This window comes from Malaclemys terrapin, chromosome 9 (genome assembly GCF_027887155.1).
Source record: "Malaclemys terrapin pileata isolate rMalTer1 chromosome 9, rMalTer1.hap1, whole genome shotgun sequence".
NCBI classification, from domain to species: Eukaryota; Metazoa; Chordata; order Testudines; family Emydidae; genus Malaclemys; species Malaclemys terrapin.
In genome coordinates this window covers 101640177-101710693 of record NC_071513.1, presented here as the reverse complement: position 1 = coordinate 101710693, position 70517 = coordinate 101640177, and the positions used below count along the sequence as shown (strand labels likewise).

The 70517-nt window shown below is 48.9% G+C and overlaps 3 protein-coding genes across 7 annotated transcripts; all 3 read left to right on the top strand.

Moving 5' to 3' along the window:
* The first annotated feature begins 6571 nt into the window (after window positions 1–6571).
* Window positions 6572–26392, top strand: BCL6 (BCL6 transcription repressor). Of its 5 annotated transcripts, none has more exons than XM_054040606.1 (10): window positions 6572–6616; window positions 15606–15644; window positions 16746–16917; window positions 18483–18689; window positions 18839–19822; window positions 20359–20540; window positions 21797–21964; window positions 23860–23990; window positions 24685–24822; window positions 26163–26392. In XM_054040606.1, the coding sequence occupies exons 3-10, from the start codon at window positions 16757–16759 to the stop codon at window positions 26304–26306; spliced, it is 2115 nt and encodes a 704-aa protein (XP_053896581.1). In that variant the 5' UTR covers window positions 6572–6616; window positions 15606–15644; window positions 16746–16756; the 3' UTR covers window positions 26307–26392. The 5 variants fall into 5 exon arrangements, with proteins under 5 accessions (XP_053896581.1, XP_053896577.1, XP_053896582.1 ...); XM_054040602.1 differs by having other exon boundaries at window positions 18483–18704; XM_054040604.1 differs by lacking the exon at window positions 6572–6616 and adding an exon at window positions 13353–13533 and having other exon boundaries at window positions 18483–18704.
* A 15472-nt stretch (window positions 26393–41864) lies between these two features.
* Window positions 41865–43831, top strand: SST (somatostatin). Its single transcript, XM_054039999.1, has 2 exons — window positions 41865–42095; window positions 43337–43831. Exons 1-2 carry the CDS (start codon window positions 41958–41960, stop codon window positions 43547–43549), a joined length of 351 nt encoding a protein of 116 aa, XP_053895974.1. The 5' UTR covers window positions 41865–41957; the 3' UTR covers window positions 43550–43831.
* Window positions 43832–58655: 14824 nt separating this feature from the next.
* On the top strand, window positions 58656–62915 carry LOC128843779 (cytoskeleton-associated protein 5-like). Its single transcript, XM_054040882.1, has one exon. It carries the CDS (start codon window positions 58701–58703, stop codon window positions 62913–62915), a length of 4215 nt encoding a protein of 1404 aa, XP_053896857.1. The 5' UTR covers window positions 58656–58700.
* Window positions 62916–70517: the final 7602 nt, after the last annotated feature.

Here is a 70517-nt window from a genome sequence, read left to right as displayed (position 1 = left end):
AACTTCCTAGCTCACAAAGTTCTTCTTATGAAATCAAAATGTTTTCCACGGCTGACTTTTGTTACCCTGGATTTGGCTGGGCCTTCTATAGATAGTAATAATGAATAAGACTCTGATTCAAAGACTGCCCTTGATCAATTTTTTTCAGGCAAACCAAACACTTATGTAAGGGGAGGCTTGAATCATCTCAGGGATTTTGTCTGTTTGTTTTGTTTTTAATCTCATTAGTTGATTGTTAAGAGAGGTGCTAAAAAAAGCCATTTCTAGCACAGCTTAAAATACATGGTGAGTTTTAAATTTCCAGAAGTCTCATGCTTAATATTTTCAAATGAGACAAATTCTAACAAGAAGCAGCAGGAAAAAAAAATGGGTAAGGCATGGGCAAGGGAGTATGGAATGTATGTTTATATTTGAAAATGTTAAAATGATCAGTGGTACAAGGTCTTCGTAAATTTCCCTTACTACACGTGGATCACTTAATTTTGCTCTACTTAATCACTAACAAACTCAGCAGAAAAGGACAAAACCAAACCAAGCCCCACAGACTTTGGTCTGTAATTGGTTAAAAATTGATTGGGGGCAGAGAGGAGGATGGATAATTTTCTGTGATTGGCTGGATGCTCACTAGTACTTGGGCTTGAAATTTACCTTTTAAACCAAAGATCAGGTACGCGTGGCATAGAATTGTGATGCTTACTTGCATGGTGATGGGAACAATAGATACCATTACATACATACTGTGTAATTACTGTTCCTGGATGTAAGTATTTGCAGGGATAGATAGATAGATAGATAGATAGATAGATAGATAGATAGATAGATAGATAGATAGATAGATAGATAGATAGAAAAACTGCAAACATTCTACTCTTACACTTACCTGGGGAAATTAATTTCTGACAGACAAGTTTCACTATGACTCTCACAGTAATGATGGGAAAGTAGCTCTGTCAATTATCAGGACAATTTCTCAATAAGATATGAATGCCAATTTTACTGATAAAATATGATTATCCAGTTCTCCAAGCCTCATTATCTGAACTGTCCTGTTGTCTGACACAGGGCCATGTGCCCTCACTGTCTTGTAATTACATTGACAATTGCTTTGATTATCCAAACCCTTGGTAATCTAGATTTAGTCTCCAGGATATCTGAAAATTGAGGTTGTATTTAGAAAGAGAGAGAGAGAGTGTGTGTGTGTGATAACATGTGTGAAACCAGTAACACAACTGTTGTGTGGTTTCTTTTTAGGTGAATGAGTGAATAATAACTTCTCCAGTTGACAGTACAGGGAGGTTTTTAGGCAGATAGGCTGAAAATCTCTTTCCCTCCCCTTCTGCAGCGTGTCCCTTTGTTGACTTCATGGAAGAGTGTGATGATGACTGGTATCTAAGTCAAAAGGTTTCTGCATGAAGGATGAAATAAACAAGACACTCCACTGTGGGCATGTGAATGGAAAAGTACTAGTGTAGTCCCCATGCACATTCTTGGACTGTGAGCGAGCTGCAGCAGCCTTCAGAGCTGGTTAGTATGGTCCGGTGTACAGAGGGTGTGTACAAAAAGCCAGGCCCTACCATGCAAATCAAGTTTTTCCACTTCCAGTCCTTTCCCCAGAAAGAAGGATCCTGCCAGATCATGAATACTCCAATAAAAACACTATTTAACATAATAATATCCTCCCCCCTCCTGTAGTTTACAAACATTAGGGTGTTTCCCCCTCTTCCTTTCACAACTCCAGCTGCTGTCTCCTCTGATACCAGGGCTGCGGGGAAAAATTGTTTTAGGCAGAAGGAGCTGAACTTAACAAATGATCAGCAACAGGGGCAGTTTGTTTAGCTCTTGGAGTTTATTTTAATTGCAGGATTGTTTTGTAATGAACACAGCAGTCGCAGGGCAAGTCTTCTGGGATCAGACAGAGTGTTCTGTGGGTTTTCCGTGTAAATAAAAACAAAGAGATCTATATTTAAAACAATAAACTAAAACAGAATGAGATGCAAGAACCTGGAGTGTTGGGCTGTTTGGTTTTGAAGTTAAACCATGACACTTATTAAAGAGCTTTTCTGTTGTCACAGACATGATGGCAGAAGTGCTCATCCTTTTGAAAGTGCTACGTTAATAGATCCAGAAAGCTCCTAGTCCAGATGCAAAGAAAAGGGGGAAACATGCATTCGTGCTGACAGGCAGCGAGCAAAAGCAAGCTGGTAATCTCGAGTAGTTTGTTATGATGATGCCAAAAAATTATGACTGTGTGATTTTATGCAAATCAAGGGAATGGACGGTTAAAAAGCTAAATGTCAGGTAGATAAGATCGCATACACCTAGAGTAGTGTCATGATATTCTTTCAATGTTACATTCATACTGGAAACCAAAACATGTTACAGAAATCAGACACCCACAAAAGGGCTCACAGATTGCACCGAAGACAGGCTCCTGCAAAGCACCAACCTCGGACAGAAAAGTAGGTTAGATTAGAAAACAAGATAATGCAATTGAATCAGGGAATACACTGCTCTATGCAGTGTGCAATCCATCCTTATTTTATAAAATCACATGCACAAAACTGCCTTTAAATAATGTTATGTTATGACACAAAGCTGATAAAAAAGGTTGGATTTCCACAGCTCAGCTGACAATCCGACTGTAACTGCCATAGGAAAGGTGTCAAAGATGGAGTGTTCTTTCTTAAGGGTCACTTTTCTGTCTCTGACCCTTTTTTTTTTAAAGACTTGGTGGTTCTGTCTGTATTTAGGTAGGTAGGATTTATTGTCTGAAGGGAGTCATTTAAAAAAAAATGAAAATAATTTTAAATTGAGATTTATTTAAAAATATATATTTATCAAAAGATCAAGCCCTCCTTCTTAAATGTGTTGCCTACCTGAGAACATGAAAAACTTGCATATCAAAACATATTCTATATCCCAGCAGGACTGACTCATTCCGTATTAAGGGCCATCTACCATCCTTGATCAATATACCCCACTCCTATGGCCTTAAATTTAGAATTGTAATTGTAGAGGGGTGAGTATTATTATTAATAATCATTTACATGTATGTGGTGCTTTTCATCCCAAAGTGGTTTAGAAAGGGAAAACAACCAAGGCACTTGTGACATGCCTCTCAGGTGTCTAGTAACTCAGCAGTTCTACTACACCTGCAAAACTGCTGTGCAGTTCTGCAGGAGGGGAAAGTGAAGAATAAACTTTTCCCAACCATAGGAGGGTTTTTAAGTAGGCAGAATTACCTCCATTGCAATTTTGACTAGAATACTAGGGTTAATATAATCAATTATAGCCTGTATCAGAAGCAGTGGTACCAATCTGATGGGTGTCCATGTCTTCATCACTGGTTTGAAACCTAGGTCTGACTGATCTGACACACTGCAAAAGGAGCTGTCCTGGTCCTTCATGTAAATCTAATGTTTAGTATTGTATTGATGTGGAGTATGGACAAAATATGTAGGTTGATATAGTGAGGACTGCTCCTACAGTCCTTATATGTGTGTAAGGACCAAAAAGGAAATATGGGGGGAACGGAGGGTTGCATGCATCAGATCTGAATCCAGATTATGCAAGAAATTAAAGCATGTGCATATCAGATCAATGTTAACAACTTGGTTGTTTACATGTTTTTATATCCACTCCACTCCCTGCCTATTTTCCAGTTAACTTCCCCCTTCAAGGGCCAGTTTCATCTTAAAAAGCAGCCAGTTTTTGCGCTACAGGAATGACATCATATAGTCAACATTAGTAAACTTCCTTGCCGTTTTGCAAGATGTGGCTAAAAACCTGGCCTGGAATTCTGACCTCACTCCCAGGCCCAGCAGGGGCTAGATGTGCTGTGAAGAAAGCAAAGGGACTCCAGTACAAGACAGCAAGGGCGGACTTACTCTGCGGTGACCCCTCTGGCCAATGTAGGAGTGGCACCCATGGGATTTGAAGGGTATTCGATGTAGCCTTTCCTATGCCCCTATGTATTCAAAACTCCCATTTCAGAGTATGGGGAAGAAGCTTCATGGAAATTTAATGGGGGGGGGGGTTCAGTGCACAAGGAATGCATGTCCAAGGTACACTAACTGGGTGGGGGTGAAGGGGAACCACAAGAAGGCAAGGGCGAAATGGAGAGGAGGGAGAGAATACGGGACACCCAGGAAAAATTAATAAAATCTAGTATTTGCTTCCAGGCTAAGAACCTATATACCAAGTTCCCAGCCCAAAGGGAATGCTCATAGCTGATTTATAATTCCTTGTAAACAGGGGGCTGATAATGGAAACTCTGATGCAACCCTACATTTGGCAGCATAAATGCATGACAAGATTTCAACTCTGTAAAATGCCAGTTGGAACAGCGATCATGATAAATCTTCAATCTTAGGACTTTTTTTTTTTAGCTCCTTCCTAACTTTCTGCAAACATTGCATTCAGCTAGCCGATCAATACATGCAGAACAAAAGATCAGACTGCAGAGAGGGACAAACAGAACAGAGATTTTCTTCATAAATTCCATCTAGTAGGGGAACAAAAACCTAGTTATTATCATCACTATATTATTTGTTATTAAGTCCGTTTATATAGCACCATTTGTTTACACTGCTCTTTGCAAACACAGATAAACAAGATAAATGCAGATAAATGCATCTTCCCTGTCCCTGAGATCTTACAATCTAAGTAAAGCTATGCTTGTTCACGTTGAATTATATATTACTTTTTAACTACAGGGAAGACGTCTTTAAAGCATGTCTGTATCATCTCAAGTGTCTTAGTATGAGACCTGACTTGCTACTGGGCTATTTTAAATGTTAGACATGTAGTATTAGGCTCTCCTTCTTTTTTCTACTTTAAAGCAGATCTGAGCATTTCGGTTCAGGAACTTTGCTGCAAAATAAAAAATGCAGCATAGAATGTACAATAATATCTTTGTATTAGGGTTGCAGCCTTTGCGGAATTCATTTGTAATTTAATAAGTTGCTCTAAGCAATTGCATTAGCTGGAGCTAGGGCACAGTGACCCTGTGATGGTTATTCTCGTGAACAAATTTCTATGAATTGTTATAAACATGAAATACCATCACTCAGACACACATACGGCCGTCCACCCCTTCCTCTCTGTTCTGCGGAAAGCAGCCACCAGAAATAGTGGCTCCTTTTACCTCAAAATGATTTGGGAAAAAAATAAACAATTGCAATAGAAATCAGCTGACATGTACACACTCAGACCAGGCCTGAGTGGATTAACGGTGAAAATAAATATGCAATACATTTGCTTATATATATGACTAGAGGGTCCATATAATAATACGTTTGCAATCTGCCCCTGCCCCCTCCCCCGCCGCACTACCCACCACACACACCAGTAACATCGATTCGGAAGGTCTTTACGTTTTCACGGCTGGCTGAAGTCTCCCCCAATGGCAAAAGCAGGCCTTCACAGTTCCCTCCTGACACAGTCTACAGCCACTTTAAACAACAAAAATAACCAAAACAAGTGCACACTACCGTAGCTAGACATTTACAACACAGAGGCAGCGATCTATTGACACACTGTTTACAATGTATTTCGAAAGAATCAGCAACAATGACAACAACTGCGAAGAATCAACCCACCACTTCAGAGTCCTGGAAAGGGAAGGGGGGGGGGGGAAAGGACCAAACGAAAACAGAATCCTTTGAGTATATTTCTTTGCAAAAGCAAGGATATTCCTCACATTGAAAAAGGCATGCCAAAAACATCATTAAAAAATAGATCGGAATGGGGGGGAAAAAATAAGCTTCTTTCATCAAAAGTAAATCCCTTGTACGATCATGAGAGGCAAAAAGAGGCGGACAGAATACAAATCTATCTCTATATAAAAGACGGATCATTATTTTTTAAAAAGAGTCCAAGGTAGCAGGATCCCGGGATCTTTTTAAAGGCGAAACTTGCTCAAGCAGATGCAAAAATAACGTTAAACAATCCTGTGCCTCGCCTCCCTCCTGACTGCCTGAGACTCTGTCTGCCTCCTCCTCCTGCATTTTTTATTCGGGTTTTTCCCCCCTCTCCTCCTGCGTTATGAACACCTCCCCCCCCTTCCTAGGTCCCTACATTGCAAAGCCTTTTGCTGGGGGGGTGGGGGGAGAATCTGGTGTGTTGCGAGGAGGCCGGCGGTGTTTGTGGGGCTTTCACGACCGAGAACGGGGTGGCCTCAGCCCCGGATCTCTCTTATGTCACCGAATAGCAAATTAGTTCTCAGAATTCCAGGGGCCGAACTCTGCAACAGTGAAGCCGCCCCGACGTCACAGAAGGCAGGCGGCCACGTGACTCCGGAGCCCGGCGCCTACCACTGGCCGCGGGGGGAGCCCCCCGGCCCCGGCTGCAAGCCCCCGCTCGTGGCGCCGCGGCCGGTGGGGGGCCCGGCCGGGAAGGCTCCCCGGGGCTCCCGGCGGCGGGCGGCAGGGGGCGGGCAGGGCGGCTTGGGGAGGAGCGAGGGGGGAGGTAGCGGGGTGGCCGGTGGCCTCCCCTGGGCTGGGCGCAGTGGTAGAGTCGGCAGCTCAAATTCCGAGAATCGAGCTGTGTTGATTCTTAGAACTGGGGTTCTTAGAAGTGGTGATGCAAGGAGTTTCTAGGAAAGCCCGGAGACCAGGTGATTGCCGCCGCTGCCGCTTCTAGTGCCGCCGCCGCTGCGTTTTTACCCTTTAATGCTGCCGGGGCTGGAGGTTGCCAGCAGGCGCCTCTGTCCCTTGGCTCCCGGGCGCCTCTCTCCCCATCCCCGTGCCCGCCCGCCCTCCCTCCCGCTCGCGCGTGGCAGGTGTTCGGGGCGCAGAGCCGGGCCAGGGGCCTCGCGTGGTTTTTATTTCGGGTGGGGGAGCGGAGCGAGCCCGGGCTGTTGGCCGGAGGGGGACAGGCTCGGCTCGGCACGCAGGGTCTCGGCGGGCTCCTGCGCCGAGCCAGGGGGGCGAGGAGGAGGAGGATTTGGTGGCTTGCTCAGGGCCGGCTGCGTGTCCTGCTCCTGCCTCCCCTCGGGCTGCCTTTCCCCTGCCCCTCCGGACAGGGAGCGGAGTCTCGCTGCCCGGGCGGCTGCTTCCCTCGCCTTCCTTGGCTGAGGCTTCCCTCGCCTGGCGCCCGGCCACCACCAGCCTCCCCGAGCCGAGTCAGTGACAGCGGGCAGCGAGCAGAGATTTGCAACAACAAATGTTCCCAGCAAACTCGGCCGCTTTGCAGCGGCCCCACGGCCTCGCCCCCCTGCCGTTGGTTGACCACCCCCGTTGGGCTTGAAGTGTGTGTGTGTGTGTTTGTGGACAGGCGATTTGTGGTGGTGTTGTTTTTGCATTGGAAACATGTTAGCATCCACTGTCTTGGTTGGGGAAGAACCTTCCTCCGGGGGGCAGGGGGCTCTGCACCTGCAGCCGCATCTGGATGTGGGGTCTTCTGGGCGATGGGGAGGTGTTGACAGGACGGTGGGAGCGAGATCGCTTGGGGTGGGGGGGAGGCGGCAGTACATGTTGTGGTGTTTTGGGTGCTGCGTGATTTAAGGCTGTTTCCCAATGGCTGCATTGTTGTTGTGTATTTTTTTCCTTTTATTTTGGTTTTTTTTTTTTTTTTTCTCCACGGTGCAACATCCGTGGGCCTGATAATCAAAGGCACATGCACCAAGATTCAGACTAGACAGGGTGACTGCAAAGGGCAAGAACGGCGGGGCACAAACACTCCCGATTTTATTTCTGGATTGTGCTAAGGGAGGCGTTGACAACACAACTTGGTTGCGTGTGTGGTGGTGTGTGTGTTTGTTTTTTCTCTTCCCCCCCCCCCCCAATCCAATGCAAATAGATGACTTTGCAAAAGGGCTAGTGAATTCTGCAACCGGTGGCTGTCTAGTCCTGCCAACCCAAGCGATCAAAAAGTCGTGATTGCTGGATAAGACTCGCGGGAGATTTTGAGGGGGATCCCAAAGTCCTTGTGCGAAGCGACTGTTGCTTGGATCGACTAACTCTTACCTGCCTGAGCTGACCACGTCCGTGTTTTGCTTTTTTTTTAGTCATTATTTAGGAAACACGTTTGTATTTCATAGAATAATTCATCCATCCTGGGTTTGATTTTTGTTGTTGACAGAGAAATAAAAGCATTTTTGACCAAGACATAAGTGCTTTAAGGAAACTTAAAAAAAACCCTGGCTACTGAATTACTATCTCTGTAAAAGATTTGGATGATCACCAACTTGGGGCGGGGGGGGGGGGGGAGGAAGTCCATCAAACCAGCGTCGACGAAATAATTCTGGGCTCGGGACTCAGGTGGAAAGGGAGCGAAACCTCCCAGGGCTCGTGTCCCAGAGGGCGAGCGTCCTCCAGGAAACCCGTGTAATCTTTTAATGGATTTCCAATTAGTTTATGGTCTCCTTGAGTGCAGCTGAAGTCCTCAAAACGCCCAGGACACGGCTGCTGCGGAATGCAAACACAATCCGCGGATGGCTCCGGAGCAGGGTTGCTGGTTGCAGCGCCAGTGGGGTGGGTGTGTGTGTGTATGTACACACACACACTCACCACATCGCGCTTGGCGTGGAGACAGGCGCTCGTAAACCTGCAGTCCCAGCTGGCCCCTTTCCACACGCTATTCCTGGAGGTAGCAACCAGCAAAGAGAAGCAGGCGGGTTTGTTTGAAAAAGGAAGGGGGGGATTGGAAATCTCAGAGTTTTGCAAAAGTGCACGCAACCCCCTCTAATGCAAGGTGCAAAGTATCAAACTTTATGGGGGGGGGAGGAGAAAGGAGGGGGGTGACTCTTTAGAAATCTCTACTTCAGCCAGCCAGGGTTGAAATCCGATCCCTGTTGACATATGGGATCATGTCAAGGGGTTGCTGATGAGTTTTTAAAACTCATGAGGTGAGCAGGGTGGTGAAAACCCCTCTGTATTTCTCTACAAGGACAAGCAGGGGGAGAAAGTCAATCAAACTCCAGTGCCAACAGAGCCAAGGGTTCATTTTCCTCACACCTAATCTTGTTAATTTCTTTAAGGGTTTTTTTTTTTAAATGGCAGGAGTGCCTCCTCCATAGGAATGTGTCCAAGCAAATTGCTTCTGCTTGGGGGGGGGGGGGGGGGAGGGAGGAATAGGAAAAAGTGATCTGTACAGTCTGTGTGATTGCTTTTTATTGGAGAGTTCCAGTTAGTTTGTTGTGTAAATGACAGATGTGACTTGATGTCAAAATACTTCCCCTCCCCCACCCCAAAGGGGGAGAAACTTTGTTGTGAAAACTTAGTGGTTTAAGTAATGGTGTGTGGAGTAGCAGCGACCTCGCTCTGTTTGAAAGGGAATCGCCTTCTGGATGTGTCTGGGGTTTGGTTTGTTGTCACAATATTTTGAAATATTATGAAATAGCCTTGATAGCCTAGAAGGAAGAGTAGGGAAATAAAAACATCCTACGGTTTTTTTTTTCAAATTTGTGGCTTCTCGTCCCTCTTTGAATCTGGCTTTTAAAGGCATCCAACCCAGGATCTGGCTATGTTTATACACCAGGTAAATCTGATTTGATTTAAAAATCAAGTACCAAAAAAAAAAAAAGCCCGTATCAATGAGAGTTTTGCCATTGACTTCACTGGATGCAAGGTCAGCACTAAACTGGCTTGGGAATGGAGATCTACACTGATAAGCAGAAAAGGACCCTGCAGCCTCTAACTGGTGCAAAATTCTCATTGACTCCAGAAGATGTTTTACTTGACTCCTGACTCCAGGACTGGGCCTTGAGTCTGTCATCAGACCCATCTTGCTTCTTGTCCTGAGGTTTTTAAATGTAATGATTATTCACCATATTGTATTAAAGGCTTATGGGATAAGTGCTTTCAGAATAAATACAGACTTCCTTCCAGCAGGCCTTAAGGGCTTGTTTTACAGCTAGGAAATCCCTTCAAAAATATTTTAAGGCAAAACTTTTTCTCATGGGGCAAGAACTGCAGTTTGCATTACAACTGTGTGTTTTAAACCAGCAATCCATCATTTTTAAAAAAGCCCTCAATTTTTCAGTCTTTGTCAAGTAATCAGTGATTTAAAATATTCAAAGGCTGTGTAAGGATCTTCCAGAAGAATGGATTTTCATTGTTCCAAGAAGAATAGACTCCATTTCTAGGGAAATCCTCAATGTTGAGGGGCAAAATAGATCAAAGATCTCTTGGGATCTGTTTCAAATCCATTTTCCCCCACCTCCCACCCTCTGTTTTGACTGTCTGAGTCAATAATCAGAGAAGAAATGGCATTTCATTGGTTATTTATTATCCTAAAGAGAAGGAACTCTGAATGAGAGTTGATTCTCAAAAAACAAGTCAAAAGCATGTATTACTCTTTTTTTAATTGCTAGTGTTCCCAGCTAGTCTAAATGCTGGATAGTGAGGACTTAAGACTTCAGTCTGAGTCTAAAATAAGCCTAGCAGAAACATTTAAGTTGTGAAAAGCCAGGATGAAAAAGCTTGTAAAAAATAATAATGTTGCTCAGACGTGTTTTAAGAGAAACAGAATTACATGGACAAAATTATATGTTTTCCAGCCTTAGCTGTGGGGTTTTATTTTCCAAGGGAAATAGTAGATCTCTACAACAAAGCTAAAGGGTACCATCTAGTGGTTTGTTTTTAAAATTCCTTTTGGTGACTGGTTGCAGCTAACCTTTCAAGCTTGGGAAATCAAAAACATGTTGAATACAGTACTTCAAAAAAAAAAAATTGCTAGCTAGCTAAAAGTCAGCAATGAAGAATACAGAAGTCTAGTGCCACAGAAATTGACTAGCCTAACTGAAAACAACCAAGTACATATTAAAATGTTATTGATACTTACATGTGGAGCTCTGTCTGAATGTTTTCATGAAATCACATGTTAAAATATTTCCTACTTGTGGTGTTCATCTGCTGTTCCTGAGTCATTGTCTAATACAGGTTGTCTTGTATTGCAGAATTATGCATTCATTTAAAAAAGGTTTCAGTCTCCCCACATGGCAGCAACCTATTTGTTTATAAGGAAGTCTTAAGAAATATACTATATTGGATAACACATTGACAAACACCAATGTAAATGCAGGTGGCAAAACTTAATTATGATAATGCCAAGTTGTTGTTTCTTTAAATCCTATTTCAAGCAACATTTTCTTAATGTGCTACAAGGACTTTAGATGAGCAAGGTTAAAGTAATTTAAATAGCCAAGTTAATATTTCTCCTCTTGAACAAAAAAAAAATCAAGGTAAAGTCAGTTGCAGTTTCTAGTGCTGCAATATTTTGGATGCAAACGCTGCCTGGGGCGGTGTTTACAATTTTAGTTGGCACTTTAAAAAATAGTGGGTCCTACATTTTTGGAAAAGTTTGTTTAAAAACTCATTTTGGGGGAAATTTGACTTGACTGAGTCCCTCCTTTTAACCTTTCATTCAGACTTATAGTGAAGTACAGAGTCTGTAAACAAGAATCTCCCCTATGAAGAACTCCCATATTTTTGTATTAGATTTATTTTTAAACAATTCTTGTGATTAGTAGAATTACAGAAAAAACAGTAACTTCCATGTGGAAATTTTATTTGTAAGGGGGGAGGGAAATAGTGGTTGGCTTTCTCCCTCATCCCTGTGTTATAGGCTAGTCTTTTCACCTCCAATTACATTTATTATCAGTCAGACACAATGAAGACCTGAATTTTACTTACCACAGAGGGAGGCTATTGACTAATGCACTGTAGAACTGTTTGTAGAGGAGAGACCTTTCTCCCTGAGTCACAGGACTGGCCATTCTGTAGGATAACTTACATGGCTAATTCCCAAATCCACCATGCTGTGCTATTTTAAAAAATGTAGTGTGTGCTAATGGCCACTGGGAGCAGCTATGTGGGCTAAATTTATTTGCCGAGTCTGAGCTGGAGTATACCTGAGTGTGTCTCCACAGTCCAAACTTGCAGTTAGGATGATGTATTCTTTTAAGCTACTTTAAACAGTACCTGATATTTGAGATAATGGGCCACACTTCCCCTGGCGTCACTCCATTGACTTCCATGGAAATAACATTTCTGTATTCATTTTAAAAATTAATGTGTGGACTTTCTTATTTATTGGGAAGCCCTGAGAAAAGGTTGACTCAGCGCTTTCCAAGGACGCTTATTGGCTTTACATCTTTAATGCTAAGCAAGATTTTGGCAAGATCAATAGGATTTTGAAATGGTATTTCCCCCCCCCCCCTTTATTTTTAAATGAAGAGCAAAGTAATGTGCAGACTAGAAACTGGGCCATTTCCAAGCATTCAAAAGTGCAACCCGTTTAAAATCTTCTTCAAAGGAAGACATTAAAATTCGCTGTAGCACCTTGCAGAGCCAGAGGACAGGTGCAGTTTTCCTGGTTACAAATGCTGATCATAAAGCCATCCTTGTAATATATTGCATTTCCTAGAAACATTTGTTTGCTGGCAGGAAATTAGACCAGCCTGACGGTGCAGAATGCTGAATACGCTGCTAGGGACCGAGTCGCCAGAGGGAACAAGGGATGGGGCAGAGTGGCTAAAGCTGCTTTGATTTACGCTGACACAGTATTTAAGTCTTTGAGCTTTTTTTCTCTCTCTCTCTAGTTTTCATATTAATCAAACCAGTTGTTGGCCTGGCCCCAGGAGGCTACTAAATGAATAAAATCCTGCTCTGACGGCCTCTTACAACCCCCTGGTCTCATGCCATTCTGTAACCAATGAACGCTTCTCCGAGCCAGGGAGCTTGCAAGGAGGTCCCTGTGACCGGAGCAGCCTCTGATCACAGGTGACTTTCCCTCTAGACTGGGGACCCCGGCGGTGCCCGCTGGGCTCTGCTTCCCGGGCAGGGGCGAAGGGGATGACACACCCTGAGGTTCCTGCTGTGGGTCACTTGCCCCCAGAAAATAAACCAAGCCCCGTGGCAGGGACCCCTGCAGCTGTCTCTCCTGCTGACCGTATGTATCCAGTCGGGGGGGGCTCTTCACGGCCTGGTGGCGGAGCGCCGCCTAGCGGGCAAAGGGGCCCCGCGGGATCCGCCCGCCCTGGCTGGCAGAGCGTCTCCCGGCGTGGGGGAGATGGGGCGAGCCGCTGCCAGGGGGGGGCGAGGGACCGCTGCATTCCCCGGTGTTGGGTGGATTTGTTTGCAGCTGGATGGGATCCACCCGGCTCCTGCCAAGGACGTGCAGGGGGGGGGGGAGCTGCCCGGACCCCTAGGCGGCGGGCCCCCCCCCCCGCACTTCTCCTGTCTCCAGCCCCCTTGCCCACGTGGGGGAGCCGGGCGGGTTGGAAAGGGGGGGCCGGCCCGTGGGCGCTCCCACGCGGGGCTCTGGGCTCCAGCCCCCCCGGTCGCGTTGCAAAGGGCTGCAGCCTGGCCCGCAGCGGGGGCGGGCTCCCCGGGCTCGCCATGCCCCGGGCTCGGCTCCCGCCCGGCTTCCTAGAACGGGGCTGCCGAGAGCCGGAGCCCGGCGCGTTCCCGGAATGACAGCGCGGTGCCCTTCCCCGGCGCCCGCCGGCCATGGGGCCGCATTTCCTCCCCGGCTAAACGCGGCGCTCACACCGCACCGGCGGGGCTGGGGCCGGCAGCTGGCGGCAAGGTACCGTGGGAAAGAGAAGCTTCGGGGGGGGTTGCTGCTGGGTTCCCCCCCCTTACATGAGCAGGGCTAGAGGGTGACGGGGGGGGGGGGAGATTATTTGGAAGCAGGTCCCCTCCCTCCCACCCTCCCACGTGCAGAAAAAGTGGCCTTTGGTGGGGTGAACCCTGGAGCGTGAGAAATTGGCGGGGGGGGGGGGGGATTTTTCATATCGGAATTCCCGTCCCCCACCTCCCCACTATCAGCCATCAAATCTTGACAGTCTCTATCTTTATTGTTGCTGAACTGCGCCGTCTTATGATCAGGTGGGTGCAAAGGCCAAACTGTGTGGGGTGGGGGGACTCATTTGCACCTGGCTTGATTAATATGGGGTGGGTCAAGGGTGTGTCTGGGGAGGGGGGAGGAGCGCCTTCCTCTTTCTCAATCCCAGCAGCACATTGAAGGCAGACCTTGCTGCGCAGCGCAATGCGAGGGACCCTTGTTGGAAAAGACCCCTTGGCTGGCAGGAGCCCAGATTGGTCTGCTTTCTGTGGCAGGACAGCAGTGGGTTTGCAGAGGGGCACCGTGTGGACCAAGGCTGGGCTGGGCAGCGAGACTGGATGTGTGCTGTGGATGTGCTAGAGGGCAGCAGCAGGATGGTACAAAGGACCAGGTAGCGCCCAGGGCAGGTTGTCCCCTGCCGCATCCCTGTAAAAGAATTCTACCGTTGCAGGAACTGCTTGCATTCCGTGGAACGGGATGGAGTTCATGGTGAGCTTTGTAATTCTCAGACCCATGTCGTAGCCTATAAGTGGGCCCTGTTCTGATCTCCGGGACAGCTCCAGTAGCTCATAGATGTGCCTGGCATTTACACTGAAATGACTGAGCTCAGACTCTGACCCGGTTGTACATCACTTACACATTCCACTGGGTGGGAATTTGGAAGCTAGGCCAGTTGCTAGCACAATCTGTAAATCTCTTGGCTTTCGTGTGAACATTGAAAGTGGTTGGCACAGAGGGCTATGCAAAAAGGTCAGAGTCTGCAGTATTTGGGAAATGAGTCACCTTTTTTGAGTTTCAAGATAGGGAGACTCGGAGGCGCTCTGAAAACTCACGTCATTTGAGTGTATGAAATGGATTTTAATGCCATGCATTTGTCTTAGCATATTAAAAATCATACTAATTCCTCTTCCTCCCCAGGCCCCATAAATCTCTGGGTACACATCTTTGTGGGCATGGAAAGGATTATGGTTCTATCTGAAAAGCCAAATAACAGTTATGATGCTCTTCCCCCCTCTTTTAAATGTAACAACCAACTATGCGGGGAGGGGGAGTATTTGTCCTCATGTAGGTAAGAAGAAAAATAAAGTTCTCTTAGCATGGAATGGAAAGGAGAAATTCTTCTGTCCCAACTGTATTAACTTCCCAAAGCCAGCAGGTGGAGACAATGAGCATCTTCTGGCATTCAGAGAAGGGACTAGTTCTGGTTCTAGCTTTGCCACTGACTTGCGGTGTGACCTCGATCAAGTTACTTAACCTTTCAGTGCCTCAGTTTCCCAATCTTTAGCAATTTCTAGTGTTTCATATTTCCAAAGTGCTTTGAAATCTTCAGAAGAATGGTGGCTACTAAGGAGAATGATTCCTGGCCCCTTTTTAGTTTCTGGGGAAAATGAAAGGGGAGGGAAGAGAGTCTTGCAGCCCTGTGTGATGCAATGAGACGAAAGAAGTGGGAATATTGGGGATGGGGAGAGGCATCTCTAAAAAGTGGTAAATGAATTCTTGTTTGACTCCTCCTGTACCCTCCCCAGCTACCCTCGAGTCCCTGACTCATAGATATGAAAGGCTCTTTGGCATACACCCATGGTTTGGGGTAGAGGGTGTGGAAGAGTCTCTGATTAGATTCCCAAAGCCTGTGGTTGCAATAAGAACATACTGTACTGGGAGAAACAAATTAACTTTATTGGAGAGTGGAAGTGCTATTAGCTTCAGCTTGCATCCTGCTGATGTTACATCAAAACAACAAGCTTGCATCCTACCACAGCCCATTTACATTTCTGAACTAATCTGGTGTTTGTTTTCTTGTGCTTGCTTTGTAGGTTTGAAAGAAACTTTTGGGCTGTGAATTGAGGCATTGGGTATGTAAATTTAATTTCATGCCTTTTTAAATGTGTTGAATGAAATGTTTTATTAGGCCCAGCCAGAATCTGTATTCAGGAGAGTGGCTGCTCTGAACAAAATTACACATTCATATCCCACCACCGGCAGAGGAACCGTGGCTGGAACTAATCCTGTCATTGAGGAATTTGGCATTTAAGATTCAAATTCCAGTGTGGAATTTCAGGTGCTGGATGGTAGCTTCTTGGGAAAGGGCTGGGGCAGACCCTCCAACTTTGATCAAAGAGAACATGTGTTTTGGAAGAACTGGCGAGGGAAGAGGAATAGAGTTGTGGAATTAAGAATCCTTGGTGATCTAGATTCTAGGGAATTGGGTATCGGGAGACTTGGGTTTTCTGTTCCTGATGCAGCCACTGATTTGTGACCCTAGGCAAATTATCTTCCGAAGTAGCCACTGATTTTTGGATGCCCAACTTGAGACCCCTAGGGCTGGATTTTCAGAAGCGCTGAACGCCTGTAGCTTTGTATGGGATCTTTATGACTCGCTCTAATTTCCATGGCTGGATTCTGTAGTTTGGCTGCTCTGACGTCCATGGGAATGATGCACGTATCAGAGCTGCGGGACCAAACCATAAAGTATGTAATCTAATAACTACCGCAGCGTAGCGTCCAGGGTTTGCTTTGCTTTGTCTGCTCTTCCTCTGAGATCTTCAGAGAGCAGCTTCCAATGGAGCTGAGCTAAGGACAGTTCCTGCTGGCTTGGCCACAGTGTGTAGGGGTGTGATGTGATATACCTTGCCCACCTATTCCCCAGGAAGGTCCTGTTGTGTTCCCCTATCAGCTAGGAGGATGGGACTCACGCTGAATCCCCTCCAGTTCTTGCCCCCTTTTTGGAACATTTAGCAGAACAATCTGGTGCTCATGGCCAGTACAGATGGAAGCTGAAATGTGGTTGCGTCCTAGATTATTATTTCTTCTCTAGCCGAGGGTCTGTTGCTGCCCTAAGCAAACACTGCCTTGCAGGGTAGCCCCTGCTGGAGTAGACCAATAGCAGCCTCTTGGCCCTGCTTTGTTGCTTTCTGAGCCTCTTCATGGTCCTATTTTTCTTCTCTCTTTTTCAGGCAGAGTCAAGATGGCCTCTCCGGCAGACAGCTGCATCCAGTTCACCCGCCACGCAAGTGACGTACTTCTCAATCTCAACCGCCTTCGGAGCCGGGATATCCTCACCGATGTCGTTATCATCGTGAACCGGGAACAGTTCAGAGCCCACAAAACTGTCCTCATGGCCTGCAGGTGAGGAGGGGCTAATGACACAGTAGCTTTCTGCCCCCGCCAAGCCCCCTTTCCTTCCTTTGTGCGCACACGCTGTTCCATTAGATAAATAGCACGTCTGACTTCCCAGGGTCCAGCTCTGCCTTTCCGAGCCCTGTGTTCACATCCACGAGGAGCAGATGCTTGGCAGGGACTGGAGTCCGTCGTGCTCAACTCTTTGGTTTAGCTGGTTTGCATACCGATGTGCAGCTAAAAGTGTGTTTTGTGCAATGCAGCATTGCACGGGATCATCCAAACCAAAACCCTCTCCGACCTTGGGGAAGATAGCAGTATTTAGATCTAGAGACTCTGTGCACCCATCTCTAGAGTCACCCGGCTCTGGTGGCTTTGGTTATCGCCTCAGAGGTCAAGGGCTACATCTCAATGAATTTTAAAAGTGTAGTATTATTGCTCCTTTGAAATGATAGAACCATAGGGTGAGAAGGGACCGCAAGAGTCATCTAGTCTAATCCCTGCCAAGATGCAGGATTTGTTGTGGTTAAACCATTCAAGACAGATGGCGATCCAGCCTCCTTTTGAAACCCTACAGTGAAAGATTCCACAGCCTCCCTGGGCGTCTGTTCCATTGTCCTCCTGTTCTTACCCTTAGGAGGTTTTTCCTGAGATTTAATCTAACTCTGCTGTGCTGTAGTTTGAACCGGTTGCCTCATGCCCTGCCCTTTTTGGCAAGAGAGAGCAACTTTTCTACTTTTTTTTTTTTTTTAATGGCAGCCTTTCAAGTATTTGAAGACCCCAATCCTATTCCCCCCCCTCATCTCCTCTTTTCCAGAACTTGCCCTTGCTGCTTTCCCCACAGACTGAGAGATCCATTCGCTATTGTACCCTATAAATAAAACACCCGCCACCTCTACTGGCATTGTCACTGGGCCTCGTCTTACCAGGTGGTGCTAATGTGGAGGAAATGAGAGGCCATTGGCGTGGAAAAATGCATAAACAAATCATCGACAATTTGTATTTTGCATAAACGTCTTCTGACAGTGCAATATTTAGTGTGCATTTGACACAAACCGTGTTTTCCCATGCGGCTTCAGAGCTCAATAACTCACCGAGGGAGGAAAAACAGACAGTGCGGGGCGGGAGGGAGGAATTAAGAGAAGTAGGCAAGGGAGAAAAGACATTTAAGTGGAGAGTTGGTGAGCAGTTGAGATGCAGGGAGGCTGCTCCGGATGGCAGGAGCTGCAGAGGAGAAGGCGCTTGCACCCAGTGGTGTAATTTGGGGGACCAATGGAAGAATTTAATGCTAGATCAGAGGAGGCAGGAGACATAGGGAGGAGTGAGAGGATTAAATCTACGGAGGGTCTTTAAATTAACTAAGGTTAGAGTTCTCAACCTTTTCCATAACAGGACCTCGCTGGGGCCGGCCTCCCATCCATCTTCCAGCGTCGCAATGTAGGAAGGGTGGAGGTTGAGAGTTCATGATGTCCCGATGGAGAACCCCTGTAATAAGTTCTCTCCCCCCCTCTCTTCTTCCGAAATCTTGGAACGTTGGGTTCACTCTCCCCTCCCACCCCTTCTCCCCTTTGCAGCGGCCTCTTCTACAGCATATTCACCGACCAGCTAAAGTGCAATCTGAACATCATCACTCTGGCCCCAGACATCAACCCCGAGGGATTCTGCATCCTGCTGGACTTCATGTACACCTCCCGCCTCAACCTGAGGGAAAGCAACATCATGGCCGTCATGGCCACCGCACTCTACCTGCAGATGGAGCACGTCGTCGATACTTGCCGAAGGTTTGTCAAGTCTAGGTGAGACACCCGTGGCTGAGTTGGAGAGCCTATTTTGGTGGGGTGGGGCAGAGGGTGGAATTGCCAACGCATCTGACAGCTCGTTTCAAAGGCTGGGAATAAAGCGTAACGCCCTTCCTTTTGTCTCCATGCAGCGAAGCCGAAATGGTCTCCGCAATGAAGACGCCAAGGGAAGAGTTCTTGACGGGCCGGATGCTGAGTCATCCGGAGGTGATGGCGTACAGGAGCCGGGAAGTCTCCGAGAACAACATGCCTCTCCGAAACACGCCTCTCTGCGATGGGAGGGCCTTTGCCTCCAGTTTGTACAGTGGCCTGTCCGGATCGCCCCTTTCCTACACTGGATACAACCCCATTCCAGTCAACGGTTTCCTCTTGGACGACGAGCTGCGAGAGACGAGGATGCCCCTGCAGGATGTCTCGAGGGTCAACTCTTTTCCAAAGGAGAGAACGCTGCCATGTGACAGCTCCAGGACAATCCCTACAGACTATACCAGAGCCGTCACTGATCTTTCAGCCAACACGTGCCATGCCACCATCTATTCTCCAAACGAGGCTGCTGCCGAAGAGGCCAGAAGTGACATGCACTACAGCATAGCCGCTGGTCCTAAGCCCGTCACACCTTCGGTCCGAAACAATCCCTACTTCGCCTGTGACAAAGTGGCCAAAGAAGAAGAGCGGACCTCTTCGGAAGACGAGATAAGCCAACACTTCGAACCAACCAATACACCAATGAACCGAAAGGGTCTCATCAGCCCCCAGAGCCCCCAGAAATCAGACTGCCAACCCAACTCGCCAACTGAGTCCAGCAGCAGCAAGAACGCCCGCATCGCTCAAAGCTCTGGATCTCTGGGTACCAAGAGCCCTACCGACCCTAAAGCCTGCAACTGGAAGAAGTACAAATTCATCGTCCTCAACAACCTCAACCAGAGCACCAAGCAAGACGGCGCCGACCAGAACGAAGTGGGGACCCTCTCCCCTCGCTCCTACGTGTCTACGTCGGCTTGCCAGCAGTCCATGGAACCTGAGAATCTAGACGTCCAGTCCCCAACCAAGCTGAGCTTGAATGGGGAAGACTCGACAATCCCACAAGCAAGCAGGCTCAACAACATTGTGAACAGGTAAGGCAGATCCCCGTGGAGGAGACAGGACTCCTTGCAGCGCTTCTAGGTTTTATTCATGTTTTGGGTAGATGCCCAGCATTGGTGAACTAGCCTCCTGCCTCAGTTCCTTGGCAGATATAAATCAGAGCGTTCAGTGGAGCCTCGCCAGCTGATACTAATTGAGGCTCTAGCCAGTAATGTACATTTCCCAAATGTGTAACCACACCCAGCGTAGGCTGATGGTTACATTAGGGACTAGGTGTCCTGGTTCACTCTGTGGCTATGGCCAATTCACTTAAACCTTGTGCCTCGGTTTACTCTTCTGTTACGTACCCAAGTGGGATGTTTATAAAGTGCGTTGAGGTCCTTGTGGGATGGGCACTATAAAAGAATGAAGTGTGATTGCTGAATGCCCCATGGGGCCCTGATCCTGACTAGGGCTTCTTTAAGGGTCCGCTTAGCAATGCGTGTGTATTCTTTATGCCTGGGCTGACGGAGGCGCTGTGGTCTGGTGTCACTAAAGCCTTCCAACAGGTGTTGCTCTTCTTCCACAGATCTCTGGATGGGTCCCCTCGGAGCAGCGAGGGGCAGTCCCCTCTGTACCTGCATTCCTCAAAATGCAGCACCTGCGGCTCCCAGTCCCCCCAGCATTCTGAGATGTGCCTTCACACCCCTGGCTCGACCTTCGGAGAGGAAATGGGCGAAACCCACTCCGAATACTCCGACTCCAGTTGTGGTATGTCCAGACTCCGTCCTCCCGCACTTGCCCTTCCAGGCCGGCAGAGGGGGGCGCCATGGAATCTGTGGGCTGATGCTCCCACAATGCCATTCCACCACATGAGAGAGGGGCCCGGCCGCAGCACCCCCAGAACTCTGGGCATGTTTGAGCCTGCGGCCGGACTAGCAGGCCGGTGTCGGTCTCTACAATGGGCTAAACCCAAACCCTGAACCTGAACTTCAATGGTTCAGGCCATCTCTTTTCCAAGCGGATCTCAAAGTGCTTTCCAAACCCTCTAACTAGCTGAATGAAGCGTGCATGGGAATTGGTTTCTGCTTTTAACAAGGCAGCTTGGGCTAGTTGAGAGTAATTAGAGTCTCCCAACAGCTTAAGACAGGAAGTGAAGAATGCCACAGCCACTCAAAATTGCCAGGGGGGGGACTGAGTTAGGCAGAAAGAAATGATCCCACACTTGGCCATGGCCATGTTATCTGCCTCACTCATCAGTTCTCGGAGCTGTCTCCAGTCTAGAGGAGCAATTGTGGATAAAGAGGGCTAGACTGTAAAAGGAACTAGATAAGTTCATGGAGGATACATCTATCAATGGCTATTAGCCAGGATGGACAGGGATGGTGTCCTTAGCCTCTGTTTGCCAGAAGCTGGGAATGGGCGACAGGGGATGGATCACTTGATGATTCCCTGTTCTGTTCATTTCCTCTGGGGCACCTGGCCACTGGCAGTAGACTGGACTAGATGGACCTTTGGTCTGACCCAATATGGCCATTCTTAAGAGGCTTACAGAACCCTGTTTTGTAAAAATCTGTTTGTCCCCATCCTCCAACTCAATGGGGGGAAAATGGAAGCTGCTCAAAACCCAAGTTCCCTCAGTGAGTAGAACTCTGAATTCATATACAGTGAAACCACGATCATGAGGCGGCTTCCCACCTTCTGCTTCCTGTTTGCTAAGACACTCCCTCGGATTGGTTTGTTTATTGGCTAGGCCCATGGGTGATTTTTGCTGTGTATGTATGACAGAGAGGGTAACGGACGCTGTGGAAGTGCTACTGATTTCATTCTCCCGGGCTGCTTCCCCCAACTCCATCGAACCCTCGTGAAACAGACTTTAGCTTGGACACATTGACTTCGCCTCCCCATCGGCTCCTTGGCCCTGTCAAAAGCCCCGGTCCATGCAGGCGATGACCCGTGTGCTGCTGTGCTTACTGATCTCATGCATTCTCCCCGCCTCTCTCTCCCTCTCTCTCTGTCCCCGACAGAAAACGGAGCCTTCTTCTGCAATGAGTGTGACTGTAGGTTCTCTGAAGAGGCTTCCCTCAAGAGACACTCCCTGCAGGCGCACAGTGATAAGCCCTACAAGTGTGACCGTTGCCAGGCCTCCTTCCGCTACAAGGGAAACCTAGCCAGCCACAAAACCGTTCACACAGGTACAGCTCCCGGCGCCAGCCCGTGGCAATGCGTCGAAGCAGGTCCTGAAAGGCACACGAGTGCCAGGGCACAGCTCCGTTCTGCCTTGCGCGCAGGCCTAATCCCTACCCTGCACTTGGGTCATTGTGACTGGGTCTGCGGGGAAGGGCAGAGCACCCCAGCGCCTGATAAGGGAGGGTCCTAGCCGCGTCCTGGGAGCCCGAACTCCTGGGTTCTGCTTCTTTGGAAATGGCTTAACCCCTTTGTGCTTCAGCGATCCATGGGGAAATACTTGTTTTCCTCCCTGGGGGGCTGTGAAGCTTAATATCTGCAAAGTACTTTGGGATCCTTGACTATGAGGTGTTGCCTAGCATTTGGGTCCCTCTCCACATGTGAGCTGTATTGGCTGTCCCGTTCAGAGTGTTTGGGGCGGGGGATGGGCCCTGTGGGCTTTTTTTTTATGTTGGATCAAGAGGTTGAGAGAGGTTCTCTTACCAAAAATAAATAGTCTGGTTGGTTTTTTTCCATTAGAAAGTCGGGTGCCAGCTAATCTGGCAAAATCCCTGGTGACTGGCGAACGGATGAAATGGTCTAAGCCAGCCCAGTGAAAGATGAGACAGGAAGGGATCGGGGGGGTTGGGTTGGTTCTGTAAACGCTCAGAACATCAATGCCCAACTAACACTTCGGGGAAAGGAAGTTTGGGTTAAAGACCCAGCCTCTCTCTCCCCTTCAGTTGGGCTGAATTGCACATGGCCTGACTTTACGGCACATAAAGTTACACGTGCAGGATCGGAGCCGTAAGGTGCAAGAGCTCACAATATACGTCCCCGGAGATTCTCAACACGTCCTCCAGCAAAATCAGGGGAAAGCAGATTTGATGTTCAGACTATTCTTCGTTTAAAAACAAAGGCAGGAGGGGGAAAAAATAAACCTCCCATGAACCTTTCAGGCCATCTGTATCCATCCTAAGGATGCCACGGAGGGCAGAGATCCCATGACGATTCCCTTTGTGTAGATGGCAGGTGGGAATAATTGAGGCTGAATGGTTTGGAGCACAGTTACTACTGGCTCCATAGCTATGAATCATCCTCGATCTCTCTCAGCCTTGCTCACTTTGCCAAAGGAACAACCAACAATTGGACCAAATGTATTTGAAACCATTCAGAGACCAACAGAGCCAGGCAGATCTCATCTGCTTTGCTTTGCTCACCCAGCTACAGTATAAAGTTGGATGATACAGCTTGTCGCTGGACTAGGAGGGGCTGAATTGTTAATCCCCGTCTGGCAAAGCAGACAGACTTGCCTGGTAGCCCTGATTTCTAGGGCTGTGCTTCACAATCTGAGCCGGACAGTAGTTCTTCGAATAACTTTCTGGGAGAAGGAGGAGAGGGTCACATCTGGCTAGGGTTGCCTGCCAAAAATACCAGTGTGCAGTGGGTGTGCCACACAGCCAGTGAGCAGATTCTCTGCTGCTCCCAAATGTTGTAGGCAATAGGTTCCCTGACTCTTAAACCGGCTCTGCATGCAGGTTGGAGCAGCCTGAGGGCTGCTCTAACATGCACTGGTCCCCCAAGGGACTGCCTGCCAGCTGAGGATAGCTGGAGCATGCCATGCCGTGGGGAGGTTGGCATAGGACCGGACTATGATGGCTGTATCCCCACTGGGGACTCCCATCACAAAGACACTGGGTGATTCCCAGCTAGGGGGAGCGAAGCCGAACAAAGGGATTGGAACACAGCAGGGAGTCTACCTGGGCTTTGCAGGGACAGCGCTTACAGGGTGTTTCTAGGAGGCCCATGTCTTTTCCATTCTCTTGTGGACTATATAGCAATTTAGTGACTGTAGTGGAAGCTTTGGGGAGCTCGGGACACTGTGCGCTAACCTGGCGTCTCTCTGTTTCTGGCGGGGTGACAGGCGAGAAGCCATATCGTTGCACTATCTGCGGAGCGCAGTTCAACCGGCCGGCCAACCTGAAGACCCACACGCGCATCCACTCCGGAGAGAAGCCCTACAAGTGTGAGACCTGTGGGGCCAGATTTGTCCAGGTGGGGATCCCGCTTCATACGCTACAATTCCCCTGGAGAGTGGGAGGCGTCTTCCTGCCCAGAGCATGGGCTCTGGGCCTGGGGCTCTGCTGTGTGTCTGTGACATGGGAAATGCCCTGAAGGGGGCACTGTTCCTTGCTTAGGGCCTATTGAGGAGCAAATACAGGCCTCTTGAACTTTACCCTTGGCAGGTCAATGAAGCTAGTCCATTGTTTTTCAATTAAACAGATCTCCGTGTGCTGTCAGCCGTTTGGGATCTCAAGGGGTTTTGCTGCAAACATTCATTAGCTTATGCCCATGGAGTCTGATCTAGGATTCCATACTCTAGGAAGATGGCCCTTCGGATGGTCACTTGAGTCATAAGGACTGGGCTCGTGGTTACAGTCTCTGTCCATAGAGATGGCAGCTTTTCAAACTCCTTTTGATGAAGCTGGTTTATTAGAAGAATCCATTAGGTTTAGAGTCTGCCTTTAATATCAGAGCTGCCGTACCGAATGGTCAGTCCAATCCAGTGTCTCCTCTCTTGGCCAGTGGATGGGAGGAGGATTTCTTCCTGACCCCAGCTGTTGTCTAGCTAATGCCCTGAAGCATGAGGATTGATAGGACTGGCTTGGGAAGCTTGGTCTGAATGGGAAGTGCGTGTGACAAGCATGCCTATGGGACCCGTTTTCTGACACTGTCTCCTCTGCGACAGGTTGCCCATCTCCGAGCTCATGTGCTAATCCACACTGGTGAAAAACCCTACCCCTGTGAAATCTGTGGCACGCGCTTCCGGCACCTGCAGACGCTCAAAAGTCACCTTCGAATCCACACCGGAGAGAAACCGTACCATGTAAGTGACCTCCCCATGTTATCAGTGCTAGTGACCAAGAGCCAGAACTCCCTAGCAGCCATAAGGGCCACATACCATGGTGGGGAGAAGTTGTCTGGCACTGACCGCTGGCATCGCCCTGGCATGGCTCAGTCCTGACCACCCGTTCAGTCTTCGCTGTGGTGCATCCTTACCAGGACTGAGCTGTATTTGGAACACAGCCCTGACCCCTTTTCTCTTCCTCCCCTTCCCCAACCGAAGACGGTCCCGTTCCTTCGAAGGGCCGCGGCTCATGTTACAGTAGAGGACAAAGGACATTGCTCCTCTACTGTACGGAGGATCATAGACGCTAGAGATGAGAGGTTTGTCAAGACGTCCTCTCCAGGCTCAACTCCTCCCTGGCATAATTCTATTGAGTGAGGGCTATTACCCTAACCAGTGAAGCTGCCACCAACTGCACAGCATTACCCCAGCGGTGAGCTTGGCCCAGGATGCTTTTTGAACCCCGAGGTCCATAACATGGGGGCTTAACCTCAAATCCAAATAGCTGGAGCTAACCATGAGTAGATGCTAGTAGTCAGAGGGACTGGGGCTTGGAGTGGCCCCATACCACGTAGCACCCCCTTCCCATGCATCGTCTTGGGAGCCCCCATCTGGCCCATAGGGAGATTGCTATATAAGATCTCCTGCGCAATCTCAGCAGGTGGGAATAGTTAGTATGGAAGGGGACAGAAAAAAGCCACTTTGACTTTTACACGAGGCAGAACTGTGGTTTAGAGGCTAAAGCAATCCAGCCAGGACCCCTGGGCTCTACTTCTAGCTTTGGCACTGACTTGCTGCGTGGCCTCAGGCAGGTCACTTAACCTCTCTGATGCTGTTTTCCCACTCTGAAGAAAGGGGGTGTCCAGGGTGCTGTGAGTCCGGAGCAATCCTTAATTAGGACAAGATTTAGAGTTCCCAGACAGAGGCACTGCAGACCTGCCAAGTGCTTCATATTAATCGTACTCACTGTGTTTGAAGTGACCAGCTGGGAGATGGTGTCAGTCTTTTCTTTAGCGTCTTGGCAACGATGATATTTTAAAATTGAGGCGGAAGTGGGCTGGCGGTTCAGGCGCTGGCCCTGGGTTCAGATCCTGGCTCTGCCACAGATGCCTTGCGTGGCTTTGGGCAAGTCACTTAGCCTCTCTGTGCCTCAGTTGCTCATCTGTAAAATACGCTCCCATGCCATGTTGTGAGGCCACATTAATGAATGATTGGGAGGCGACTGGGGCGGGGATTGGGGGGGCATGTATGTGGCTAGATTACGTATGGCTCTGTAAACCTCCGAGCTAATAGCGCCTCCCCCATCCTTTCGGTTTTAGTGTGAGAAGTGTAACCTGCATTTCCGCCACAAAAGCCAGCTGCGACTCCACCTCCGGCAGAAACACGGTGCCATCACCAACACCAAGGTGCAATACCGCGTCTCGACAACAGAGCTGCCACCAGAACTGCCCAAGGCGTGCTGAAAGCCAGGTGGATTTCTCTGCAGGGAGAGAGAGGAAGAGGTGTTTGAGGGAGAGGGGGAAAGATATCCAAAGGATACTTGTAACACTTGTAACACTTTAAAACTTTCATCACACGATGGAGTGCCTCTAAGCCCATAGTGCAGATAGGTGGGAAAAAATATTTAAAATTACACGGGTTTTATTTTTATTTTTCCCAGTTATGTGAAACTATAAAAAAAAAACTTATTCAGATTTAAATGTGTATAAAAAATGTCTGTGCAGTGGAGTGTTTAACCTTCACAGTCTGAAGATGAGGAATGTAATGTTGATTTACGGGAACAGTTGGTTTTTTGTTTATTTTTTTGTGTTGTTGGGGTTTTTTTGCTTTCTCTTTGTATGCAAAATGTGTGTTCTTTTAAAGAGAAGAAAAGAATTGTGTACTATTGAAGAGAGGGCTTTAACTTTTTTAACCAAAGGTGAAGGAATCTATGGCAGAGTTGTAAATATATATATAAATATAAATATATATATATAAAATAAATATATATAGACCTTAAAGATATATTAAAAATATATAAAATGCATTAAAGGCTTGATTTAGCGTCTGCTGGCAGACGCTGATTTGAGACTCTTTAGTGTGATAGAGCACTTAACAAGATATTTTAAAGTATTGCATCTGTATAAGTAAGAAAATATTTTGTCTAAATGCATCAGTGTATTTGTATTTTTTTGCAAGTGAAGGTTTACAATTTACAAAAAAAGTGTATTAAACCAACAAAGCTGCAGAAGGAATTTTAAAATAATAATAAAGTGTAATTTTTTTGGTTTTGTTTTCAGTCTGTATATATGTAAAATGTGGTTCGCACGGTGCCTTTCTTTTCAATGGACGTTTTCAATGTATGAACTGTATGAGCCCAATTTCCTTTTTAAGGTACAGCCTGATGTTGCAAAAGGAGTCCTCTGGCAGAACTGTTTATCGGGGAATGTTTTTTGTTTTTTGGGTCTTTTTTTTTTTTTTTTTTTTTTTGTCTTATTTTACATGCTTGTGTTATGAACAATCTCGGGAGACAGGGTTTGGGCTGTGTCTAAACTGCATTAATACGTTCTGTAAAATATAGCTGTACAAATACAAGAATAAAACGATGAAAAGTAAAGTACAGTGGAGTGAGGGGTATTTTCTTCTGTCTGTTTGGCTTAAAATATCTTTATCTGAAATTCTCTCACTTGGAAGGGTCCAGACTTAGGGTATGTATTCAGTACTCCCCGGATGAGCGGGCAGCAATCGATCCAGCAGGGATCGATTTATCGTGTCTAGTCTAGACGCAATAAATCAATCCCCGAGCGCTCTCTCGTCGACTCCTGTACTCCAGCTCCGCGAGAGATGCAGGCAGTCGATGGGGGAGCGGCAGCAGTCGACTCACTGCAGTGAAAACACCACGGTAAGTCGATCTAAGTACGTCGACTTCGGTGTAGACCAGGGCTTAGTCACTAAGGGTCTGATCCAAAATGCCCTGAAGTCAATAGGAAAGACGCCCTAATCCCGACTGAGGCACGTGGCCCTAACCCAGCAACGCGTGCACCCAAGTAGTGCCGTTGACTTCAAGGGCCTATGCTACTTGCGTACAATGAAGCATGATCTCAAGTATTTGCTAGATCACGACCAAGGAGTAGCCTGCAGTTCCCATTGACTCCAGTGGGTCTTTTGTGAAAGCTCACCACCTTTGAAAATCAGACCACTGTTACTAACATGCCTAGCCAGGAAGTCAACGTTTTTCCAAATTTGGGGGCCTGATGCTCAGCACTGAAGGGCTAGATCGCTGATGAGTTAGAGTCCGTAATCTCAAGCTCAGGAGCTCAGCTGAAGATGTGGTCTAGGCCATATAGATTCTCTTGTGACTCTCCACCCTTCCCGTCTGCAACCAGAGGAACCCACCTTCTTCCATTCAGGACTACATAACACCCCAGTGGCAACACCAGTCATTTGGCTGGTGAAGTCTGACTGGGGATATATTTTAGAAGCTGCAAAGAAGGAGACACCAGTAATCATGTGACTCCCCAAAAATTGTTCCTGGACCACAGTTCCAGAACCTCTGCTCCGCTTTGTTGTTCGAGCAGGCTATTTGGCTTAACAAAGAGAAGGTCAGAGGTAACTTGTTTACAGTCTGTGAGTTCCTACAGGGGGAACAAATATTTAATCATGGGCTCTTCAGTCTAGAAAAATGTAACAGTCCAATGGCTGGATGTCGAAGTGAGACAAATTCAGACTGGAAATAAGGTGCACGTTCTTAACGGTGAGAGTAACCAACCCTTGGAACAATCTGTCAAGGGTTGTGGCGGATTCTCCATCGCTGTCCATTTTTAAATCAAGGTGGGATGTTTTTCTAAAAGATCTGCCCTAGGAATTATGTTGGGGACGTTCTCTGGCCTGCGCTAGGCAGGAGATCAGATGAGATGAGCACAATGGTCCCTCCTGGCCTTGGAATCTATGGGCTGAGAAATTTAACAGAATAGCTTGTGACTTGGTGGTTGCTATTTTTGTTCTGGTGCGCAAGCAGCACTAGCTAATAAAAGCCAGGTTCAATTTCAGTTCCACTGGAAGTACTGCCCTCTGGAGAGGTAAAAGTCCAGTGTCTATCTGGAAAAGGACAATATTTGTGTAGGGGGAAAACTAACTGCATCCATTTATAAATCATGCCAAGCGGCCTAAGTAATAGACCAAAATACTGCACTGTCCAAGAGCACTGTTTTGCTACGAGCTCCACTCTTATCAGCTACACTCCACTCTGCTTGCCCTGCTCCTCGACTCTCCACTCAGGCTGATGAAGCCTGGAGCGTATTTTGAACAAAGGAGAGCAGCCCTGCTGCCGCTCAAGCATTGTAAGTGCGGCTCAAAGGCCGCTGGGCTTTTGCTACCTGTCGCCCTGCTAGCGTCTGCTGCATTGTGCAACAGTGAAACTGAGCTAGGTCTGTAGCCTCTCCAGGAAATGAACAATCCCTAGCATGGCGATGGGTTACGTGATTGCACTGTCTGGGCTGCTGGCCAAAGGTGGGACAGTCCAACCGGTCTGGACCCTACGGTAGTGCAACATGTTGAAAGCAACTCGCATCCTCTGTTGATAAAACACTGGGCAAGGCTCCTGTTTGTTAATTTAAAGCCAGGGTTTCCAAACCTGGGTGCGTAAATAAAAACTAGGCAGCACCCATAAATTCCACAGGCGTCAATTCCACACAGCAACAGTTTTGTTGTTTGTTTTTTACAAAAAATATCTTTCTGACAAAGCAGGCATTTCCAGAAGTTAATTCCGGATATGGTCAAAATTTGGGGAGGTTTCATCTAAAACTCCCAAAACCTGAAAAGTGTTTGTTTTTCACATTTTCAGCATTTCTTCCCCCCCCCCTCCCCCCACACACACACACATTTGTGTAAGTGCAGTAGGATCTGGCTCAGCATGTGGCGCTGAAGTAAACGCACCAAACACTTTTAAAGGTAAAACAGAAGCAAAACTCTCCTTGTTTGCAATGTAAGGAATGTTTACACACAAGAATTATCTTTGCAACTTTCCAAATACATGGAAATTGACCTCAATATATGGATGGATTTGATAATTCCAACACCTGTATTTTTATTTATTTTTAGCAAATAAAAAATAGCTTCTTCAGGCTTTAAGGTGCAGAGTTTCTCTGAGTCTTTGAGACCTCGGATAATATCATCTATGATTTATCACTATTATCATTAATAATACATAGCTCTTTTCACCAGTAGATCTCAAAGCACTTTACAAAGGAGGTCAGTATCATTCTCCCCATTTTACAGATGGGTAAATTGATGCACACAACAGGGAAGTAACTTGCTCAAGGTCATCCAGCTGGCCAGACTATCACAACTTGTATCCAGGTCACCTATAGTCTAGTCCCATGTTTCTATCCACTAGGCAACACTGCCTTAATATACAGAAGTTGTTTGATAATGATGTTGCCTGGAGGTTAGTGAGAGAGAAATATATATCATAATTCTGGATACCATATAAGACTTTATATAGATAGAGTACATAGAATAATAATGATGATGCATATGGACTAATCCAATTTTTATTTTAATCATTTTCCCATGAATTAATTGGAAGTCTTAAACACATACAGCAGCTGCTGACAATTGCATGTACAGAATTTAGTATAACATGCCTTCAGTGATGGAGGAACTTTATTATTCTGTAGACAGTGTGAAGTGTGACTTTGGGGAATGCTGTTGTAATCTGTCAAATTGCCACAAGGTGACAGTGTAGGACAAAGTTTGAGTGTACTGTACAACAGCTGTAGACTGAGAGCTTGAATGTGGGGTGTGTATGTGTGTGTATGTAATATATCTATATATACATAGAGAGTGATTAGGTCTAGACTGTAAAAGAGGCCTGTACCTTTCAGTGTATTTTCTAGTTAAAATAGTGTTTAAGTTTTAAAAAATAAGCAAAACAGTGCACTCAGTAGGATTCGTTGACCTCTCACTCTTAATAAAAGCCAGTTATTTATTTTCATTCACCTCTGGCCTCCCAGATCCTTTTATCTGGCAGGAAGGCAAAATTCATGGTCAACCTCACTGTTTACCCTTTTTTCCAGATCATTTTTGAACAGTATTAATCCCAGTACAGATCCTTGGGAGACCCCAGTATTCACCCCTCTCCATTGTGAAAACTGACCATTTATTCCTACCCTTTGTTTCCTGTCTTTTAATCAGCTACTGGTCCATGAGAGGACCTTCCCTCTTATCCCAAGACTGCTACTTTGCTTACGAGCCTTGCATGAGGGACCTGGTATTACCACGCTCAGGCATTCACAAATCATGAGCTTGCCCCATCTTCCCCCCAGATAATGAGGTTGGTTTAAAAATCATTAGAAGTTAAGCCAATAAATTAGGGGTTCTGTTTCTTCACCTTCTGTCAACGGAGTCGTTAGGGGTCATGGTTTCAAACTTTGTTCTGCAACCATGTGGGCTGGCAGCTGACTTGTTTTAAATAATGAAAGCTGAACTTCTCACCTTTAAGTGATTACAAGAGGCCTTTAAGAAAAACACCAAATATCACATGACTTGTGATATAAATCATGAAAGTTGGTAACACTGAAACTAGGGGAGTTTACGTTATTATTTACAGTGGAGAGATTTAAACATTCCCCTAGCAGGATAAGTAAGACCACCCCAGATGTTAAAGGGCCCATCTCACCAGATGTTTCCACAGTTTGCTGGGATTGCCTGATTAATATGATTTAACATACTGGATGTAGTGTATGAGCTGAAAAAAGTCTTCTATTCCATTTTTTATGACAAGAACAAGGAAACCTATATTTCCAAACCTTGTTACCATCTTCACTAGGAACCGTCTTTCCACTCAAGTAATATATTTTGGGTTTTTCCACCCCTTTGGTCTCTGAATTATACATTTTAGACAAGAAAGAGTTTTAATTAGAGAGGATTTGGGATCTCAGATGAATTGTTCCTGCCAAGATGCATTGGAGAAATAACACATCAATAGCGTACTGTAGAACATTGATTTTGTGAGACTCTGAACTCAGAGGTCCATCAATGGCTATTAGCCAGGATGGGCAGGGATGTGTCCCTTGCCTCTGTTTGCCAGAAGCTGGGAATGAGCGACAGGGGATGGATCACTTGATGATTTCCTGTTCTGTTCATTCCCTCTGGGGCACCTGCCATTGGCCACTGTCGGAAGACAGGACACTGGGCTAGATGGACCTTTGGTCTGACCCAGTATGGCCGTTCTTATGTTTCTTTTCTCGAAAAGCTGAGAGTCACTTGCATTTTTATTATCTCCTAATTTCTTAATGACATTGGGATTGCTAAATAAAAACTTTTTAAAACGGAGGCAGTGTTGTCTAGTGGACAGCACATAGGCCTGAGATTCAGGAGCTTTGGGGTCTAGTCCAGGCTCTTCTACTTGGTGACCCTGGACAGGTCACTTAACCTCTCCGAGTTTCCAGTTTTTTACAAATGGGAATAAAGAAAGTGCTTTGAGATCTACTATGGAAAAGTGCTGTGTTCTGAGTAGTAAAACTTTTGTTTAGTATTTGTACTGTGGTTGTAACTAGTAGCCCCAGTCAAGGATCAGGGCTCTATTGTGCTAAGCACCCTGCACACACAATCGGTGAAGAAACGGCCCTGCCCCAGGGAGTGTACAATCTAAGTGTGAAGCCAGAATGCAGAGGAATTTTATCTTGACAGTATCCACTCGTTTTCTTAGGGGAGGCACATGCTAATTTCCCATTAATAAGAATTTATTGTCCGGAATATTTCAAATGACACTCTGGTAACCAAAAATAAATGGCTAGGAGTGGCCGTGTGATCTAAACCATTCATTTGAGAGCAGGCTGGTTCTGTAGCCAGAGACTCCCCAAGGGGAACCCCTTCCATTCTCATAGTAATTACACACATTGGCACACAGCTCGGGTTCACGCAGAGCCCATTCTGTGAACAGCCCTCTCCCAGGGATATGCCAAATACCAACCAGAAGGGGGTTTCTAGCTCTTTTTTGAGCTCGGCCTGCTCATTATCTTTCAGGCGTAACCAAGAGCTCCTCTAATGCCAGCATGCGTGTCTCCTCCCAGGCACAGTCACACGGCTGCACAAACAGGAGGCTTGTTGTATTTTAAAGGTAAGCTGCAAGAGATGTGGTGTTCCAGCTGGCTGCCTCTCTCCTCCCCAGAGCTGGCTGCATTTCAAGGGGGTTGTAAGCTTCTGTAACGAATCTGTGGCCATTTAGGAATTCATCGTTATCATCTTGCTGCACGCTGGGACTAATTGGAATTTCATGGCGACAGCACTCATATTTCACTCCTTCAAAAGCACCAGCTGCTGACAGTTGAGCTGAAGGAGAATCTCCATTCACTGCTAGCAGTATAGGGTCTATGAGAAACAATTGAACAGTTCTGATTCGTGGGCAGCGGTGCAGATACAACCTAGGGAGTTCATTACTGTAGATAGTCTGTGAAACTTGAGATGAAAGGCAACAAACACATTCAAGATCTGATCATTGTCACATCCCCCCAACAAATGCACACTTGCACCGACACAACAGGGGAGGGCAGTGAACTTTGCACACGTTGGGTGGCCTGGCTAATAGCCCTGCTCCATCGGAGGTCACAACTAGAGCCAGTAAAAAAAAAAAAAAAAAATGTTTTCAGATTTTTTTTTCCCCTCATGTTTTGGGATTTCTTTAATGTTGACATTTTAAAAGTTACAATCAGTTCTGTGGTGTGTGAGAAAAGTGTGTGTCAAGGGGGGATTTTTGTCCCCCTGCCCAAAAAAAGTAATTGAAAATGTTCCTGTTCTTTATTTCATTTGTTATTTTTGAAATTTCAAACTTCAAAACTTGGTCACAATTTTGAAGTCAGCACCATTTCAGGCACTGGGGAGAGGGCCTGGCTCGCTGTGGGAGCACCCTAGCACTTCACGGATGTCCTGGGATCTATGGAACTTCCTGGGTAGAGATTCAGGCCCTAAGTTGGCAAACTCCACGCACCAGAGGGGAAGATGCAGCAGCCTCAGAGTTAACCACTTAATTTGGCCATCGTGTGGCTTGCTTACAAGGCAAGGGCACAATCAGGGTATCTGTCCCTTCACATAGCACTGAAATGCAGCCATCTCTGGGGTGGAACATGGCAGCAGTTCAACACAGCTCGATAACACCTGATAACATAACCTACAATGACCTCCCAAGGTCTCTTTCAACCCTAATATTCTATTATTCTGTGAACACTGCCCAACTGAATTAAGGCAGGATCCAGATTAACTCTATGCAAATTCAGGTTTAAGCAAGGCATTGAGCCTGGGTCATGCAGCTGGAAAACGCTGTTCATGTCCCTGCTGTGTCAGCAGAGGGCAAACTCCCCCAGCCTGAGATCTACACTTGCGGCCACGACTGACTGGTTTCAGTGATTAATTGCTCTAAGGACCAGCGGAATAACCTGTAAACCTAGGGGTGATCATGGGAACAGGGGCAAGAGGCTGTCACCGAGATTGTCTCCAAAACCACATGCCCAACAGGGCTGCAGAAATAACGGAATAAAACAACAGCAACCCAAAGCGAAATGGCCCTTCAGTTAACTCAATTTCACTCCTTTAAAGAGCTATAGCTTTGCTTGGGCAAACCTTGCAGACTCTGTAAGGCTGTGTCCCTAAAGCCGGTGGCTCTTGCCAGCTGGATATCCTCCCGTTCATCTCCCTACACTCCACCCCTGCAAGCCGAGGCCTACCAGGCATATCCGGGGAAAAGAGAGATGGCTAGCACCTCTCCCCTCCAGCTACTCCCAGCTGCGAGAATGGGTGATTGAAGGCATGAGAAGCCAGGTGTAAGTTACACCCTCCCGGAGGCTGCTCTAACATACTCCAGCTCCTGGCTGCCCCAGAACATAGAAGCTGTGCAGGGGGCATAAAGCCACCTCTGTCGTTCCCCCCCCCTCCACCCACTCACTTGGGTCCTATGCCAAGCACAGCTCTGCTGGGTGTGGGAATTGGACCTTTATGGTTAAATGGTGCCTTCACACTCATGCACACGGAGCCCATTGACTGCAGCAGAGCTGGGCATGGGGCGGGGAGAGGCTGAGGACAGAATCCGGACTGGTTTGTTTTGCATTCAGTTGTCAACTCCTGTCTCTGTGTTACTTATCTTTACCCCCCAACTGATTATCGGCAGGAGCTCCCCCCTGGGAATTTAGGAATGATGGGGAGTAGCAGAGAGTGCTGGGAGTTAGTTGAGTGGTGAAGACATACCCACCTTGGACACTACAAGGCCCCTGCACAGGCAAGATAAGGAGTCATGCTGTCACTCAGGTCACTGTGAGCACAGGGATCATGTGGAACGGGACGGAGATTCAGCAGGTGCCTTTAAACAGACACTAACGAGCCCATTCTCAAGGCACCGACTTTAATGGGAGTTGTGTGACTAAGGCCTGATGCACGACTCGGGAAGCGGAGGGACAAGCACGTCATTATGAGAACAAGGGAGCAATAGATCGACTCCCTCTCTGACGAACGGCAGGAGAATCAAAGCCCCTTCTGAACTGTGATTGCAGAGGGATGGGAACCCGGGAAGACCTGAATGGCATGAACATTCATCGTAATGCTCTAACGTGAGCTGGGAATGGAACCACGACAAAGAAAGAATCGCCTCCAGCTATTGTTTTCTAGGAAGGAGGCTTTTAACTGCTAGATTGCAGGGAATCACTTCCAGGCCATGTTCCGGTGGAGCACACCTGTTAAGCTGCTGAATGCAACAACATACTGGGGGTGGAAGTCACCTCTGGTCAAACACCAGGACAAGGCCCAGGCAATGGTGAACCCCTCAACATCGGGCCTAGGTGGGACTTAAGGGAGGCACCAGCCCCCTGCACTAGGATGAATTTGTAACCATTGCCACTGAATGATGCGGTGTTGTCGTTAGGGTGTGTTCAGCATTTGGACAGAACACAGAGGAAGATGTGGAACGGACCTTTTAGGGGCCTGATTTTGACCTCGCACCAGTTTGACACCAGTTTAACTCCACTGATGTCAATGGAGCCACTCCTCATTTCCACCAGTGCAAGTGAGGGCAGAATCAGGGCCTGCTAAGCAGGCAGGAGACATGGAAGATCGGGGGAATCGGTTGAACAGCTCCATTTTGAACTGTGCCCCCTCCCCAGTCTAACCAGATGATGTGCATACACACCAGGCATCTGAGCACTGATTTCCAGAGAGCGAGAGCAAGACCTAACCGATTCTCCCACCTCTGGGCTAAAGGGCATATAAATGCAGCGCTGCTAGCGGCCATGGTTTCCTTCCATGAATGAATGTAAGGCTAGAGCCCCAGGTGCACCAGAAGCACTTTATGCTTTTTTTCCTTCCTTCCCCAATGCTGGGGCATGCTGGGTGTTGAACTGCAAGTTAGAGCAGCCTTAGGGTAGCTCTAAATTGTGCTGCAACCGCCACCAGCCGGAATTAGTAGCTTGCCCCTGACATGCCCTCAGCCCACCCTGGAAAGCTCCCTGTGCTGGGGGAACTCTGAGCAGATGTTTTAAGGCCGCTTTAGTTCCCTTTGTACAAAGGACACATGAGGGACCCAGGACGTACCCCTTTGTTTCCATCTCCCCCCCCATGTTTTCAGGCTGGAAGACTCATTTGTACAGTGCTGGCAAGTTCCCTTGCATTTCGAATGCAAAGTCAACGTCATCAGCCCTTTGATTCCTGAACCAAACATCAGTGAGGAAGAGGTGGAGGGTGTGGGAGGGAAGGGACTCCAGTGAACTTCCGGAGGCCTCTGCAAAGCTTCCCATCAGTCAGGCCAATGAAATAACAACACTTCCCCCACCCCATCCTGCTACATCATCTGCTTTGCTGCTCAGCTAGGCCGGACTTGGAAACCTCACCTGCTGGCCGGAAAACTGGGGGCCCAGACTCCTGGGTTACATTGTTTGCTGTAGAAAGAAGTATTGCCTAGTGATTAGAGCAGAAGGCTGCCAGGCAGGACTTCTGCATCCTATTCTTGATTCAGGGGGCAATGTGTTCTAGAGGCTAAATCAAAGGATGGGGGCCAATTTCTCCCTCCTATAGGGACAAGGGATCCCCACTGGCTTCAGTGGGAATTGGATTCTGCCGCAGAGGAAGAACAATTCAGAGGATACTACAAGGGAGTTCAGACATCTTCTGGCTACCTGGGTGTGTAAATTATACCAGGTGTTAGACTCAGTTAGGCACTCTGAGACTTGCATCCATTCGTGACCCTATTGCTTACATTCCCATAAACACCACCATGGACATGGTCCAGGGAGCCAAAGAGGTTAGAACCGTGGCTGCTAGAGCCGGATGTAGAAAGAAAAGCAACTGACAAGAGGGTGTAAGAAAGCTTAAGTTGAAAAATGGGGGTGGCCTGCGATGTAACCCTGGGCAAGTCACGTCACCACCCCGGGCCTCAGTTTCCCCATCTGCAAAATGAGGCGAATGAGCCTTATCTCCCGGGTGCGCTATTCATCCGTGTTGTCAAAATCAGTTGTGATCTTCAGCTAAAAGCAAATCATTGATCCCGATGCATGCTCCCAGGAAGACAAGGCACTAGATGGCTTGGAACTGTCCCTCCCCACTGGCTGAGTAGATCTTAGTTCTGTGCCAGTAGTGATAGTAGGGCTAGACCCTGCGGTCCTTCCTTTGGCCAGACTTGCACGGAAGGAGGGCATCCCCTGGGACACTGCAGATGGGCCCTGATCCCACAAAGCACTTAAGCACCTTAAGCACGTCAGAAGTCCCATTGACTTCCAGGGATGAGGCGCGTGTTTAACTTCCCACACACTTTGCTTTGCTCGCTCAGGCCCTTCGTGAGAAGGATTATGCCGAGTTGTGGATTCCATATCTGTAGAAGGGGAGGGGGGAACCCAATGCATGGAGATTTTGCTCTTTTTGAAGAGGCAAGCTGAGAAATCCTCAATTACCTCATATTTTCCCAGCACAAATGATTCATGCAAGTGGCTTCATCATTATCTAAACAACTGCCTTTATCTCGAAGACCCCGTTCTGCAATGCTCACCCATTCAGGCAGGGAACAGAGGTTCATTTCCTGTCTGGTAACTGCACCCCCATCAAGCAGATGAAACTCACCAGCTGGAAGGCAGGGCCGGATCAAAGAGCCTTTGTACAGTCTTATGGACCAGGTTTTCTTGGATGCTAATGAAGTGATGCTGTTGCTTTAGACCAGCTAAGATCTGGTCCTGTGTCAGGACACCACGTCAGAGGTGATGCCAGACAAATCACAGACAAATCACAGACTAGAAACGTTTTGTGGCACTTTCTCCAGAATTCCAGATCACTCCTGTGGCAACTTCCCAAGAGCCCTCCAGCTGCTAGAGCCCCACAGAAACTCATCAGATCATCAGACAAACGTAGCAGGAATATTGTATCGGGGATGCTGAAAGTGACGGAGGGAATATTTAATGAGGGCAAAACAGGTGCCAGTTTACCAAATGAACTGAGCCAAAGGGACTAGTCTGTTCTTGTGAAAATCAGGTGATCCTGCTATCAGAGACACTGTTTGCTATTACATCGAGGAGAGGCTGAGGGAACTGGGATTGTTTAGTCTGCAGAAGAGAAGAGTGAGGGGGGATTTGATAGCTGCTTTCAACTACCTGAAGGGGGGTTCCAAAGAGGATGGATCTAGACTGTTCTCAGTGGTGGCAGATGACAGAACAAAGGGCAATGGTCTCAAGTTGCAGTGGGGGAGGTCTAGGGTGGATATTAGGAAACACTATTTCACTAGGAGGGTGGTGAAGCACTGGAATGGGTTCCCTAGGGAGGTGGTGGAATCTCCTTCCTTAAAGGTTTTTAAGGTCAGGCTTGACAAAGCCCTGGCTGGGATGATTTAGTTGGGAATTGGTCCTGCTTTGAGCAGGGGGTTGGACTAGATACCTCCTGAGGTCCCTTCCAACCCTGATCTTCTATGATTCTATCGAGGTGCCTGATAATCCCTAGGATGGGAGACAGACAGACAGACCAGGATGTAGGGATGGATGGATGGATAGACAGATTTATCTTCTGATGTTATAACTGGGTCAAATCTAGACACCCTTTGCTTAGGTGAAATCCACCGTTGACTTCAGTGAGAGGTTGTCCTTAACCCAGGATTATTAATTATTGAGTCTAGGATAATTTCTACAGTGCGGAGGTGATTTATGACAAACATGAATAACAGTGAAACAAAACACGAATTAATCACCAATGCTCTTTTTCACTGCTACTAACTAGCCCCCCACCCCCGGAGAACAGACGCTCTTGCACAGTCCAGCTGTTGAAGGCGCAGGGCAGAACTCTGCCACCTGCATCAGGACCAGATGGCTGGCACTGAAGCTAATTACCAACAGGGAAGCGACCTACGTCGGGTTGCCAAGCCGCCAGGAGTGTTCCTGGAGTCTCCAGGAATCAAAGCTCGATCTTTCATGAACCATTATGCCGTGGGATGAAACCTCCAGGAATGTGCCCAACCAAAACTGGCAACCCTGGGTGTATACCAACTGGATCGCTTGTGGGACCTGCCTGGCGCCCAGGCCACAGTGCCTGGTCTGAGCCGAGGTGGCCCCACATCGGGTCAGATTCCTCCCTGCTGTGACTCAGGGGTGGACTTGGCCCATGATCAAGGCTGGAGAAGGCAGGACTCCGGTGGCGTTCGCGCTAGTCCCCCTGACGCACAGTCTGAACAGTGGCGACCTGGGCCCCACTTAGAGCAGTCGCTCCCGGCTGGGACGGGAACAGCCCCTTTGTTGCTCAGTAAAGAGGACCGCCTCTGGCTCCGTGGCATTTAAACTCCCAAGTTTCCCCTGCACGTACTACCCATCACCAGCCACCCCCGCGTTCCCTTGACCCTGAGTTTACCGTTGCCAGTAGGGGAATGAAAATGCAGCCCCGCTAACCCTCCTGTATCCCTGCCAAAGAAAGAAACAGAGAGACGCTTCCAGGAGGGGTGTGAACTCCATCGGGAGAGATGGGGGCCCAGGCATGATAAGCAAAGCGTGTCTTTGGGAGATCAGTGTGTGCATTTCATCCCCTGGCTTGTCTCATAATCACCCCAGACGGGAGTTGTGTGGGGCTGGGTGGGTTTGAGCTGGAAGCTGACGCTCTTCTCTCGGGAAAGAGAAGACTCCTGGTTAGCAAACATCCACTGGGTATTCCCGGCCCCGATTCGTGCCGCGCTCAGGAAAGAAGTGCCGTCCGGCCGGCTGGTTTCAACTGGTTTAATTAAAGATGCAAATCCGAGCCCAGCCCCGAAGCAGAAATAAATACACGGAGCCAAGTCTGCGCGGTATTGAAAGTCCGGGAAGGGAAATGCACGGCCCAATCAATAGATAGTACAGCGAGACGGAACGATCTTGAAATGAGCCGAACAGGGCTTGGGAATCTCATTAATGAACCATCGAGCGGGGAAGGGATACTGGGGAAAGGAGAGCTGTGGTTACATGGCGGCTTGAAAGGTGGGGAACGAACAGTCACTGTAGGGAAGCTGATCTAATCAAAGGAATTAAAAACCCAATTCCTTATTTGCCTAGTTCCGACAACGCGGAGCAAGCCGCGCCTTGGCTCCCGGGAAGTGGCAGATTTGGGGCCGTTTTCTTCTAACCAATAACCCGAATCATCCCGGCCGGTTCCAGTTCTTTACACAGACAAACCTACGCGAGTCCGGGGGAATATTTCACACCTCTGTGGGCTCTACGGGTGGGCACAATTGTAACAACAAAAGCGTGATTTTGTTTCTGTTCAGCCCGTTAAACGGAAATCTGAACAAATCTGAACATTTCCTCTAAGCGTGCTAAGGTCATTGATGAGCAAAGATGCATCTCCCAGAGGTGAAATCTGCCCATGGCCAACACAAGGCGCTATGAAGACTCTTCATATCATACAGCCATTAGGCTCAGGGGCCAAACGATCTCCCTGGGAATGATAAGCCTTTGAAAACGAACTGGTGCTGTCGGTTTCATCAAGTTGCATCTCTCAGATAGTTGCAATTGTGTCTAATATTCCAGAGCACCTTCGGGGCTAACCAGATTCATTGAAGGCAGGGTTTAAAAGGTGGAAATAAGCTTAGCGCCTTTTGGGGGGAAAAAACAGAGGCACCTGAAATTTGGCCCAGGTCAATAGCCAGACGGACTGACAGACCGAGAGTCGGTGTTCACGGTGCTTGGAAATGCGGGATAGTTACACGGTATATGCGCGGTGTTTTACTTTTAAATTCATCTCCCTTTCACACCAACACCGTTCTGCTCAAAACAGCCTTCTTTTGCAGCAGGGATTTCGCGCCTCATGGAGCTCATTTGAGTTTCTTTGAGAGACTAGCCAGATGCACCGGTGCTGGAAGTAGGGGGGCTGCCAGCCCCTGGCTGGAAGTGGTTTCCATTATACACAGGGGTTAGAGTTTGGTTCAATGGCTCTCAGCACACACACACACACCCCCACACACAGTACATAGAAATTGTTCCAGGACCCCTGGCAAGCGGCGAAACAAACGATCCAATATGGAGCGGAGAGAAAAACGTTTGACAAGTTCAATGAGAAGCGATGCGCCGGATTGATTCATCGGCCAAGTGACTGTGAAAACAAGCCATCGGCCGGATGTTCAAAAGTCGCAGCAGCGAGGGGCCTGACTCCAAAGACAACCTGGCCACTAAAATGTAACGGGCGCATTGAGAGTCCCAGTCAATGTCCTAGTTCTCCCTCCCTGAGTCTCCCCAATGGGTTAATGAAATGTCTCAAGGAGCATTAGCGAGCCCCCGAGAAGGAATCAAGAGAGCCCCCCTCCCCCATGGATCTTCCCCCAGAGTTACTTTGGAGACGCAGATGTTCCTTGGGAAAGCCCCCCTTTCTCCCCCCGGCCCCCGGTACAACGAGGCCCGCTCCGAACCAGTTTGGCAGAGGGAAGGAAGCGCCTTGTGTCAGCGCCAGCACCTGGGGTGATTGATCTGCGCGCCTAATGGTGCGTAAAAGTGGTGGTTAGGTTTGGCGAGGGGGGCGCCTCCGCCTTGACGTCAGGAGATGGGTTTAAAAAGGGGGTCGGGCGCGGAGGAGATCCCAGAAGCAGCCACCGCCTGAGAAGTGGAGACACTGAGCGGCACCCCGGCCCCTCCCGTTCGTTGTCTGACTTGCTGGCGCAGGTCGGAAAGATGCTGTCCTGCCGTCTCCAGTGCGCCCTAGCCCTGCTCTCCGTCGCCTTGGCGGTGAGTAGCGTCTCCGCGGCGCCCTCGGACCCGAGACTCCGGCAGTTCCTGCAGAAGTCACTGGCTGCGGCAGCGGGCAAACAGGTAAGTCCCCCCACCCCACCCCGCATCTTCTCCCGGAGTGTGCCGCAGGGATCCGAGCGAGCTGCGGGCTGGTTCGTACCAGGTTCTCTCCCGGCTGGGTCGGGCATGGCTCTGCAGCGCGTTGGCTTGGGCTGCTGCCGGGGCGGGGTGAGTTTCTCAGGGGCAGCAGGTCCATGCACAGGTGCGTTTCACCTGCACGGAAGCGAGAGGAGGGTTTTTCCGGGCTGCTTTGACACGAAACCAGCCAGCAGGAGCGCAGGGAGTTAACACGCACCCGCCTGCACTTTTCAAACGGAATCTAGCGGGGGGCGGGGGGCAATCCAGCTGTGCCCAGAGCTCCCTCCAGCTGGGTCGCAGCCCCAGGAGCGGATGGGCCAGGGTCGTTCCGCGGGAACCGTCCTGAGGCTGGTTAGGGACAGGTGCACGGGGCAGCCCGGGGCTAGCGTTCCCATTAGGCGTTTCAAAGGAACGCAGGGTTAATGTGGCCCTGTCAAGAAAGCGGTTACGCCTCCAGCCGGACTAGGGGAGAACTCTCCAGGGTGCTAGGGAGAAACCCGGGGGAAGGGGTCGCTCCCAGGTGGCGGTGGTGGGATTTCTCCAGGGTGCTGAAACCAGCCCCACTGCCAAAGCCTCCAGCTCCGGGCGCGGGTTCCAGGGCTGGAGCTAGCCAAGGCGCACGGGGGTGGCTGGATGTGTGTGTTAGCTCCCGGGGAACAACGAGATAGCGGATAGGTCCCATCCACCCGACGGGGACCAGGCGTCTCCGGGTGCATCTGCCTCGATCCACCGCTTTCTATGCGTGTCTGGAGAGAGACCTGACAGTGACCTTTGATCAGCGATGTTCCAGTCACCCCCTCCCGCCCCGCGAGTTGCGGGGTTACAAACCGGGGAAGCCCAGCCCGTCTCGGGGCTTTGGTAGACTAGAGGAGAATTCAGGGAGAATAAGAAAAGCTGAGGGGGTTGGGGGTGGGGGTTCTTCTCAGCCTTCTGTACCCGTGTAACACGGCCCCGCTCCACACTGGGTGTCTCTGCTGGGGGGCGCTGGGTTGACGCTCTCCTGGCCCAGGCTGGGTTGATATGCAAACCGCTGCAGCTGCCCGGGTGGGTTGGAGCTGGCTTTGGAGAGATGGGCCTTGCACTCTGTGATGCTCTGGGGATGGGAGCAATGCTGCCAGGCAGATAACCGAGCTGCGCCCAGCTTTTCACGGTCTCTCTCTCTCTCCCCCCCCCCCCCCCCCAAGGAACTGGCGAAGTACTTTTTGGCAGAATTGCTCTCAGAACCCAACCAGCCGGAAAATGAAGCCCTGGAGCCCGAGGACCTGTCCCGAGGCGCAGAGCAGGATGAAGTGAGGCTGGAGTTGGAGCGATCGGCTAACCCCAACCCCGCCTTGGCGCCCCGAGAACGCAAAGCCGGCTGCAAGAATTTCTTCTGGAAAACGTTCACATCCTGTTAGCTTTCCAAGCCAGCCGCCGCCCCGCCAAGCCTGGTCCCCCCATCCCCAGCAAGACCTTCACGACAGGAGCCGAAGACTGTAAATATACAATCCACGGTTATGGTGAAATTTAAACAACCACCGAAATAATTGCGTTGATTTCCACTTGTTTTAATAAAACTTTCCGTTCGATTGTACCTGAGTTGTGATTTCTGACTAGTTCTTTCTGACAGGCGCTCTGCAGTCCTCCCCCATGTACGACTTTTAGTTCTTTGTCGCAATAAAGTTTAAGTTTCAAATGGTGCCGCTTAGAGTTGTTGGTTTACTGGGGGGAAAAAACCCACAAAGTCTCCTCTTTGAGATCGGCTTTCCCTTTAACAGCCCCTCCCTTGGAGGGCAGCCACAGACAACCACAGTGCAGAAAAAAACGTGTTATAACACAGCCCTTCAAATTGTGGGTCTTTTGCTTTACTCTCTACATGGCGTATAGGGACAGGTAGCTATCTTCCAGAACGGAGGGTGAGTTGAATTTCGCACCGCAAAACCTATAGGTTGACCTTTCAAAGCAGTCTAGGGGATTTAGACACCTGTCCGGGAATGTGTGTCTAAACCCCGTGACTACTTTGAAAATTGAAACCGTGCATTGTAACAAGACGCCCTGGCTTTACTCGTGAGTAGCAATGTGCCTGGATGAGTTACACCCACAGCATCGCAAATAAGCACCAGTAAAACCTTTCTACCACACTAGGGTGCAATTTAGTTATGCAACATTGTTAACTAAACACTTTGGAATATTTTCGGAGAGTTGGGGGGGGGGGTGTTAGTTTTTGCATCTCTATAAAGCCAAACTGTTGAACCTAACTGCATCAGCCTCAAAAGAAGAGAAAATGTCTTAGTAAATAGCAGATCCCTTTAGCATGAGTTACAGTTGCTTTTCTGTATATGGCATGTCTGGATGGTGGTACGGGTCACTATTTCATGATAATACCAGGAGTAGGAAGAAGTGACCTCTTTAAATGGAAAGGAGATTGGGTGCATCTCCAGTGAGATAAAGTCTCCCCCCCCCCCCAGTCTTGATGGCTTGTGAGATCTTGAGGCACAAGCCAGTTCCTGATTCACGACTGAATATTAGTCCTGCATTTGAGAGCACTGTACCTTTGAGGACAAATTGCACCCTCGGGGAAAGGACAAAACACATCCCTATAGCATAGCACCTGATTCTTTAAAAATTGCTGGCTGACTGAAAGCTGCTTTCTTGACACCTTAAATGACGGCTTCTTGGAGCAGCTAGTCCTGGAACCCACAAGGACAGAGGCAATTCTTGATTTAGTCCTAAGTGGAGCACGGGATCTGGTCCAAGAGGTGAATATAACTGGACCGCTTGGTAATAGTGACCATAATATAACTAAATTTAACATTCCTCCGGTGGGGAAAACACCACAGCAGCCCAACACTGTAGCATTTAATTTCAGAAAGGAGGACTACACAAACATGCAGAAGTTAGAGGAAACAGAAATTAAAAGGTACAGCGCAACAAGTGAAATCCTTGCAAGCTGCATGAAAACGTTTTAAAGACACCCAGAATAGAGGCTCAACTGAAATGTATCCCCCAAATTAAACAACATAGTACGAGAACCGAAAAAAAGTGCCACCATGGCAAAACAACTAAGGAGAAGAAGCAGTGAGAGGCAAAAAGGCATCCTTTAAAAAAGGGAAGTTAAATCCTAGTGAGGAAAATAGAAAGGAGCATAAACGCTGGCACGTGAAGTATAAAAATATAATTCGGAAGGCCAAAAAAGAATTTGAAGAACAGCTAGCCAAAGACTCAAAAAGTAATAGCAAATTTTTATTTAAATACATCAAAAGCAGGAAGCCTGTTAAACAACCACTGGGGCACTGGGTGATTGAGTTGCTAAAGGAGCACTCAAGGACGATAAGGCCATTGCGGAGAAACTAAATGAATTCTTTGCATCAGTTTTCATGGCTGAGGATGTGAGGGAGATTCCCAAACCTGAGCCATTCTACTTAAGTGACAAATGTGAGGGACTGTCTCAGATTGAGGTGTCATTAGAGGATGTTTTGGAACAAATTGATAAACTAAACAGTAATAAGTCACCAGGACCAGATGGTATCACCCAAGAGTTCTGAAGGAACTCAAATGTGAAATTGCAGGACTACTAACTGTACTTTGTAACCTATCATTTAAATCTTCTTCAGTACCAAATGACTGGTGGATAGCTAATGTGATGCCAATTTTGAAAAAGGGCTCCAGAGGTGATCCCAGCAATTACAGGCAGGTAAGCCTGACTTCAGTACCGGGCAAACTGGTTGAAACTATAGTAAAGAACAGAATTGTCAGACACATAGATGAACATAAATTTGTTGGGGAAATGTCAATGTGGCTTTTGTAAAGGGAAATCATGCCTCACCAATCTACTAGAATTCTTTGAGAGGGTCAACAAGCATGTGGACGAGGGGGGTCCCGTGGATATAGTGCATTTGGACTTTCAGAAAGCCTTTTACCAGGTCCCTCACTAAAGGCTCTTAAGCAGTCATGGGACTCAGTAAGCAGTCATGGGACAAGAGGGAAGATCTTCTCATGGATCAGTAATTGGTTAAAAGACAGGAAATGAAGGGTAGGAATAAATGGTCAGGTTTTACAATGGAAAGAGGTAAATAGTGGTGCCCCTCCCCCGGGTCTGTACTGGGCCCAGTCTTATTCTATATATTCACAAAGGATCTGGAAAAAGGGGTAAAAAAGTGAGATGGCAACATTTGCAGATGATGCAAAATTACTCAAGATAGTTAAGTCCCTGGCAGACTTTAAAGAGTTATAAAGGGATCTCACAAAACTGGGTGACTGGACAACAAAATGGCAGATGAAATTCAATGTTGATAAATGCAAAGTAATGCACAGTGCAAAACATAGTCCCAACTATACATCCAAAATGATGGGGTCTAAATTAGCTGTTACCACTCAAGAAAGATTTTGGAGTCATTGTGGATAGTTCTCTGAAAACATCCACTCAATGTGCAGTGGCAGTCAAAAAAGCGAACAGAATGTTGGGAATCATTAAGAAAGGGAATCATGTTGCCTCTATATAAATCCAGGGTACGCCCACATCTTGAATACTGCGTGCAGATGTGGTCGCCCCATCTCAAAAAAAGATATAATTGAATTGCAAAAGATTCAGAAAAGGGCGACAAAAATTATTAGGGGGATGGAACAACTTCCATGTGAGAAGAGATTAATAAGATTGGGACTTTTCAGCTTGGAAAAGAGACAACTAAGGATGGATATGATAGAGATCTATAAAATCATGACTGGTCTGGAGAAAGTAAATAAGGAAGTGTTATTTACTCCTCATAACACAAGAACTAGGGGTCACCAAATGAAATTAATGGGCAGCAGGTTCAAAACAACCAAAAGGAAGTATTTCTTCACACAACGCACAGTGAACCTGTGGAACTCCTTGCCAGAGGATGTTGTGAAGGCCAAGCCTACAACAGGGTTAAAAAAAGAACTAGATAAATTCATGGAGGATAGGTCCATCAATGGCTATTAGCCAGGATGGGCAGGGATGGTGTCCCTAGCCTCTGTTTGCCAGAAGCTGGGAATGGGTGACTGGGGACGGATCACATGACGATGACCTGTTCTGTTCATTCCCTCTGGGGCACCTGGCACTGGCCACTGTTGGAAGACAGGATACTGGGCTAAATGGACCTTTGGTCTGACCCAGTATGGCCCGTTCTTATTGGCAGAATGGAATTTGGAATGGAAGACCCAGTGGAGATGGATTAATGGGTGGGGTGCAGTTATCTGGTCTAATGTGTAAGTTTTCACCTTTTTTTCCAGTTTACACATGTACACACCACACAGGTGGTCTCTATCTAGCTCATCCTGTGTGTGTGCATATGTACTACAGCAACCTTGATAGCCAAATCCTGCCCTGTCACAACTGAGTGGTCACGGGGGTTGCATGTCAAAATGTGATTCTTTCTTTCTTCAGGTCTGTGAAGTGAAATAGCATGTGATAAAGATTTTAGATCATTTGGAAGCCTGGGAAACAAAGCTTGACTTGATGGTTAAAGTAAACTTCCAGCCTTCCAGTTTAATCCCTCGTGTTGCTAACAGCCACCTAAAGACATGCCGTTTGAGTTTCAGGACATACACCAGATCTTTTGAATAAATGTATGGCTTCCAAAGAACCAGGGCATAATTCTGTTCTTTTTCACCAGCCCTGACTCAAGAATCCATGTTTGATTTTGGATAACACAATAGCGTTGCAAAATTTGTCCTCGCATATGACTTGTGTAGGAAAGCGATCATTTAAACATCTGAGTTTTAAGCATGGGTGTTCCAAATCCTAGAGCAGATCTCCCTTGAAATGGACTTTGACAGCTCTATGATATTTGCCAGTTGGTAGAAGTGTTACTTGCTACGTGTTGGGCCTTTGAACCAGTCAGAGTGCATTTCTGAAGGATGAGCTGAGCCTTGGAATGCAGGGAGACCCCACTTATAGATCCTGATTCAGCCAAGCCCTTCAGCACATGCTCAACTTTAAGTACATGCCCAAGTGCTTTGCTGACTCGGGGCCAATACGAAGTGATTGTGGCAAATTTTTGGCTTGAAGGGAGTGATTTTCAATTGGCACTGAGGTACCCAAGGGCAGCGTCTCCACCGCTGGAATTGCCATTTGGCAGATTGTGATGCCTTGGCAACAAAACTGGGGCTTTCATTTCACTTAATGGCATGTTATTACATCCCAGTTCATCAGGTGTGAAATCCTGCAGCCCTTGCTGACTAGTTGGTGTTACAGGAGCACTCACCTGAGACCAGGGTCCCAGCTGCGCTCGGCATTGTGCACAGACACAGTCACAGACAGTCCCAACTCAGTAAAAACGTACAACCTAAACAGACCAAGTCTGGGAAGCGAAGCAGGCACGGAGGGGTGATGTGGCTTGCCTAGGCAGGCAAGACGCTGAATCAGGATTAGAACACAGGCCGCATGACTCCCACACCTGGCTTCCATTCATTCTTCCTCAAGCAGAAATCAGATTGACTATAGTGAGAGCTGGGCTGAGCGGCGATTGAGGGCCCCGTACTCACCCTCTGGGGTGCAGGGATGGCAGTCTGCACCCTCCAAATGGGAGAATTCATTGCTTTGATATGATCGCCTACAACTCACGCCTCCCAACTCCACCGAAGTCCTGAAGTTTGGGGTTCCAGTCCCGTGCCTTTGCTGGGGAAGAGAGGAGCTGTCAGGCACTGGGGTTGGGAAGCTGGCTAAGGTCCCCCCTCCACCTCCACCACAAAATCAGGGGGAAAGAAGAAGTTAACATTGCCTGACGCAGCGTGGCAGGGGACGAATGGTTCCAGGGGCGAAAGGGTTTGTCTTTCCAATAGACCCACACTGCCAGGGAGCTCAAGCGCTATTGTGAAGGCGTAAGCCACTGTACCGATGATGCTGTGACCTGTAATGAATCCCCTGAGCTCAGCAGGGATCCTGGAGGTTCAGGGGAGGCAAAGCCCAGCCCCCAAGGTGAGAATTCCTAGGACACTATCGGGTTTTCTCTCCCGCTTCCTTACAAGAAACATGGACCAGATGTAGAAGGTCCCAGTTCAATTCCCTGCTTTGCCCCAGAATCCCTACAGGACCTTGGGTGATTCTCTGAGTCTCCCTGCCTCAGTTTCCCCATCCATAAGATGGGACTAATCAATATTTTCCTACCTCCCTGGGCTGGTATGAGGATGAATGCATTAAAGTCTGAGAGGTGCTCAGCTAATATGGTGATGAGGACCAATTAATTATATAAAATAGATGGGGAGAGAATGGGTTCATTGGCTGCAGGAACTGGCCGCCCAGGTGGACGCCACTGTATTCCCCAACGGAAGGGGGGCGTCTTCAGCAGCAGAATCTCCACCTTCTGGCTGGTCACCAGTATCTCAATAGAAACTCTAAACAGCTTCTGGAAACAAGCTGATGAGACAGCCGGAGCTACAGGAATTTAAAGGAGACAGAGACGCATCAGGCCCAGGTAGTCTCATTCTCGGCGCCTATATTTCATGGTATATGAATGGATGGCTACGCCCCTGTATTTTCTGTATTGGTCACCGTGCGGGCCCAGTGCTTTTCGAGGCAGGGTCACGTTGCTGATCACTGGAGTGAAGCCGTTGCAAATAATGCTATGGCGGATCCCCAAGCAGAGCCACATGGTACGATTCAGCTGCAGCAACCCAAGCTTCATGGACGCTGCTGGCTTCATAGCGTAGTGGGGTCTGCACAGCCTCAGAAATACATTCTCGAGGAGGCACGTTTAGGGTTCCTTGTCTCAGAGAGACAGATGCAACAGTTCAGGGCAACTGTACCTGTATTCCCCATCTGTGGGACACCAAGGGTTGGCTTTTGGCTCCTCAGCCATCACCTCTATTGCATGGAGACTCCCATCTCTTGCCTTCCTGACTGGGGGTCTTCCAGGCTGCACAGTTCCCTGCCTACCCTGTGATATCCCCAGCAAGCCAGACTGCCCAAACAGGCCAGTGTCTACACTTTGCTTTCTCTTCGAAGGCTGTGACCTGCGTGATTGTCAGCAGTTATATGTCTAAGCAAGCACATTTCTTTTTAAAGTGAAAGCATTACAGAGAAAACCTATTACAACAATAAAAAACCTTACACGCATGCTAATCAGCTTACCAGAGATCACCCCCCAAACTCCCAGGGCTCTGGCAGGAGTCAGTCCGCCAAACCCCAGCCCGGGGCTTTCTGTGTTTACAAGTTCATATACAGCCTCAGCTCAGACCTAGCACCTGCATGAATAGTTCGGTCTTTCCTCTATACCGCTTGGGTCTTTGATCTTGGCCTCCTGGGACAGGCAATCAGCAGACAATGGTTCCCTTCTCAGGGCGTAGCTTCCAAAGGCTGAAGTTTTGCATAATCAGAAGTGGGGGATTCGCATTCACCTCCCCCAGAGATTCCCCAGGCAAAACACTTGACACTGTCCTAAAAGTCCATTCTTGTCCGGCCCACTGTTCAGTACAGTCCTTCCAAGTTCATAACACTGCCCAGGGTTCACATCCCAGCCGCCCCGCCACTAGCGAGAGGTTGCATACAATCCCGGCCCATGACAATACATAAACCGGTCATTTACTACAGTGGACCCAGAACATACTTAAACCAAATTCAATGTGGTCTCCCAAGGTTCCTGCAGGAAATTGCCAGGAAATCACTGCCACCAGATCACTTCACTCAGCTCACGGTGCACAGGACTGCTGACGATTTTGCAACAAGATTCCTCGGCCTATTTATTATTCTATGTGGACTGTTTTTTCGTATGACAATCCCTATTGCGCTAGGCACAGTACAAACACAAAGTAAGAGAGAACCTCTGCCCTCAACAGCTTTCATTCTAAATGCAGAACTAGGAAGGTTTATCATCCCATTTCACGGATGGGGAGCAGAGACCCCAAGAGGTTAACAGACTGGCCCAACATTACACAGAGACTTTGTGAGAGAGCCAGGAATTGAACCCAAAGCTCCTGAATGCCAGTCCACCGCCTTAACTATAAGACAAATCTTTATGTGACGCTACTGTCATAGTTTTTATGGCTCTTTGCACTGTGCATACTTTTGTCTGCTGTGCAAAGTGCTTTGGGTTGAGTCTGGTCACCTCTTCAACCTAGCTAGCTAATTTAGGAACATTTCCTGCAAGGGGCCGGTTTGCACGAATAAGCCCTATTTAATGAGAGTAAGATTTGCAGAATCAGGTCATAAGAACATAAGAACGGCCAGACTGGGTCAGACCAAAGGTCCATCTAGCCCAGTATCCTGTCTTCCGACAGTGGCCAATGCCAGGTGCCCCAGAGGGAATGAACAGAACAGGGAATCATCAAGTGATCCATCCCCAGTCGCCCATTCCCAGCTTCTGGCAAACAGAGGCTAAAGACACCGTCCCTGCCCAGCCTGGTCCCTAATCCAATATCTATGTACACACAGGAGAAGTCTGAGATGTTGTCTGGCAAGTCTGAGCATGCAGCAGGATGGCGGGGTGAGGGATAACGGTTTGGTTCGTCAATCTACAAACGATTGATTGTCACTTTAACCTGCTCTCTGCTGCAGCTAATGTTACTGGCAGTAGCGGGAACGAGTCCCTGGGTGTGTATTCATAGCAGTGACTTATTTGAGACACTGGCGGGAAATGTCTATGAAGGTCTGGAAGCTGTAGCCTGAAGTATGATCTATAGGGAAAATCCACAGGCGGGTGGATTGGGCCTGGAAAAAGAAAGTTACTGATGTTTTTTTCCAAGGTGCTGAGCACTGATGACTCCCATTAACGTCAGTGGCCCTGAAAACCAGGCCACGGATTTTTGGATGCAAGGAGCAAACTGGTTCGAGGGGGAGTTTTGCCAGGCGCTGTATGCTAGACTGCGCCAGACAGTTTGCAAATATCCCAGCTCTGTGCTATAATAAAGGCATGTTGGCGTCAAATGTAAAGTGTGGCTGTACTCGGAAAAGTGACTGCCACCGTCGTACTCCACACGCCTTCTGCCTGCTGTGAATTCAGACTCAGCTCAGCTGCCTTCGCTGAATAAATTACGTCTCCGCTGCTTTGTACCTCAGTTAGCCCGGCCGAACTAAGAGGGCGGGAGCTGGATTCTATCCAATCCTGCACGTCCCAAACAGTCATTACCAAGTATCAGGTCAGTCGCACCGTGCGCCCCCAGACCCATAAACCCCTGGGCCCCTGGATTCTAAGGTCACTCCCAATTTTCTTAGTTTCATTTCTTGCACTCCCCACATCCGCTTCCAAATAAAGCATAACCTGCCTTGAACTTTCTTTGGCTTTTTCCATAGTCATAAGAAGACAAGAAGCCCCAGGAGAAGCCCTGGTCTTTTCCACACCCAAGGAAATCATTTCTGTGCCAGGACATGGCTGTGCCTTGTGGATGGCCAAAAGTTATAGAGCAGAGGGCCACTTCTGCCAGTCAGCATGGCCCAGAGGTGAATCAGACTCTCATGCGTGGAATAGAGTATTCAGAACAGAGCAAGGGCCCCGATTCTTGGGTTCAGCCATCCGAGGCTTGTAGCAGGTGACTCTATGGCACCTTTCCACTTCCCTGGATCCTGGGGGCTCCCCATGTAAATTACAGCAACCTGAGGGCTGCTCTAAGCTACAGGCACGTGCAGCGGTATCCCTGCTGCTCAGTCCTGTGTGGTATTCTTCCTTCACCAAGGAGCTTTGGGGGGCTCGATCCTGCAGGGTTCTCGGTGCCTCCTGCCAGGAGTGGAGCACTTCATGGAGCTGGAGTCTGCAAGGTGCTGAGCGCCTCCTGGGAAGGGTTGTGCCCCCTCAGCCCATCCACAGGAGCTGAGGCACACAGGGCCTATCAGAACCAGCCCCAAAGAGGCATGTTGCAAGAGGCATTTAACAGCAGGACTCAGCCCTAGTTCTCCTAGAATAAAGCAGGAGGGCATGTGATTGGTGGAGGGGAAAGTTATGCACAAGCAGTAAAAGGACTTGCACTTACTTTCCCATCCCAACACACTTCAGATTCTCTGAGAGCTTTTCACTCAGCCAGAATAATGCAACGCCCTTAACCAACGCTGTCGAGAGAAAAAAACCTATGAATCACTTATTACCCCATGACAAATGCTAAATGCCATTTCCTAGAATAAAGTTATTTAGAATCATTTATTTGGACAGAGATAGTGGCTTCCTTGGAGCGATTTTTAGACTCGAGATCAAGGGGCATTTTGTGCGTCAGTCATTCATGGAACAGGATATTGACATGCAGATTCCAAACGGGAGGGCTGTGCTTAGACCTAGCCGACACTTTCTTGTGTGCACAGAACTCAGACCTGCCCGTGCATTGCACCATAGGTCAGTGGGTGAACGGATCCACCTGTGTATCGTTTTCCTTGGTCCTGCGGCTGATTCAGCTGACGAAACGCATTTGACTAGGGTCCCTTCTGAAATGAGGGACTCAAAGAGAACAAAGGCACCGACACGAGGGTAGATTAGATTGTGATTCGGGGCCACTGCATTCACTGGATCCCCAGGGCAGCTGGGTCCTCACTGCAACTTCAGCACTGTTGTGACCTGGGCCTCTTTTGTCTACGTCCTCCTTTGTGCATTAGCATCACGGAGTGGAGCACCAGCCCGAGACTGAGGTGGAAGACCCAGCAGAGGAAGCGCAAAAGCACAGCATTAGGAGATGTACACCCGACTGTCTGTATTGTGATAGCACCTTTAGGCAACCAATCAGCTCAGGGCTCCGTTGTGCTTGGCATTGCACAGAGCCGCAGATGGCGAGACAGTCCCCGCCCCAAGACAAAGGGTTGGAGACAGGGATGATGATCACACCCATTGCACAGAAAGGAGCTGAGACCCAGATAACTCGCCCAGGGTCCCCCAGTTGGTTGGGGTGGGGTAGCTGGCATAGTGGGGTGAGGATGTGGCGGTGGCTGCAGAGGCCAAAGGTCACTTTCCAGTTTGGAAGGCAGGGCTCTGGACTGCAGGAGCCAGGCCGCAGTGAGCGGCATGGTCTGGCTGCGGTACTGTTAGAGAGCTGGGTCAGGTTTGATGAAAATCACCGTAATTGGTACCTAAATGCCTTATTGAGAAGAACAGCACAGAGTCTGCCGCAGAGCTAGGAACTCAGCCTGGGTGTCCTGACTTCCAGATCACGGACGTAAGCACGGGACCATCCTTCCTCTCCTGACTGCAGCTGCCCCTGGGGAGGAGCGCAAAGAGAGAGAGGGTGAAAAGAATCTTCCCCTTTCTATGCCCAGGTGCTGCCCTGTTGCAGCTGTTACGATCCCGGAAGGCAAGGACCAGGGGCATTTGGCACCACCGGCTGCACTGGGCTTCTAAAATGTGTCTTACGTAAGGAGGGGTAGATTGCGATAAGGCAAGCTGTAGATGTAAGACAAAGGCTCTGAAGGGACTTCGTCACGTCTTGGGATGGAAAACTGAAGAAACACATGGAAAGAGGACAAGATAATTGACATAAAACTCTGTAAAAAGAAGAACAGGAGTACTTGTGGCACCTTAGAGACTAACAAATTTATTAGAGCATAAGCTTTCATGGACTACAGCCCACTTCTTCGGATGCATATAGCAGCCCTCATATAGCTCCCGGATCAGGTGGAGGAAGGTCTCTGGCATCCCAAACTCCTGTAGAGTGTCGAAGATGTGATGGTGGGGGATGGACCCGAAGGCGTTGGCCAGGTCGAGCCACGCTATCGAGCACTGCCTCCGCGTTCTCCTGGTCGTCTGGATGACGGTCTGGAGAAGGAAGTTGTGCTCGTAGCACCCCTCCGATGGCATGAAGCCCTTCTGGGCAGCGCTGATGGCTCCCCCGGTCGTCGCCCACTCCGTGATCCTAGCTGCCAGGCAGCTGGCGTACAGTTTGTACATGGTGGAGCAGAGGGAGATGGGTCTCCAGTTGCTGGGGTCGTCCCGCTCGCCCTTCTTGGGAATCAGGACGGTCATGGCCTTCTTCCAGGAGGTGGGGGATCGGCCGAAGCGCTTGCACAAGTTAAAGATGTTGGAGAGCAGGAGGCAGCCGGGGTCCCGCTTCTTGAGGAGGCTGTAGGGGATGCTGTCTTTTCCGGGTGCAGTATTCTTGGTTCTGGAGAGCCTGGCCGTCACCTCTTTAGGGGTGAAGTCGGCCTCCAGGCCGTCCGCGTCGGGAATGCGGGGCAGGGGGCGGAGCATTCTATATGCATCCGAAGAAGTGGGCTGTAGTCCATGAAAGCTTATGCTCTAATAAATTTGTTAGTCTCTAAGGTGCCACAAGTACTCCTGTTCTTCTTTTTGCGGATACAGACTAACACGGCTGTTACTCTGAAATAAAACTCTGTGTGTGTGTGTGTGTGTGTGTGTGTGTGTGTGTGTGTGTGTGTGTTTGTTTTTCCTGGCACCAGGAAAGGGAACAGACCATTTAGACTGTAACTTTCGTGGGCCAGGGACTGTTTTAGCACAGTGGGCCCTGACCAAGGCCTGAGCCTTTAAGCTCTACTGCTACATAGTTATTCATGTCAGATCATGTCAGACCTCAAGCAATAATTCAGATTGGGAGCCACCAACAGGAGCTCACCTGTGATAGTTCAGTGGCCCCTTCAGGGAAGGCGGGTCCTCAAGCTGAGTGCACACATGGCAAAGGGCACTAGCCTAAGAACAGAGGCCAAGGATTAAATGAGCCACTGAGACTTCCTCGGGGGCAGGACGGGGACAGAGGGGAGAAGTTTGTGCTGTAGGTATTGTGTGGCTGCACAGAGGAGGCCAGGGCAGGTGGGCAGTGTGCGGATGCTCACGTGGACTAGATTCACTAATGAGATAGATACGGGGCACAGATGCTGGTTATGATCCAGCCGTTTTTGGTTATCGGCAGGAGTACTTCGGGCCAGGTCATGAAAGTCTGGTTTGCTTTGTTAATATCCCGGGTAATGGCAAAGGTGACTAGCTGAGTAAGTGCTTAGTAAAAGCTGAGTACGGGTTTTAAATTCTGGTTGGTTGCATATCTCCAGCACCTGCCTGCCAAAGGGCCTCTTGGGAGCTTCACAACAAACACGGGCACGGCTCTGCTGCAGTCATCGCCGTTACATCAGCTTTGGCACAAGGGAGACGAAAGTCAGGACCCACCAACCGCACAGAATTAAACACAGAGAGTCTACAAGCTCACCCCGGGTGACAAGCAGACAATTAAATCCCCTCCAGAACAAAAGATAAAAACGAAGGTGCTGCTCTGTCATAAAACAGGGCTTGGAACCGGATTTCCAGGGTTGTTCCTTGGTCCATCTCAGACTCAAGGCGAACAGACATTCTTCCTAGGACTGGGGTCCTATGGAGGCAGCATTTTGAAGATGGGATTTTCAGATGAATAGAGGTAAGTGCAAAGTATTGTTCCTCTAGAGCAATAGAGGACTACTCAGTAATGATTGTTAATTGGTAATGATCACTTTCCCGTCTTTCTCCAGTTTAAACACAGATGGTTTTTGTCCATCTGCTGCTGCTTTTGAATTGACCATCCCCATCACCCTCCCTGAGGCCTATCTGTTTTCTTTAGGCCAGGGACAAGCAGTCATGCTCGAGTCCCCTTTCTGATTCCTTTCAGTTCTGTGTTCTCTACCCACTGCCACTTTCCCTCCATGGCAACATACATAAACAATCCTGTTCAGGCCCAGGAGGGTGTGCACCTCACTTTGACATTGCACCACTAAGATTGCTTTCGTTGCAATTGCAACATCCTAGGAACACAGTGAAGGGTGGCATTAGCCTTCCCCACCCCCACTCCGTTTGTACATGATCCTAATGGGTGATCCCTGACAAAGCCCTGGCTGGGATGATTTAGTTGGGGATTGGTCCTGCTTTGAGCAGGGGGTGGGACTAGATGACCTCCTGAGGTCCCTTCCAACCCTGACATTCTATGATTCTATGATCCCAGCTTATTTTTACAGGGGAAGATGACAATCCCACAAGGTCCCTGTAAAAAACTATGCCTTGGAGAGAAATTCCTTCCCAACCCCAAAGAGGCAGCATTGTCTAGCAGACTAAGCACAGAACAGAGAGCCAGGAATTCCCGCATTTTATTCCTGCTTCTGTGCCTGGTTCACTATGGGCATTACAAAGTTAGGTCGATGTAAGCGCCTTGCATCAACCTAGTTGTGCCTGTGTCTACACTCAAATCTGTCTCCCCCCAGTGTAAGCTCGCCATGATGCCGACATAGTAACGCCACCTCCCCGAGCGGCACTGAGCCATGGTCAGTAGATGTAGACAATGAGCATGGATGTAGACAATGAGTTAGCTATGTCGACCTAACAGTCCTCCAGCAGCTAACCCACAATGCCCCTCACTGACTGCTCTGGTCATAATTGTGAACTCCACTGCTTAGGGGTCATGGAAACTGGAAGCCCCCCCCCCACACACACACCTTTAAAACCCCATGAATTTTTGAAAAGCCTTTTCCTGATTGTTCATCTTGGCAGGCACCTAGCAGCTCTCCATTGCTGTGTGCAACTGCCCTCAATTAGCCGGAGAGAGTCTCTCAAGGGCTAATCGGTCTCTCTCTGATCTGACCGACTTTAACTGTGTGCGTCTTATAGAATCATAGAAAAGTCAGGCTGGAAGGAACCTCAAGAAGTCATCCAGTCCATCCCCTTTTTCACCAAGGCAGGACCAACTAAGCCCCCACGACCATCCCTTACAGGTGTTTGTCTAACTTGTTCATAAAAACCTCCAATGATGGCGTAGCTGGGTTGTCGAGGTGGTGTCTCCTTGTGGTTTTTCTGGGCACAACTCACCCCATTGCGAGTGCATCATCCCTCACAGATTTGGGGTTGTGCCATAGCTGGAAAGCTACGGGGCACCCTAAAATCCTACCCCTTCTAGGGGGGGTCTGAGTCAAAAAACAAACAAACCGGGAAACGGTGAACTTCAGAACCAGGCTGATCTGCAGGTGCGTCAGGAGGACCTACGCTCATCTGCTCTGGGCTTGTCCCTGGTTAGCTAGTTAGTCCCTTTCTGTCAGTTTCCCTGGGCCTTGTCAACCCAGACCACCAAATTGTGTGCTCCGACAGTGCGCTGTCCTAGGATCTCAGGGAGAACCAGGCTTCCCTTGTCAAGGAAGTAGCATAATTCTGCTTTTCTTCCAGGTCAGCCCTCTCTATGGGGATTCCACAGCCTCCCTAGGTCACCGGTTCCAGGACTTCATTACCCTATAGTTAGAAAGCTTTTCCTAATTTCTAACCTAAATCTCCCTTGCTGCGAACTAAGCTGATTCTTCCTAATCTTACCTCAGTAGACATGGAGCAGGGTTGATCACCATCCTCTTTAGAACAGTTTCTTACCTATTTGAAGACTGTTACCACGTCCCCCCACCCTTGGCCTTCTCTTCTCGGGACTAAACATGGGTGGATGACGTCACAATGACCTGCAGTCGTCAGACCCAAGGCAGTGAGCTCATCAGGGCTCACAAGCAGGAGCGGCAGATGGTCACCAGGAATCCGACGCTGCTGCTGGAACATCAGCAGCTCCTCCAGCGGCTGCAGGGGGCAAGGACATCAGAAAGACCCTCTGCAGCTCTTGTCACCCAGCCGGGTCACCCACCTAGGAACCGATGGTGCAGGAGGTTCTGGCGCCCAAAGTAAACAAAGGTCGGCACCAAGCAACATGTTTGAATTTGAGCTCTCAGAAGAATCATGCGAGGAAGTGGCGGCAGCTGTCCTTCCAGCCTCCTGCATCCAGCAGCTGGCCAGCAGCAACTGGAAGGAAAGGTTTTCCGGCATGGAGGCATTTCAGAAGGCTGTGGAAGAAATAGAGAAGAACGACATGCCCTGTCAGGCCCTGGTGAGGCTGCTGGAGAAGGATCGTGGCTGGGAGGAAACCAAACTGCCGGTGATGCAGAAAAAGCTTCACATCATCACCCTGATCGCCCAGAAGGGAAACTTTTCCAGAACGTCAGCTCAGGTCGTCTTGGCCGGCCTGGTGGGGAAGGTGGGCGATGTGATCTACAGCAGCGACGCCAAAGGAGCCCTGACAGCGATCGCAGAGGCCTGTGCGTTGCCGTGGACAGCCGGCAAAGTCACAACATTGGCTTTCTCGCAGACCCAGCCCAGGACCCAGGCAGAAGCCCTGAACTGGCTGGCGAACGCCATTACAGAGTTCGGCTTCACTGGGATGGAGGTGAAGGCCTTGGTCAGTACCATAAAGGCTGCCCTGGCTGCTGGTCACCCGGATGTACGGGCCTCTGCCTTTGTCCTGCTGGGGACCATTTCTCTGTACGTGGGCACCCCTCTGAGAGCGTTCTTCGAGGGCGAGACGCTGCCCCTTCTCTCCCAGATTGATGCCGAGCTGGAGAAGATGAAAGGGCAGAGCCCTCCTGCTCCCACCCGGGGCAACTCCAAGCACTGTAGGGGGAGTGGGGATGAGGGGAAGGGAGGGGACCCCCAGGACCAGGGCAGGACTGAGGCTGTGGATATCAGCGACAGGATCACCTCAGCGCTGGTGTCGAAGCTGCGGGACAAGAGCTGGAGGATCCGGAAGGAGGGGCTGGACGAGGTGGCGGGTATCCTCAGCGATGCCAGCCTCATCCAGCCGAATGTGGGAGGCCTCCCAGCTGCCCTGAGGGCTTGTCTCCAGGAGCCCAACACAATCCTGGTGCAGCAGACCCTGAGAATCCTCCAGCGACTGGCCACCGCCGTGGGCCCGAGCATCAAGCAGCACGTGAGGGAGCTGGGCGTCCCCCTGGTCGCCATCTTCAGGGACAGCAAGAGCAACGTGCGAGCCTCGGCCCTCATGGCCGTGAATGCCTGGGCCGAGCAGATCGGCACGAAGGACTGGCTGGAGGGGGAGGACTCTCCCGAAGAGCTGAGAGAGGAAAACCCTTTCCAAAGGCAAGAGCTGCTGGGCTGGCTGGCTGAGAAGCTGCCTGCTCTCCGTTCTGCCCCCTCAGATCTGCTGCGGGGTGTACCTCACCTCTACGCCTGCCTGGGAGATTGCAATGGCGACGTGCGGAAGGCGGCCCAGGAAGCCCTGCCCTTCTTCTTGATGCACCTCGGATTTGAGGAGATGGCCGACGCCGCTCGCCAACTGAAGCCGACTACCAAGGACCACGTAGTGGCCATGCTGGAGACAGCCAAAGCCAACCCTTCGGACAAGCCCACTGTTCCTGCTAAGTTGCCTTCCAGGTTGCCAAGGGTCACAGCCATCCCGGCCTTCGCTTCAGCCTCAGCCACATCCCACCCGGCATCAGCCTTTTCTTCCCCAGCCCCTGCCGGAGACTCAGTGTCCAGCAGCGCCCTGGAGCGGAAGCCTGGACTCAAAGAAGCCACATTAGGAGCGGCCGCCCTGAAAGTCAAAGGCTTACCAGAGGGGGGGAAGGTGCAAATAAAGGCCAGCCTGAAGGACGGTGGCAACAAGCTGGGTCCTATTTTTATCACCGTCCCCAAAGGGAAAGAGCAGAGGGCAAAGGACGAGAGAGGGCGGAAGGTGCTGAGATGGAACTTCACTGCCCCCAGCAACAAGTACGCAGAGCAGCTGAAGGCTCAGATGTGCAGCTGTGTGTCCCACTGGCTGCAGGAGGAGATGTTTCACTCCAACTTCCAGCACCACATCAAAGCGTTGGCCATCCTGGTCAAGCACTTGGAGAGGGAGAAGGACGGCCTTCTCAGCTGCCTGGACCTGATCCTGAAGTGGCTTACCCTGCGGTTCTTTGACAACAACACCTGGGTGCTGACGAAGAGCCTGGAGTATCTCAAGCTGCTGTTCTCCTTGCTGAGCCGGGAGAGATACCAGCTGACAGAGCACGAGGCAGCATCTTTCCTCCCTTACCTGCTCATGAAGATGGGGGAGACCAAAGAGGTTCTCCTCAGGGAGGTGCATGCTGTTTTGAAGAGCGTCTGCTTGGTCTATCCAGCCAGGAAGATGTTCAGCTTCATCATGGAAGGAGCCAGGTCCAAGAACGCCAAGCAGCAGGCAGAATGCCTCGCTGAGCTGGGATATTTAGTCAAAGCCTACGGCCTGGAAGTGTGCCAGCCGAGCCCTGGCAAAGCCTTCAAGGTGATATCTGCCTTCATCGGAGACCAGAACAACGCCATCTGCAGTGCTGCCTTAAACATCATTGTGACCGCTCACCAGGTGCATGGGGAAGGGGTGCTCAAGCTAATTGGGACTCTTCCAGAGAAACACATGAGGATGCTAGAAGAGAGCATGGAACAGGCAGCCAACAGGCCAGCTGCTTCTCCGGCCAAACAGGCCACGGAGAGACCGCCACATGCGCTGAGTGCAAGTGCTAATGACAGCATGGGATCAGCGGAGGACACGCCCTCCAAACCCAGTCACGCCCACAGCACGGGAGCAGACATGGAGACGGGGCAGGCGGCTCCCCAGGCATTCCAGCTGGACGTAGAGGAGCCCGAGAATGTGCATGACTCTCTCCAGGGCAAGAGTCCCAAACTGGATGGCACCACTCAGCCAGGTGCAATCCCTGAACCCCAGCCCCATGCTGTCTCCCCGCACCCTAATGGCATGCACAGCAACGTTGCCTCCACCATCAACTTCATCATCCACCACGTGGCCAGTGGCGACGTCGACACCATCATCCAGGCTCTGGCGCAGATCGATGAGATCCTGAAGCAGGAGGACAAGGCGGAAGCCATGTCTGGCCACATCAACCAGTTCCTCATAGCCACTTTGCGGCAGCTCCGGTACATCCACAGGCTGCAGGTGGGGGAGGAGAAACTGGGGAAGGACCAAGTAATTCAGCTGTACGGCTGCATCATTCGCAACATGATGCTGCTGTTCCAGACGGAGAGCCTGGCCCGGGAGGCCTCCACGGGGGTGTTGAAGGACCTGCTCCACAGTCTCATCACCTTGATGCTGGATTCTCTGGTGGAGGACCTGGAAGAAGGGCAAGAGGTCATCCAGTCCATCAATCTCCTAATGAAAAAGGTGCTGGAGCAGTCTGACCAGACCCGAATCTTTAGTGCCTTGCTCGCCCTGCTCCAGGATAGCCTGACGGCTGCAGCCGGCCCACCCAAGTTCCCCGAGCTGGTGGCCAAGTGTCTGTGGAGAATCACGCAGCTTCTCCCTCGAACAATCAGCACCGTCAACCTGGACCAGATTCTACTGGACATCCACCTCTTCATGAAGGCGCTCCCCCAAGAGAAACTGAGGCAATGCACAAGCCAGTTCCCCCAGATAGCTCTGAAAACTCTACTGCACTCCCTGAGCAGGCTGACAGGGCCTGAGATCCTGGACCACCTCCCCATGATAGAGAACAAGGGGGAGTCGGAGCTGGAGGCTCACCTGAGCCGGGCGACGAGGCTCTCCACCAGGCAGGCTGCCAACGAGACAAATACGGATGCCAGCCAGGGGGTCTCTCATGCGGCCGACCAGGCTGCAATGGGCAAAGTCAATGACATGTTAGCAGACATCTTTAAGAAGATTGGCTCCAAGGAGAACGCTAGGGAGGGTCTGGAGGAGCTGTATGAATACAAGAAGAAATGCCCCGATGCGGACTTGGAGCCTTTCCTGGAAAACGTCTCCCTCCTCTTCCGCAGCTACGTAAAGCACGGCCTGGCAGTGATGGGCATGGAGCGAGAGGGCAAACAGCACCTTCTGCCTGGCACAGGGATTCCCCTTCAGACTCCGGCTCCCCCTCCCACTAGGACAGCCTCCTCCCCAGGAGAGCATACAAATGGGGATGAAGTGGGGCCATCTCTCTGCCTAGACAGGCTAAGGCGTCGATGTAGCGGCACAAAATCCTGCAGCCAGCTCCCCCACCCCCGGCGACCTTCAAAGCCCGAAGACCCCCTGGCCCATGTCTCCCCGGACAAGCAGAGCAGCAAACTCCCCCGGTATGTGAAGATCCAGGAGCCGAACTAGTAACCCGGACCTGGCATCCTGCTGAGTGTTTCTCCACTGGCATCGGCGCCAGCCAGCCCTTTTCTTCCTCTTCCCCATCAGCCACCACACATGATGGGAACACACAATAAAAAGACAAATATAGAGCGGTCGCCAGTGAATGGCTCGTGGGCTGGGGGCAGCTGTCACCGACTCAACTAGAAGTCTTCCTTGTTTAGAGTGGCCTCATTTAGGCCTTCAGTTAAGCGTGGATTTAGGTGGGGAGGTAGGAAGGAGACAGTAAGTAGGAGAGCTGGGGGCACACAGCAGTAAGGAACGAGGGGGGGATGCTGGTCTCAGGACACCAGGGCTTTTCCCCCCCCACAACACGAGCAGATTCTAACAGTTGCTCTGACTTGCCGATTTCTTGTTTATTTTTTTATGACTGTCAATGGCAGGAGCGGATAGCACCAGCACGGAGATTAGCGGAGGATAGCCATCACAATCGGGTACATCCCTAGAGAGACAGACCAAGCTGTAATTGACAGGGCAACTTGAAAGGAACTTCCCCTATAGGCGAGGCTGCTCCATAACTGCGTTCTAGGGGGAGGTTCCGGATGGACCTGTGAAGCTGCTGGGAGTGGTTACTGATTTCTAGTCTCTTGAGAAGCTCTCAAGAAGGTTCCAGGCAAAATGCTGCCCTGATTTACGTGGCCCTGCAGAATTTCATTTGCCATTGGGTTGTGCGGGCAGAGAGTCAGGGCTGGACTGGGCTTTGTGAGTCCGCCCTATCAGAGGCACCGTGTCAATCTACTCCTTGACCATGGTTGTGGTCCAGCCAACAACAGTCCTTCCCCGTACTTCCAGTCCTTACAACCATGGCCAGATTTAGGGGCGAGTGACCCAGGCGACCATCTGGGGTGCCGGGCTTGGTGGGGTGTTTGTTAGTAACAAACGGGAAAATAGAACATTTAAAGTAACTTGTTTCAGGGATTCCCTGTATGGATTCATTTTCACTAACCTCCTAGAATGTTCTGGACCTTTATAGAGTCTCATGGAACCTTCCATGGAACTACATTTTCCTTGGACCTCCTAGATGTTGTCAGCCAGACCCTCGCAGGTCTATAAGGGTCAGGGTGTCACCAGTCAGTCAGTGAGATATAAATACAGATTTACAGATCCTAGCGTGCAAATTTATCGCCTTAGATGACAGGGATAAATCACGCATGCAAATCGTATGTCAAAGTTGTGAAATGGGCTACAAATGCATAAAAAATAAGGTATTCAAAAGTTTAACAAATAGGGGGGGTGTTCCGAAGATGCTCCTCGCCTGGGGCGCCATTTGGTCTAGGGCCGACCCTGCTTACAACACAGGATGAGATGGGCCACTGCTCTGGTTCAGTGTGGCTATCATCCTGGAGATCTCATGCAGGTGGGAGGTGCCCGCCTGATGAACTTGTAGACTTGGTCTCTGTGGCCACAGAGAAGCCAGTAAACATTTCCCCTACCCTGTCCTGGAGGGACCACAACAGCGGATGTTCAGTCTCTATTGCCCACTCAATCCATTGGCTCCTTACCAAAGTTGCCACCAGAGATCCTAAGAAGTATCATGAACTTGCCACCGGGCCTTTTTTATTGTCTGCCTTGTGCTGTTATTATATTGCAATAGGGCCTAGAGGCCCCAACCTAGATCAGGGTCTCATTGTGTTTGGTGCTGTCCCAAAGAGTCTAGATAGAGAAGACAAAGGAGGGACAGTTACTGCTATTTCCACAGAGAGGTGCTGAAGCGCAGAGAGTAAACGCCTAACATAGTCTGTGGCGGAGCCAGGAACTGAAGCCAGCTCTCTCAAATTCCAGCCCCGTGCCTGAACAAGACCATTTCCCCCCCCCTTTCCATGCCGAGGGGTGAACTGTTGATTTAAATCAGCAGCAAGGAGTGAGGCGAGAACCAACACAGCTGGAGAACACTCAAGACAAGCTCTGCAGGGAAGGAGAGAGGGGCTTTCATGCTGCTTTCCTTATTCTGAGAAAGTTCCTTGTTCAGTGTCTGAAGAAAGTTGCTCTCTGTGATTCTTTACCATTGACACGTGCTATTTTCTTGTTTTCTTCCCCTGCTGCACCCATCGCTGTAGTAACTGAGGGCTGATATATTCCAGCCGCTGCTCTTTACTTTTGTACCACAATATAGATATTTATTTATATCCATTTTTTTGCTTACAAAAGGGATTGACCTTGTGACGTTCTGAGAACTATGGCCCCAATCCAGCAAAGCATTTAAATGCACGTTTAACTTGACGCCCATTAGCTTGAATAAGACTATGCGTGTGCTTAAAGTTAAGCAGATGCTTAAGTGGTATGCTGGATCGTGGTCAGAGTGCTCAGTTCTGGCTTGACGGAGCCCCTTGTGAGCAGAGCTGATCCTGCCGTACACTGCAAACAATTTATGGGATGCATTTAGCCCTTTTTTCTGTTGGCAAATTCTCTGCGGACAGACCACGACTTTTATACATTTCTCCATTTTTCTGAAATTGACTGACAATGAACATACCTGAGTCAAGGATCATAACAGGGAATGCATTAGGGAAGGCGGTTTGTACCAATCTATGTGTTTTCTCTTAGGGAGAATCAATAAGACACAGAATTTCAAACCCACTTAATACGTGTCAAACTAAAAGAGTCTAATGCCGTGGGGTTGCTATGGACAACCATAGGATGCCAATTTGTTCTACAGAACACTGATACATCCCTCTACCATCACAGAAGAGTTTCGAGAAAACCTTGTAACACTATGTTAGTTTGACATAAGACCTCATGTACTTAGTCTGTAAAATGCCCCCTTTCTCACAAGCACCCCAGGACAGGAATTATATTTATGTCTTGTGCAGCATGATGCACTTCGGGGAAGGGGAGGTGCTTAATAAATAAATATTGATTGTAAACAATTAAGCATAATTATGAAATGCCTTTACAATTCTGAACTCAAACTGAGCATTTCAGCTGGCTGTTAGAGATGTCATGTTAAAAAGAAACCCACCCTCTGAGTGTTAGCCCTGTTTATTGTATAATTTCTATTTTCATACAAAATAGACCCCACAATTTCACAGGTGTTATTACACCTCTCGGGCAGCTAATGTTACTTAGTCTTTGACCACATACTTCACCATATAATACCACTGAACCACGCTATAATAACCCAGCAACACAATAACATCCCAACGATGCTAGCATAACCCCACTCAATGACTGCTATAATCACCCACTAATACACTGTATTCATAACCTCCCCACCTCCTGTGAACAACGGAAACATGTTATAATGGCCCTGCCACCCACTGAATTCATTGCACCACTATAATCAGCCAGTCCTGTCTTGCTGTTGTACCTCCCCCAGGTGGTACATCTGAAATTGTCCACGAACATGTTCCTGTCATAAAGGCCACCCTACTAATGCTCTGCCATCATAACATTACTCAACCCACGCCATAGTCTCTCAGCAATGCAATACCTGTTTCACACTGCAGGAGAAAATAACCCTTAGCTATAGACACAGATCGTACGTGTATATTGTGGCCAACAAGGGCAAACTGAGGGCTGTCTCGCAGGGCCGGCTCTAGGTTTTTTGCCGCCCCAAGCACTGTCTCGTAACAGTGAAGGTTTCATAGATTTCATAGATTCCAAAGCTACACGGGACCATTGCGATCACCTACTCTGACCTCCAGTATCACAAAGGCCAGAGAATGTTCCCAAAATAATTCCTAGAACATCTAATCCGTTCCTCAAGCACTTGAACTGTAAAACCAGGGAAATGTCTAGCTTTTTTAGCACATCTTTTTCCTAGTAGTAGTCGGCAACTAGCTAGGCTATTATTGCTATTCGTTATTATTCGTATTCCCATAGTGCCTAGCGGTCACACTCTTGGATCAGGACCTCATTCTGAGAGGCTCTGTACAAACACAGAGAAAGAGCAACGTCGTCCGAATGAGTTTCCAATCTACAGCTCACTTTCTGGCGTCCCATGATACTGAATTGTTTCTCGGGGCACCTAATCTGGCTTGCCAATTTAAAATGTAAGTTACAAAAAGAAATCTTCATTGTTTAGATCTCTTGAAAAGATGTTTTCTGTTGTTTCTCAGTGTTGTGTGGTTGTTATATTCCATGTTTGGATTTGATTCTCACACTGGCCTCTCATCAAAAATGTTGCTTGTTTCTTATAAACTAGCCGAGGATCAGACGGACGATGGCAGTAACCGAGACACTAGTCCCAAGCCACAAAATCCGATTCTGATCCCTACCTAGGCTTCCTAAGGCAGTAAGGTTTTGGTTTCGCCCACTAGAGAGATAGGAATCCAGATGTGGATCTGAACTTCCACAGATTTGGGGGATCTTTGGATCTGGGATAATGGTTCAGTCTCATCACTTGTATGATCAATAAACTGCGGGCTGGTTGTGGTCATTCTTTATGCCAATCCACATTTTGGGAATTCTGCCTCCTGCACTGTTAGTGTTCTTCTGATTGTACCTGTCCAGCTCCTAACTCAGAGTAAAAGCAGGCAAATCAAATAGAACGTCATCTCTTTCAGTCCAAAGAAGGAGATTCCTCTGCATTCTTCTGTTGGAGGAGAGGGTCAGTGTTGAGATGGGACTGCCTGCAATGGCATGTAGCTGATCTGCGACCGCTAGCAACAAATATCTCCAACGGCCGGAGATGGGACATTACATGGGGAAGGCTCTTACTACAGAGAATTATTTTCCAGGTGTCTGGCTAGTGGGTCCTGCCCACATGCTCAGGGTCTAACGGATCATCATGTTAGGGGTTGGGAAGGAATTTTCCCCAGTGTCAGACTGGCAGAGGCTCTGGGGGGTTTTCGCCTTCCTCTGCAGCACAGGTCACTTGCAGGTTTACTCTAGCATGAATGGTGGATTCTTGTAACTTTAAACCATGATCTGAGGGTGCTGGTCTGTTACAGCAGTGGGTGGGTGAGGTTCTGTGGCCTGCGGATGTGCAGGAGGTCAGACTAGATGATCACAATGGTCCCTCTATGAGTCTGTGAGTCTCCCCACCCTGTAGGAGATTCAGAGTCCTGCCCACGCATTGCAGATCTCTAGAATTAGAGCAGACCTCAGGGGATCTGGATGAAGGCTCTATGCCTCCCACCAGCCTACTGAGGAGAGTCCACTTTAAGGGATTTCCCCAGCATGGTAGGGGCTACTCAGGAAAATTATAGTAAATGAATTTTCTTCTTGTGTTTGCGCTGGGTGTAATCGGCGGTGCACAATTCTCCCGCCTAGCCACAGAGCTGCTGTCTGCATGGGGATGCGGATATATATATTCCAGGGTCCCCTCCACACAGATCTCAAGGGAATAATCTGGCCTGACAGCTTTCACTCTCTGTTTACTCAGGCCAAGCTCCTGTTTAGCTTGCTGGAGTATGCCCCAAATACAGACCTCAGGAGAAAGCAGGATCAGGGAAATCAATGAATTATAAATAAATACAGCATAAACAAATCCATCAGCGTGATAAAAACAGTAGACGGAGCCACGCTAATTAAAAATACAATAACCCAGATAGTGGAGATGTATTTAAAATGGGGGCAATTACAGGTTTTAATATCTTGGTTCAAATTAACGGCAGCCGCAAAGCGGCTATGCAAACGTGTTCTTTATAATGAGCTGATGTTAGAAAGGCAGCCCCACGCGCTCTGACTCCGGCTAATTTTCTCCTCTCCTTGTAAAACAACTTGTCGGTATCATTTCCTTTTGGAGCCTTGAGGAGGAAACCCTCAAGCTGAAGCTAAATGAAATCCCCCTCAAACGTTTCTCTTCTTGCAAGCTGTAAAAATGGCCAGGATCAGTCATTTGGGGCCCAATGCTGACGCAATGCGCTCGCCATGCAAATATCTGGGAGTCATTGGCATCATTACAGGGAAAACTCAAATCATGTGTTACAACAGGACTGTAGTGAAAAGGCAGGGCAGAGGAGGGCTCATCCTGCGAGGTAGTGAGTGCCCTCAATGCCCAGTGAAGTCAGAGGAGGTGCAGTTTCTCCTCACTTGAAAGATCAAGCCCTGTAACAAAACCAAAGCGTGATTTCTTATCCAGGACCCACTTTAACCCAGAGTTGGGTCTTGGTCCCCCCTCGTGGCTCAACCAGGTGAAGAAGTTTCTGTGTCTGCCGCTGCCTCTGAGCGGATTCTTTAGCTCACGGAGCAGAGGATCATGCGTGTAGATGTGGTGGTGGTGGTGGGTTCATTTCCTACGGATGCCCCAGCCAGGGGTTCACTCACACTCAGGTTGGGGAGCAGTTCCCATTGCTTGTCTGCTCACCCACGCGGGGAAAAGGGGGCCACAATCCAGCCCCAAACTAAGCTCCAAAAATTAAAAAGATGTGGCATGAGTGAAGGTTAGCTAATCTGGGAGCCTGAAGTCCGCATGTCCAGCCACATGCCTCTCAGGCATTGACAATGTAGTCATCCCCATGGAAGAGCATCAAGCCCAGGCGAGAGGACAGCGCCATCTTCAGGGCCTGTTTCTTCCCTGAGCCTTGGATCACAAGGAATCCCACTAGGGCTAGTTGTGGTGAAGCTGGCGAAGGGGTGAAAACTACAAACTCACTTCAGATAAGTTTGGCTTTCAAACACCATCATCCTCAGAGCTAGATTTGAACCGGCGGCCAAGAGGAAAAAACTCCATCGCCCATGACCAACCTGCTAGCCTGAAGACTTGGATTAAAATTAGCTGAAGATGCAGAACATTGGGGAGGACTTGCACACTCCAGGGCTTGAAAAGCAAAAGATGTCCTCTCCAGTCCAAGCCATAATGCAGGGAGCACAGGCAACGGATCAAAGGCACAGTGCAGTGGAGCTGGGGGACACCCCGCATAACCAGACCAGTGCCATAACTTTAGGTTACTTTGCCCTCTATCAGCTCACAATGCTCTCTTCTCTTCTGCAACCTGCAGGCTCCTCTGACCAGTCTACATAGGAATGGTTCTAATGGAACAGATTAATGGTCAGTTTTCAGACAATGGGCACTTGCCAACACACTTGTCCTAACTTAGCAGAACTCCCACAATGCAAGCCGGCTAATTGCATTCCATGTCGTTGGCATTCCTCGTGGTATTTTAGTACTTCTGCTCCCAGCTAGCATCTGGACTTACAGAGATGCACCAAGCTGGAACGTGATGGGGAGAGTAAAGAGAATGGATCGCCTTAAAAAGATGTCAGCGTGGAAAACGAGCAAAGTAGCGTACACATGTGTGTGTCACCGTTTCTTCCCTATCTGCTCACCCACTCCTATTTCCTGCTCATTGTAAAACGATAATTAGCTGTGAACCCCCTGCTCCCCGGCCCCAGTTCATTTGCATATAGTTCTGCGCATGAGATTCAAATCAGCAGCCCAATGGCAAGGGGCCGGTGTCTTTCTAATTAGCGGTGAACTCTCCTCTTTCCTGTTTACCCAAAGGGTGCGCAAACATCCAGCAAGAGGGACTCGGCGTTGCAATTGCACCAGGAGATGAAATTATCTGGCCTGTGCATTAAGATTAATAAATATTAACTTTTCTTGGGTTTTACTGCCTGCCTAAGATGGAAACAATGAGCTTTCCTAATTAATCAAATTACGGCTATAAAATGATTTCCTTTTAG

Coding starts and splice junctions, on each gene's coding strand:
- SST (XM_054039999.1), top strand. CDS start 41,958: ATGCTGTCCTGCCGTCTCCAGTGCGCCCTAGCCCTGCTCTCCGTCGCC. Junction 42,096..43,336: donor CTGCGGCAGCGGGCAAACAG/GTAAGTCCCCCC, acceptor CCCCCCCCCAAG/GAACTGGCGAAGTACTTTTT.
- LOC128843779 (XM_054040882.1), top strand. CDS start 58,701: ATGTTTGAATTTGAGCTCTCAGAAGAATCATGCGAGGAAGTGGCGGCA.
- BCL6 (XM_054040602.1), top strand. CDS start 16,757: ATGGCCTCTCCGGCAGACAGCTGCATCCAGTTCACCCGCCACGCAAGT. Junction 21,965..23,859: donor CCACAAAACCGTTCACACAG/GTACAGCTCCCG, acceptor GCGGGGTGACAG/GCGAGAAGCCATATCGTTGC. Junction 23,991..24,684: donor GTGGGGCCAGATTTGTCCAG/GTGGGGATCCCG, acceptor CCTCTGCGACAG/GTTGCCCATCTCCGAGCTCA.